The sequence below is a fragment of the Nansenia antarctica genome (assembly GCF_963989245.1).
Source record: "Nansenia antarctica genome assembly, chromosome: 1".
NCBI lineage: Eukaryota > Metazoa > Chordata > Actinopteri > Argentiniformes > Microstomatidae > Nansenia > Nansenia antarctica.
Window position 1 is genome coordinate 31,156,986 of NC_137674.1, and position 72,089 is coordinate 31,229,074.

Consider the following 72,089-nt stretch of genomic DNA (forward strand, 5'->3'; position numbering starts at 1 on the left):
TTTAGAAAAGGCAGCGTACAAACAGCTTCATGAATTCTTAGTCTTAAATAATAGGTATGACCCACTTCAGTCAGGTTTCCAATCATACCACAGCACAGAAACCGCTTTACTTAAGGTAACTAATGACCTTAGGATAAATGCAGACTCGAAAAAACTCTTGATTCTTGTACTCTTAGACTTAAGTGCAGCCTTTGATACGGTAGACCATTCCATACTTATTGAGAGACTTCAAAACTGGGTTGGCCTCTCAGGTCCGGTCTTAAACTGGTTCAGGACTTACCTGGCTGACCGAGACTACTTTGTAGCCCTTGGTGACCATAAGTAAAACAATTATAGCGCAACCTGTGGAGTTCCCCAGGGGTCAATTTTAGGACTGTTGCTTTTTAGTCTATACATGCTACCCCTCAGTTCTGTTATCAAGAGGCATAGCGTTAACTACCACAGCTATGCTGACGACACTCAGCTTTATATCTCAGTAACTCCCAACGACTACAAGATGATCGACCACCTGATAGATTGTATTGCTGATATTAATATTTGGATGACACAACATTTTCTCCAACTCAATCAAGAAAAAACAGAGGTATTGATCATTGGCGAGAAAACTGGGAGAGAGAAATTATCTGCACACTTGAAAACACTAGCTCTTAACACTAAGTGTCAGGCTAGGAATCTTGGTGTCATAATTGACCCAGATCTAAATTTTGAAACTCATATTAATAATACTATTAAAACATCCTTCTACCATTTAAGAAACATCACTAAGGTACAATCATTTCTCTCCCAGGCAGACACCGAAAGATTAATGCATGCGTTTGTTACTAGTAGGCTAGATTACTGTAATGCTCTCCTGACAGGTCTCCCCAAAAAAATGATTAATAGACTACAAATGGTTCAGAATGCTGCTGCTCGTGTCCTTACTAGGACCAAACGAAGAGCGCACATCACACCTGTCTTGAGATCACTACACTGGCTCCCTGTCAGTTATAGAATAGACTTTAAGATCCTTTTACTAGTCTATAAATCACTCCACTGCGATGCGCCCAATTACATGGTGGACATGCTCATAAGATACACACCAGCTAGACCCCTAAGGTCTAGTGGCACGGAACTTCTAATAGTGCCAGAGGATAGGACTATAAGAGATTTGGAGGATCAGCTTTTGGCATATATGCTCCTAGATTGTGGAACACCCTACCTGAGGGCTTGAGGTTGTCTAAAACTCTGGAAATTTTTAAGCGAGACCTCAAAACCTACTTATTCAATGTCGCCTTTTGCTACTAAGGGGAGACATTGGACATTATAGAACTAGGATCACTAGGCCATTACACCATACTCGTGTTTTGAGATTTGTGTTGACAGGAAAAAGGACCTGGGTGCTGATGAGGCACTGTCAGCTCCCAGTAGCACCTAGAGCAGTACTGGAATCGGTACCAGGATGTACCTGGACCACCATCAGGTTGTATTGCTGTCATCTTTATTGTGTTGTTGCATCATAACTGCGCTTAAGATTCTCTTTTGGCAGGACCTGTGCCCTTGCTGGATGCAGAACGATGCAGATATAACACTACATTTATGGACAGTGTGTACGCCGATAATATGCATGGAACTTTTCCTGGATACATGGTGTACAGGTTTTTCGCCCTTGCTTGCTTGCTTTGCGCCGGTGGTCCTTGGGCCTCCCCTTGGGGGCCCCCGGCTGCCCCGTGTGCTTGGTCTGTTCCGCCGCCGGGGCACCTGCTTGGCCGTCCTTGTGCGGGGCCTTTGTGGTCTGTGCTTGCTTGGCTGGGCCGGATGTGCTGGTGGTGGGGCGGGCTGGGTGTGTGGGGCGGCGGGGGCTCCCCGGGGGGGGGGGTGTGGGGGCCCACCGCTGGGTGCTGGTAGGCAAACTGGCTAGTAGTCGCTCTATGTGTAGAGGGCTGCAAGGGAATTTTCCTGGCTACATAGTGTACAGGTTTTTACTTTTGCCTGCTTGCGGCTCTGTCAGTATTGATTGATTGACTGAGAATGTTCATTATGTGAAGCGCATTGAGTTGCATCTTGTAAGAAATGCGCTATACAAATAAAATTTGATTTGATTTGATTTAGTATTCCATTGAATTGACTTGCCACGAGCCAAAATAGGAGGCTTGCAGTGCACTTGAGAGTGGGCCTGTCTTAAATAGGACCCCTTATGGCAGTGTCACATGCAGCTCCCTTCATTAGGGTAAAGCCCAGTTTATGCTTCTGCGTAAAATCTACGCCGTAGGCTACGCGGGCCTACGCAAGCTACGGGCTGTCACCCCAAGCACCATTAGGCCTCTGTGAAACCACAGCCTCACACTCCTTCATCTCCCTGTCTGCTGCATCTACATTCAGAGTTAGAACTGTACTCCAATGGCAGAGTAGCTACCTGTATCTTGGAAAGCATAGTAGACAGTCTTTACTTAGAAAATGTATATTCAATCAACAGAAAATATTTATTTACAAAACATAACAGCTTTATACAAATTGTCAAAGTACAATAATGTCAGCAACATTTAGTCAAAGTATTTATAAGTGGATAAATCACAAAAAACAGTATGAATAACAAGTCCATGCATTCAATACCAGAAGAACCATCCTCTTGGCCTATTCTCTCTGAATAACACGTTATCTATCAATAATGTCTTACTCAGAGAGATGCAATTTGTTAATAGAAATATGAATGCCCAACTTACATATAAAAGAAAAAAACAGAAGAAAAAAACAGGTGCCTTTGACCTTTGACCATGCATAGTGAAATACAGTACCACAGTGTGCCTAAAGGACAGTTTGGCTCTGGTTTGTGCTTCAGCCTTCCTTTTGGACCTTCTCATGGGTGAGCAGCCATTGTTTCAGGTGATTCCCCCGGCCGCCCATGTACGCCCCACTCCGCCCACTGCTGGAGATGACCCTGTGGCATGGGATGAGGAGGGGAACCGGGTTCCTCCTCATGACCTGTCCCACCGCTCTCGCGGCCATGGGATTTCCCGCCATCTCCGCCAGGCGTTTGTACGACACAGTCTCTCCCAGCTTCACGTCCCTCGCAAGGGTCTGCAAAACCCGGCTGGTGAACCCATCTCCATGCAGGGCCGGGTGGTGAAAGGCAGGGAGAGGGAGTCTAGTTATGGCCCCCGGCTCACTGAAGTAGGCCTGGAGCCAGTCAATGCAGCGCTGTAACTCTGGGCATGCCTCTGCTTGGCCATCGGTGACCGTGACCACACACCCGGGAGAGGCCTGGTGCTCCTGGTCACTCCTTTCAGCAGGTACGACACCACAGATCAGGAGGGTGTGTACACCATTCTCACATCCTTTGACCTGGATGTTCCCCAGGGGGCTGAGCAGGGAGATTGTCCTCTGTGTGCACTGACTCTCACCTTGACGCTGGGTCCTCATCACACTATCTCTCATTAAACTATTCATCATTACCCCTGCTTACAATTTATCAAAACTGCCCCCAAATAATAGCAAACGCTTCTTCCTGGTCAACATGTTCTGGTCTTCCCAATACAGTTCTCTGATAGGTTGACGGTGGTTGACAGTTACTCCACCCCCCAGTGTATTGCTCCACCTTCTCGCATGCCTCTCGTTACGTTTTCTTGTATTCTTGAAAGTTTTTTAAGTGTGTATATCGAACAGTGCCTAACTACATTATTTAACTGTGCTACGCTACTGGCGTTCGTGTTCATCTCTGCTGTGTAAACCTGCGACTCTACACCACACACTGGTCAGCGGAATCCCAGCCAGAGCAGGATCTGTCTTCACAGGAACGAGCTGTCACAACCTAAACCATGCCAGCCCAAGTCATCAGCGGAAAAGAAGTTTCGGCGTAAGTGTCTGAGGTTTTATATTTGTGTGTAGATGTGTAGTTGTCTAACCAAAGTGCATCTTTGATCTTTGAATCAAATATGTTGCAAAGTTAGCCGGTTAGCACCATCAGTTTCCCCATGCACACTGGTGTAAACGTGATGCTGGTGCATGCATGCTGCTGATTTTGCATGGACCAGTATGTGATTTGATGTTATGTGATGTGAATGTTAATGACGAGGCAGCTACTGTGGCTACCTGGTACCCGATCGGGGGTGCATGCATGGTGGAGCAACCACGTGTTTCAAGCTTGACGGATCATAGCGTTTTATTACAGAAATCAGGTGACTAGTATTAACACGCATAACACCACAACTAGTGGTGTCTCAGGTACTTTACCCCCAGGCTGAAGGTTTACCTGACTAACAGTGCTACAGTCGTTTGGGTGTACGCTTTAGCAAACTACAAAAATAATAGCACATTTGTCACCCCTTTTCTTTTGATCAAGTCATGTCATATTTTTTTTCGAAAACATTCAGATTCATACTGATTTGAAAATAGTCTTTCCTTTTGCGCTGTAGACAGATTGACACATGACCAGTTGCTACATTACTTTGCAGACCTTGATATGGTTTGATGCAATGTGATCTTTGCCCCATTGTGTTTGTACAGAACGTGAACAGTGACCTCCAATGGACGTTCACAAAACATCTATATTACCCCAATCGATAATCTGTTATGATATCCAACACTCCGTTTGTAGTGATATAGGCCTACATTTGTATTGTTGTTTGTTGTAGTCTATACAGCCATGAGGAAGTAAATACAGTCTTCTTTGCATTACTACTTTGACGTGGTATACAGCTTTACACTGTTTATTTATGTTTGTATTAATTTTTAAATCTTGACAACCATAGCAATCATTAGTATGTGTAGCCTATATTTTTGGTGACAACCTGTCTTAAATGTATCGGAGGATCTAGGGTACAATTACCAACTCATGCTAGTCACCAGACATGACTGTATGTGCTGTCCTAACTGGGACCCTGACACTACCCATTAGTTCATTAGTTCATCCTGGTGAAAGATCCATCTGCCACATATTCCTCACGTGCGTCTTCTAGTTGAGTTGATTTCATTATTTCAGAAGGTGAATGAAAGCTGTCATGCTTTCTAGGCTAGTAGTAGACATCATGGTAAACATAAGGTGTGTCTGTCTGTCTGTCTTTGACTGTCTCAGTCAGGGTTATAATGAGTCTTTGTGCAAGTGACCTTTGTGCATGTTCGGGTCATTGAAGATTAGGGTTCAGTGAGCAATTAAGCCACTATGTTGCAGAATAAATAACTCCATAGAAATGGTGTCCTTGGTCAGGGTACAACACTGGTTTGATGTCCCTCTCCCACTTGACTTTGGCTGTGGACCAGTAGTGGAACAGATAACGCCTTACCACTGATACAATACAGGCTAGTGGTGCTGTCATTGTTGTGTGCAAGATTTAAGCCGAGATAATCCATTCATAACTCATGAACTAAAACTGGGGTCGTCACCTAAAGACTCACTGCCTCAGCAAAATGTTTGGGTTTAGTTGGTATTTCTGTGTCTTTTGTATGGCTATAATAAAGAGTATTCCAGACTGCGAGTTGTTGTAAATGTATCGTTTGGTTAGTTAACCAACCAGTTCAGTACTATACAGTAGCTGAACTATGCTATTGCTTGCTGTCACCACATAAATCACTGTATTAAAAACAGAATTTTTCTTCTTTGTGGAAAAAGACAAGTGATGTGCTCTCTTTAAAAGTGAGCTGTGTGTCACGTTTTGGTTAATCACAGACATGCTGCACTATCTTGCAGGCAGTGGTGTTCACGTGATGCACAAGAAAAGTGTCCCACTCTTAATAGCATTTGAAATGCATTGTTTTCAGTCACAGCTCTGGGGAAACCCCTCTCAAAAAATGTAATGGTGTAAATTAAGATTCATCATTACTGAACATTCACTTAGACTGGAATTCAGGGTTTGCTCACAGTATTATTGTTCATCAGTATCCCAGTCATAATAGCCTATGCCTTTCCCTGTAGTGGTGTTGCTATGTTTGACGAGGATTAGAAAGGAACCAGTACTGTAGTGTACAAACAAGTGTTCCAAGTTTCAAGTGTTTCAGTAAAATTCATAGGCTTCGGTTCCTGACATTGCATTGCAGCACAATACATAGGGCATAATTCAAGATAAAAAGTCACAGTAGTACAGGACATAAGTGACACAAATAATAGGCATAATACAAGATAAGGTGGCAATAGTACAGGTAAGACAATACAGGATACACTAGTGGTGCCACTAGTGATTAATAGAGAGTTCAGTAGTAAAGTGGGTCAGAGCTTAAGGTTACTGTAGTCCATGTACATGGGGTCAGATTTCTACACACCAACAGGCTTGCCTAGATTGAATTAGGTTTTAATTTTGGACATTGGACTCAATGACTTGTGTATTTCCTCACCCCCGTCTGTTTTTCTGTTTGGCTTCAGACAAGTACTGCAGGGTCAGTAGCCCCAGACTGATAGGCTAATACGTGATATGATATGTGTGTGTAAAATACACTTTGCCCTCATCTTATTGCTGTGTTTGCTGTTCAACCATTGTGTCCTGTGCCTGTATCTGCCCTCTACCTGACCCTGCCTCTATGGCTGCATCAACAACTCTTACCCAGGAGTGTGCAGTGCACCCACGCCATGAATAAACCAACCTATTTAAAAAAAATACTTATTTAAAAGTGTTTCACGTAGTTGCAAGAAAAAGGCTAAAGATAAGGCAGGGTTTCTGAAACTCCAGAATGACCAGGTCAGACAAGGGTGAAGGATTTCAATGGGCATCTCTCAGTGTAGCGATGTAGCTTGTTCTCTGGTGGTTCTTTATCACATATTGTCAGATATTGTCACATTTTGTACATTGCCATCCTCTCCTATGCCAATCACTACTATTTCTGTCTTTAGATCCAAGGTTGCTTATAGACAAAATACTTTGGGCATACTTAGTGGCATTTGGGTTTACTCAGTGGAGGACCTTTACCCTGGAGCTTTAGTCCTTTAGTCCTGGCGTTAGCCAGTGGCCATGTTTTTCCGGACCCTCCAAGGTGTGCTGTGGTCTACCAGAGGTTTCAGGTCCCAGACTTCTGTGGTCTCAGGGAACACCACTTCCCTGTAAGAACACACAGGTTTTTAACCCATTAGCACTGATTCCAGTTTTCCCGGGCCTGTGAGTATGACTGTGGCTCCTCTTGTAATCTCCTAGGCAGGTGAGGGAGAGGCTGAAGAAGGATGTGGAACAGCTGAAGACTGTGGACCCCAACTTTCGACCAGGTCTGGTGGTGCTGCAGGTTAGTGCTGTACAAGAAGGGGGTGTTTTTCAGGGTCTGGTACCAAAACTGTTGCACTTTTTTATTATTATTTATTTATTTTGAAACAATGTATTTATTGATTTTATGTTTACATTAACATAGGGAAATCGGAAAGTTGGTCAAAACCTTACATACGTTTTGTAAACTTTTTTACAAAAAATTCCCTTCCCCAGCCCAGAACATCTCTTCCCAAAAACGCCCGGACAATCCTGTTCACTTCTGCTTTGATGTCTGATTCTGCCTTTGTGCTTTCCCTCGGCTTTCTTTCTTCAGATGGTCCGCAGGAATGTGTCCTTGAGATGTGAATGCAGCTTTTCATTTGAGATGAACTGGTCTGTTCTTTTGTTGCCATAGCCCCCAGACTGACAGAATGTGTGTGCCTGCAGGTGGGGGACAGAGATGATTCAAACCTCTACATCAGCATGAAGCTGAAAGCGGCAACGGAGGTAAATGCCAATAACAAGATTGATGTGAAGTTGAAGTGAATATCCCCCCCCCCCCCCTCCATGCACACACCATCCCCTGTTACACTGTTTATTATGATACAGTGTTTGTTCCCTCCTCCTAAACTCTCTTTCTCTCTGGGATAGATTGGGATAAACGCCAAACACGTCAGGCTGCCCAAGACTGCCACAGAGGACGAGGTGAGGATGAACTGTGGATGAACTGAAGGGGATTAGGGCTGGCTGGCTTTGTGTGTGTGTGTGTGTGCTCTCTCTCTGATACACACCCCCCTCTTCTCTGCGTGTGTGTGTGTGTGTGTGTGTGTGTGCGCTCTCTCTGATACACACACCTCTCTTCTCTGCAGGTGTGTGTGTGTGTGTGTGTGTGTGTCCGTGTGTGTCCGTGTGTGCACACACCTGTGTGCTCTCTCTGATACAACCGCCCCCCTCTCTCTTCTCTGCAGGTTCTGCACAGTATCACAGAGATCAACGAGGACTCCTCTGTCCATGGTCTCATCGTCCAGCTGCCTCTGGACTCCATCCACAAGATGGACACAGAGAAGGTCACCAACGCCGTGGCCCCAGAGAAGGACGTGGACGGGTGAGCTCTATGAGTCTATGAGACTTGCGTAAGACTGGACAAAGGCTACGGCCCAAACCGTTTTCAATTAAAATCTACACTTTTGCATCTGGAACTAGAGTGTGCGGCTTCTACTTCTTTCAATAGTATTCTGCTCCAGCACCTCGCATAAGTTTTCTGCAGTGTGCGTTCTCTTCTTTTCCATCTTAAAAGCTTTTACCAGGCTACTCTCATTGATGAAAGCACTCTTGGGTGGCAGGTAGCCTAGAGGTTAGAGAGGTCGGCCAGCAATCGGTAGGTCGGTCTCTGGTTCGATCTCCCACCCCAGGAGGGAGCCGGAATTGAGCTGGTGACTGGAGGGTTGCTGGCATCACATCTTAGGTGCCTACCCCTGCCGTTGTGCCCTTGAGCAAGGCACTTAACCCCTAAATACTCCAGGGGGAATCAGTAAAGTATATATTCTTCTTCTTCTTATCCTTATCTAGAAACCCTATCAATCCCAGGAACAACCATTCTTCTCAGGAGTAGAACGAGTGTCAAAAAACGTTTCGTCTGTTGTATGTTATTCTTTAGTGGCAAAACGAAAGCAAATCATCGCGCTTTCACATCAACACAATGGAAGAACCTTACCACTCTGGTTTAGCAGTTTAGTCACGTTCAGGTTTGTGAGGGATAAACAACGATTATCTTGGGTTTATAGGACAATGGAGCTGATAGAGGACCTAATTTGCGAGTACGTAGATGGAGGAAGGCGTCCCTTCGGTTTTGGGTTTTGATTAGATAGGTTTATTCATCACCCAAACCTCTAAATGACTGTATTGATTAGCATCGTCATCTGGGCTCTCCAGAGACCAGTAGAGCAGCCTCTGTTTTGCACTTAGGCCCGGTGAAAAGACAGCCTGCTGAATAACATCCAGCAGCACTAATGATGGTTGCTGTCGCCGGCTCTAAAGAGTAATCTCTGAGACTCCCCTGAGGGTCCTACAGTAATCATGCATAGCTTGTGTTTGAGCTGTGATGACGGAATGGCATTGTACTGAATACGTTGTGGAAGGAGACTTAAGGTGTGTGTGTGTGTGTGTGTGTGTGTGTGTGTGTGTGTGTGTGTGTGTGTGTGTGTGTGTGTGTGTGTCTGTGTGTCTGTGTCTGTGTCTGTGTCTGTGTGTGTGTCTGTGTCTGTGTCTGTGTCTGTGTCTGTGTCTGTGTCTGTGTCTGTGTCTGTGTCTGTGTCTGTGTCTGTGTCTGTGTCTGTGTCTGTGTCTGTGTCTGTGTCTGTGTCTGTGTCTGTGTCTGTGTCTGTGTCTGTGTCTCTGTCTCTGTCTCTGTCTGTGTTTCTGTGTGTGTGTGTCTGTGTTTCTGTGTGTGTGTGTGTGTGTGTGTGTGTTCCCAGTCTGACCAGTATAAACGCAGGGAAGCTCTCCCGCGGGGACCTGGGCGACTGTTTCATCCCCTGCACTCCCAATGGCTGCATGGAGCTCATCAGACAGACTGGTGGGTGGCAGAGGTTGCCATAGCGATGTCGCAATGTTGACAGAGTTAACATGGGGAGACCACAGTAATGATCATTTCTGGCACCGCCATTTGTGGTGTAACGTGGTTGTCATTATTTGAGAAAAGACATAGTGGGAGCCTAGTGGATGGTGTGTTGGACTGGTGAGCAGAAGGTCATGAGTTCGACTACCACCACTAGTCTGCCCTTGAGTAAGGCACTTAGCCCGAAGTTACTCCAGGGAGACTGTCCCTGTAATCTGGAATTGTAAGTCATTTTAGATGACTAAAGCATCTCCTAAATGGTTAAAAATGTAAAATGTACTGCACAAGTTGGTGTAATGCGGTCATGAAATATAGTCGTGTTTGTTGTGTAATTAATGAGTGATGTTTGGATGAGCTGAAGGGTTGACACGGCGGTGTTGGTGTTCAGGTGTGTCCGTGGCAGGGAAGAAAGCTGTTGTGATTGGTCGCAGTAAGATTGTGGGCGCTCCCATGCATGACCTGCTGCTGTGGAACCACGCCACCGTCACCACCTGTCACTCAAAGACCGCTGACCTCGCTGCTGAGGTAAGCCCCGCCTCTAACGTATTGTTACATCACTCATATTCATAACATGTACATAACATGAGGTAATCTGTTCACCGTAACTGTTCATGGTTATATAGTTGACTCATACACTAACAGGACAGACAGGATAATGGAGCTCTATACACTATACTGTACATAGCTATCTTAACTATAACTATCTTAACTGTACATAGCTAACTACTTATCCTCTCCTGTATATACCGCTAACTACTGTACTTGCCATACTGTACCTATCACTATCATGTTTTATTACTATTTGCACTTCTGGTTAGATGCTAAAAATGCATTTCATTGTCTGGTACTTGTACTGAAATGACAATAAAGTTGAATCTAATCTACTAATTGTCACAGTTACATACATCACATTTTCCTTAGATTTTCCTTACTTGTGACTCATCATAACCAACAAAACTAGTCATACACACATACAGCAATATATATTAAATTGACAAAAACTCAAAATCCCACTAAACACATGCTGATATGATGTTACCTTTCCTCTCCAGGTGGGCTCAGCGGACATTCTGGTGGTTGGGATAGGCAAAGCCGAGATGGTGAAGGGGGAGTGGTTGAAGAAGGGCGCTGTGGTCATCGACTGTGGCATCAATCACATTCCAGGTGGGTCAGTTAGTAGCCTCCTTTACCTTACATTTCTGGCATTTAGCAGACGCCTTTCCCCCAAAGTGACTTACAACTAAAATATTTGAGTGAATCATCTATCCACCAGTCATAGCAGGAAAAAGTAATGTATGCTCAGGCCATTGGCAGTCTGAATGCTAGAAGAAGGACGTTTTTGTTGTTGTTGTATTAACAGTAGAGAAACTGTACAGGGGGATAGAGGGGATGTAGAGGTCTCAGGAGGGACAGTTAAGACGTAGCCTGGAGAGATGGAGATGGTCTTTTAGTCTATGGCGGGAGATAGGGAGTGACTCTGATGGATTTTATTTTGGTTAGGGTTGGTCTACTACTAACGTGTTTATAGTAGAGAGGTGGTCAACACAACAGCAGTTTACCATAAAACAGTCTCCTCTCTTCGGGGGAAGTTCATGAGCACTGGTAGTTCTGATGTTTGACTGCTCGGCTCTTCTCTCTGTGGCCCGTCAGACGAGACCAGGCCCAGTGGGAAGCGTGTGGTGGGGGACGTCGACTACGCCTCTGCTAAGGAGCAGGCTGGCTTCATCACCCCTGTGCCTGGAGGAGTGGGACCCATGACCGTGGCCATGCTGATGCAGGTACTGTAATGACCCATGAATCAGAACCACAAAGTGTATTGTTACAGCCCATTATATAAGTATGGGAGAGTCAAATTCTTAGACTTCGGTTCGTCGACATTGCAGCAAGAAGAGGAAAAAAATGGCAATAGTTAAAAGATGAACAATAAGGTTGGTATAAATAAATGACGCTATGTTTCTTTTTCTTTCTGCCCTTTGTTATACTCTTTAATGATGTAGATATGCTGTTCTGTCCATGTCTATGCTGAAACCCGATAAATACTCAAGTGATAAAAAAATAATAAATAATAATAAAGGTACGAGTGTAGCGCTGAGGTAGCAGTAGAACACAGCAGGTAAGGTGTAAGATACACAGTGTCTGTAGGGATGAGATGACGTCACATGACTGTGGCCAGGCTCATGCAGGTGTAGTAGGCGGAGTTAGCTTGATTTAGAAATGACAACACCTGCAATATTGATCTTTTTTACAAAGGTTTGAAGATTAAAAAGTGTTAGGAAAGTGCAGAGTGGTGTTTTTGTTTGGGAAAGAAAAGTGTTCTATTCAATAATGCCAATAATAATAATAATAATAATAATCATCATCATAATAATAATAATAATAATAGTAATACCTTTATTTGTACTGTATAGCGCTTGTAAACAAGGTTACCAAGTACTACTAAACAAGAGAAGAGGTCATAGAAATACATCAGCATAAATACAATTCCAAACAGAAAGAAAGCAACATTCAAATAATAAACATCACTGATCAGTGATCAGGCAAGGCATTGAAATAAAAGTAAGCAATTTACCATGAGAGGAAGGGGGCTGTGGAGACATTCACCACTGGTACAGGGTTGTGGAAAACCTAGTACCAGTGGTAAATGTCTCCACAACCCCCGCCCTTGAATGGTAAATTGCTTTTCTACAAAAGCTACCACATAATATAAAAATGACAGTGCTTTCATCTAACAATAAATTCATTTATTTACAATCATTAATAGTTTCAGAATACATATATCCTTCCGCCACAGAATATAGTCCCATCATTTGCATTGTAGGTCAGCACAGGTGTTCTTAATCAGATTGATTGGGAGGCGCATTGCTACTGGAAATGCGATCTGAACTGAAGGGAGTTGGGGTATTTACCACTGTTGCTAGCCAATCAGAATCCAGTATCCAAACATGCTGTTGTAGAATTAAACACATTACACAATAATACCTGAAGAAATAAAGCTGCTGAACTCTGTTTGACTCTCTGAACAGTTTTTTTCAGATCACACTTAAATAAATAAATAAATGCTGAAAGTTTAAAGAGATTAGGTTTTAAGTTTATTTAAGTTTGCCAGCTTTATCTCTTCCGGCATGCCATTCCAAAGTCTAGGGACCTTTAGTTTTCTGCCTAGACGTTCTGCCTAGACGTTCACGTGTAGCCGTAGTGGTGTCCCAATTCATTACTCATTTAGGGTTAGGGTTGGGGTTAGGGTTTTCCATGGCTCCATTTGGAGCAAATCTTGACCCTCGTTCGATTCGGAGCCATGAGACTCCCTTCCGGCATGCATTGCGAAACATCTACAGAAATGTTCTTTTCGCTCTCGTAATACGGAAGCGAGCCTGAAATGTCATTTACTTTTTCTGGAATTACTTGTAATTAAAGACTTGAAAAATTATGATAACCATCGTATTATCTTAGTTTAATGTCATTTCAATGCATTATAGACCTTTTCTTTACAACAAGCATAACAAAAAAAGATCGCTATTATGCCGATATTGTGCCTATGCAAGGAGCGCCCCATGGAAGCGTCAAGCACAGCCTTCCCATAAGGAGCGCGATTCACATCGAGATGTACATTCCTGTTTAGAAATAAAAGATTACCTGTGGCGTTTGACAGCGGATGATGATAGACATATTTAATGTGAAGTTATCTATCTAACGTTAGGCTGATGTGTGCATGATAGACGCGCATGACCTATGTCCATGTTTTATTTACAGCTATGGCACGTATTAAACCAAAACAACCCGCAATCCTATCCGAGCAGTTGTTATTATGTAATATTGTTGATGGGTTATATAATTTAATGTTATTTCAATGCATTATAGACCTTTTATTTATAACAAGCATAACAAAAGAAATCGCTGTTATGCCGAGGTGCTTAACATAGAAAGTTCCACAGTCCAGCGCGCTTGGGACAGCGGGCAGCACACCGGAGCGCGTTTGTCACAGGCTGACGCTGCCCCGGCGTCAGTCCCATGGAAGTGTCAAGCACAGCCTTCCCAATAGAAATAAATCGTTGCGCGATTCACATTTCAGAGATGTACAATCATGTTTATTTAGAAATAAATTATTACCTGTGGTGTTTGACAGCATGATAGGCGTGAATTCCCCCCCTTGGTGGTATATGACGCTATAGTTGTTATTATACCAAAACAACCGGCAATCTAATCCGAGCAGTTATTATGTAGCCTTATATTATTGATGGATGTGCCATTTCTGATGGAGGGCAGTGAGTGGGAGACTCATCAAGGACATGTAGTTAATTAATAACAGCGGCTGTTTCTCCAGCGTTCCTGTCACATCGGATGTCGTAACGCCATAAAAATATATCTGTGCTGTTATATATATATATATATAAATTACATGTTATAAGGCTGATCTGCGCATGATAGTGCTGCATTTTGACATATTTCATGTTTCCGCCCGTTGATGGTATATGACGCTATAGTCAGTCCCAATGGTCCAAAAGTCAAGCGCTTCGTAACACAGACGGGGTGAATTTTATGAATGAAAGTGAAAGTTCTGTCACAAAACGCCGTTAGTATCCTCACACATTTTTAAGTGGGTATACGGAAATCCTTGGCCTTTCCTAGTGGGTATACTGCGTAGTCCTGCGTATCACCTAGACTACACCACTGGAGCACAGGTTTCATACAGGTTAGAGCTTATTCTGTCATGGTCTGATAATGAAGCATTGTTCTTTTTTATTTGATGACTTGTTTGATCGATTGATAGCGTTCAAGTTCATTCTAGTTGTGAATGAATTGCGAGCGTCAATGCTTTTCTACGATACTACGTGTAATGTCACTTGGACATAGAATAATAAGACACTTGAGTCTGGGTTCAACAAAGGTATAACCAGTTTACTTCGGTTCTCTCGACACCTGTCAATCACCTACTGGTATATCATGAACTCTCTCTAAGGCGCATGCGCTGTCCTGACTATGAATTAACCCATTCATTACACTACGGATGATGTATTAGTCGTGAAGGGTTGTCCCATTTCCCCCCGGGGAACCACTACGGCTTATGGCTCTGTTCGGAGTGACTCCAAAACGAGTGACTCCAAAACGAGCCGAAGTGGTAGAAAAGAGAATCGGGATTGGGCCCCTCACTCACTCCCTCACTCCCTCCCTCACTCACTCCCTCACTCCCTCACTCACTCACTCACTCACTCACTCACTCACTCACTCACTCCCTCCCTGCCTCACTCCCTCACTCACTCACACACACACACACACACACACACACACTCTCTCTCTCTCTCTCTCTCTCTCTCTCTCTCTCTCTCTCTCTCTCTCTCTCTCTCTCTCTCTCTCTCTTATATAAAAGCTCATTAATTCATTTCTCCAGATCAGCAAAGGAAATTTTTCTGAATTAATAAAAGCATGACTGAACAACCGCTTTGACCTGTTCATCAAAATGTAGATTATGTAGATTACCTCTAGGTTTCTAGTAACAGGTTTGACATTAGTAGTCAGACAACTAAGGTGACTAAGAATGATGATTAGTGGAGTTGGTTTTATTTGAACCCTCTATCTCAGATTTGTTTCCGTTTAGTTGGAGAACATTTTGAGACATCAAACAGTTTCACAGACACCGCTTACCGGTAATCCTAATCCTAGACTATAAAGCATCTTCAATGGAGATCATCCATTGCAAGCGTCATTTAATCCTGGACTAGTTTTAAGCCTCGTCTGTGAAACCAGCCCTGCCAGACAATCTTTAAGAATGGCTAAGATGTTTGAATCACTGGATGTTATAGACAGATTTAGCTGGTTGTCATCAGCATCAGCATAGCAATGAAAATACCTATATATTATAATATATAAATATCAAATAAAATGTTATTTGTCACATACTGTACATCACATACAACTAATTGATGTAGTGAAATGCTTTGGGATCTTGCTCCTTAATCAACAACAGTCAACAATAATCACACACATCAACAGTACAATATAATATTATAATAATAAAACAGTGTTATTATTAGTAATTACAGTAATAAAGTATGGAGTCCAGACTGGGCGTTGTAAGTCGAGGCTGCACGTTGGCCATAGCGAGAACTCTCCAGGAGACTGCTCAAGATTACAGATAAACAGCCTTTAGAACATGATGATCTTAAAAAGTATTCTTGTGTTATGATAGCTCTCAGATTAGAAAAAATACTTTGTCCCCTTAAAAAAAGAAACCGTTATCACAGTTATTCAGCGTCTGTTATGTTGCCGCGTTCTCATTGTGTGGTCTTGGTGAACTGAATGTGAAGCGTTTCGTAGGAGATAAGGTGTTCTTTCAGACGTTCCTTTGTTTGCATTTTCTGTAATTCTCTGTGCAGATATAATTACGTTTTAATCACAAATGAATGAATAGAATGGAAAGCAATTTTCTATTTCGTTTTCACTTTTCTTTGGCCGACAGACAGTACCATGTAATTCAGGCGCGCACAGAATGCATTCAGGGAAGAAGAAAAAATAAAATAAAATAAAAAAGCTTTTGTCTAGAGAGGATAGAATTACAGTGAGTGAAAAGCCTTTTGAGTTTGTGTGAAAATTACAACCTGAATGTGTAATCAGAGCTTTTCATTGGCTGTTTGGGGGCGGGATGCTGTGTGTCCTCGGCTGTAGAACACGGTGCTCAGTGCCAAGCGGTTCCTGGAGAGCCACCAGCCAGGGAAGTGGGACATCACCTACACCAAGCTCAACCTGCAGAAGGCTGTGCCAAGGTTGGTATCATCCTCATCATCCTCGTCATTTTCTACCTTGTTGGTCCTGCACCCAACTGAGCACTTTATTATGAACACTATTTTAATACTGGGTAGGGCCTCCTTTTCCTCTGAAAACGGCCTCAATTCTTTGTGGCCCCCGATTCCACGGCTGTGGCGCAGGGGGTAGAGCCACCGTCTAATGATAGCAAGGTTGATAGCAAGGTTGGCAGATCGGCGGTTCGAGCCCCGGCTGGCTACATGTCGAAGTGTCCTTGGGCAAGACACTGATTCCCAAATTGCTCCCAGTGAGCGGGCCGGCACCTTGCATGGTAGCTTGCCGCCATTGGTGTGTGAATGTGTGTGTGAATGGGTGAATGAGAGGCCGTTGTAAAGCGCTTTGGATAAAGGCGCTATATAAGTGCAGTCCATTTACCATTTGCCATTTACCACAAGATGTTCAGGGGAACCTCGGGGGCAGCTTCCCAGATATAGATTGAGCCCAGGTCCATGAATCTTTCATTGGGGACCCTCCATAGATGATGCTTTTTTTAGTCCGGGATTAGGCTTCATTTAGCTCTGGGAAATGAGTCCGTACTGTTTAACAGTGCTTATCATTTTCCCACGATACTGTTGCAGAATAATTAAAACCCTCTCTCTATAGGGTAGAAAACATTGAAGGTGGTCCCCAGAGACTTGTTTGACATTAATATACGCCATTTAGCTGACGCTTTTATCCAAAGCGACTTACACTGCAGTGAGTGAGCATACCGTTTTTATGTATAAATTAGGGGTGGGCGTCAATGATCGACGATCGATAATTGATCGATAAGGATCTTGGTCGATCACAAAATATTTTGCTCGATAATCGTTAATATATATATATATATATATATTTTTTTTTTTTATAATAATAATAATGGAAATTAGTTTGTCCATGTGTCACCAGATTGCGTTCGTCTCTCACCCCAGAACATGTTAACATGATCATCTTTCTGAACAAGAACCAGTAGGCCTGCCGCCTACAGTCTCTCGCTGGAGTTTAAATTTAAGTTAAGCTGGACGCTCTTAAGGACACTAACGTTTTCAGTCATCCTCCTATTTGTGAGTAACTGTTTTTTTTACTGCTCCTATGGTGAGCTCCTTATTTTCTATATTTTTATTTATAACGTAAAATGTGTTAAAAACAATTTAAGCTACTCACTGCCTTGTTTAAGAGGATTGTTATCTGACTGTAGTGTCTAGTTTGAATGTGAATGAATGAATGTGTGCAATAGCAACACAAATAAAGTGTTTTCCCCAAGGAAAAAAAAAAAACGTTTTATTTTTTTTAATGAAAAAAAAGCTTATCGATTAATCGATAATTGATCGTTAATTCTTGCGATTATCGAAAAAGAATTTTTGATCGTTTGCCCAGCCCTAGTATAAGTGTTTCTCAACCCTCTCCTCGGGGCGCCCCAGCCGCTCCACATATTTGATCTGTTCCACCACCAGCACACCTGATTCAACTAATCAAGTCCAAAGCAATTATGATTTGTACTTGATTAGTTGAATCTGGTGTGCTGGTGGTGGAACAGATCAAATATGTGGAGGGGCTGGGGCGCCCCGAGGAGAGGGTTGAGAAACACTAACCCACAACCTAAGCATTGTTAGCGACCACGCTCTACTAACTGAGGAGCCACAGAGGAGGACCACACATTTCTGGCAGCTCTCTCTTCTGTTCACCCCTGAGTAAAGTGATCTGTGTGGCTGTGGCCTGGTGTGTCCTGCAGTGACATCGTGATCTCGCGCTCCTGCGTGCCCAAGCCCATCGACAGGATGGCCAAGGAGGTCGGCCTGCTGGCGGACGAGGTGGAGCTCTACGGCAAGACCAAGGCCAAGGTGCAGCTGGCCGTCATCAAACGTCTGCAGGCCCAGCCTGACGGGAGATACGTGGTGGTCACTGGGTAACGCTCTTTCTCTCTTTTACGACTTGTTTTTCTTTTCTTTTCTTTTCTTTTTTTTCATATGTTTTTAGGGCTTTTCTGCTTTATTGGGATAGAGACATAGATACTTTAGAGACTGACAGAAAGGAGGGGCTGACGGGAGGTACGTGGTGGTCACTGGGTGGGTATGCTCTTTTTCTCTTACGACTCCTATCTATCTCTTGTTTTTAAGACTTATTTTTCTTTTCTTTTTCTTAGATCCTTGTTTTTAGGGCATTTCTGCTTTATTGGGATAGAGACAGTAGAGATTGACAGGAAGGATGGGCGAAAGAGAGGAGGGATAACATACAGGATAGGTCTAATCGAACCAGGGACCCTGCCATGATTATGTGGCATGCGCCTTAGTGAGCTACGCCACCCAGGCGTCCCATCCATCTATGTGTCTATGTCTTTACCACTTGTTTTTCTCTGTCCGTCTCGTAGCCTATTACACGTTGGTTGTAACATGGTTGAGTCATGTTCTCCATGCTCCTTTTCATAACGCCGTACCCTGAACTGTATGATAACAGTAGTTTGCTTCCCGTGTGCACCTGTAGAATTACGCCCACGCCCCTGGGCGAGGGGAAGAGCACCACCACCATAGGGCTGGTCCAGGCCATGGGGGCTCACATGAAGCTCAACGTCTTCGCCTGCGTCCGCCAGCCCTCCCAGGGACCCACCTTCGGGATCAAAGGTGAGCGCTGACACAGCTGTGACGGGATTGGTGGGAAAACCGACCAATGACAGGAGGTTTTATCGACCGGTGTGTCAGAGGGATTCTTGTGGTGGGAAAGCCAGTGACAAAGGGCCAATCCCAATTCCCTTTTCTACCCCTATGGCTCGTTTTCGAGTGTCACTCGATTCGAAGGCAAGGCCTTCGAATACGTCACAAGCCCTACCCCTTGAAATCTAAGCCCTATGAATTGGGACAGCCCTTCACGGCGCCTACGTCATCAACAGTGGTTTAGACACGGTACGGGTGACGCGTTGTGTTGCCGGCGAATTCTCTCTCCTGTGACCGGAGGAGATAGCAAAGATGGCGACCGTTAGCATCACAAACACTATGATAACATCCTCCGTAGTATCTAGTCTATCTCAGTCACAGACATGTTCAACAACAAGGAAGGGATACAACTAATAAACATGTTAACTCACTATTCACCTTGTTATACAACTACTACTACTACTACTACAAGTGTCTATGACTACTGTTAATGTTAAATCCGTGTGGAGCTAATGCTATCGCGTCTCCACAGGCTAAAGTACAACACTGATATCCTTAACTTATGTCCTAAACACACTACTGTCATAACGTACCTTCTCCTTGACATGGACATAAACACCTGCTACCTTCTTTGAAAGAAATCGCGATTTATTCAGTGAAAACTAGTACATGATAGCACAACATAGCATAGCATTCGCGAACACTATGCTAACAACACTATGATAACATCCTCCGTAGTATCTAGGATAAACGGGTTATTTTGATAAACTGGACACATTTTGTGAATATATATGGTTACTTTCTCGCCTGAAAACATATAAAAACTTCATAAAATGACATATTAACACTTGTAGAGCCAAATTACAGATTGTAGCCAATGGCGGCCAAAATTGAGGATTTTATATTTGTAGATGATTCGCAATGCATCCTGGTATCAAGGGGTAGCGTACCGTTAGCCCTTCGAAGCTAGTGTGGTCCTGGAATCGCTCGAAACGAAGTAATAGTTAGCCCTCCCCCTTACCCCTAGCCCTCGATGAAATATGAATTGGGACAGCCCTCGCCCTAAACGTGAACGCGCAAATCGAGCCATAGGGGTGAAAACGAAGGGCTAGGGGTGAATTGGGATTGGGCCAAAAGTTAAATTTTATATGTTTTTGGGGAATTTCTGCTTTATTGGGATAGAGACAGTAGAGATTGACAGGAAGGATGGGTGAGAGAGAGGGGGGGGATGACATGCAGGATATGTCGATGGCCGGAATTGAACCAGGGACCTTGCAACGATATGGCATGCACCTTAGGGTGCTACACTACTTACGCCCCCCGACAGGAGGTTCTATAGATGTACTACCTACCTAGGGATGTCTTTATACTAAACACTGGACTTGTCTCATCACAGGGGGAGCTGCAGGAGGTGGCTACTCCCAAGTTATTCCCATGGAGGAGGTAGAGTACAACACCCATCTCTCGTCCTAACCATCTCAAACATTTACTCCAAACTCGGAGGGGGGGGGGGGGGGTATATTTTTTAAAGCTCTATTTTAACCATATGGATTTTTATTGTGATTCCAGTTTAACCTCCACCTCACTGGAGACATCCACGCCATCACCGCAGCCAACAACCTAGTGGCGGCTGCCATCGACGCCAGAATGTTCCACGAGGCCACCCAGACCGACAAGGTGAACACTCTTGTGGTGTTTTTCATTTAATCATTTAATACTGAGAATTTAGGTCTTTCTGCATGCTGGGGAATCTGGCTCTGAAGTAAGGCTTCCCTTCCTGAAGAGTTGGGCCAAGAACTGTGGCGCAGAAAGATTATGATCAATGGTCAAGCAAGAATAGTGACTTCATCAGGCAGGAAACTGATATATATAATGCTTGCCCCTCTGACAGGAAGGGGCTTTTTGGCTATTTGCTTTTTGCTTTTTGTCTGCTACTTTCTCTCTGCGCTCATGTGACTTTGCTTAATAAAAGGCCTCTTTGGAGACGATTGATTTAAGCTCTTTGTGCTTCATAAGTTTTACTCAATCTATTAAGAATCAATTAAATCTACGACACTCTCTTGGAGGTTCTGAGAATGCTTCGCTGCGTTCACGTCGTGGTTTTATCACAGTTTGTTGAATGTGTGTCTTATTTCTTATTTAATTTCTCACTCGTCCTTCGTAGGCTTTGTATAATCGGTTAGTCCCCCTTAGTGGAGGCAAGAGGACATTCTCCCCCATCCAGATAAACAGACTACGGGTAAGAATGCACAGTAATACCTCAGTATTGAACATCCCACTTATAATTTGATATCCATATAAGTGACAGCAGCTGGTGAAAGCAGGAACAAGTCGGCAACCAATCATGAAAAATTTAAATAAATGTCAACGTTGTTGGAAATCAATGACACACTTGCTAGACAGCTGTATGCATTTGGTGAGTAATCCCCACTACTCTACACTAACTAAGCCTTTCACCAGCAACACGAACAACAACACGACTTGTTCCCTCTTTCACCAGCTGCTGTCACATATACTAGTACTACTACGAGTGTTTATTTATTCTTCCGCCCTCCAAGTTTCTCTGTGTTTGATCTCTGTAGAGGCTGGGTATCGACAAGACGGACCCCAACGCTCTGACCGAGGAGGAGGTCACCCTCTTTGCCCGTCTGGACATGGACCCAGAGAGCGTCACCTGGAACAGAGGTACTGGAGTCAACAACAACAACAACAAGCTGAAAGCTCTTATGAATGAATGAATGAATCGTTTAATGACCACACGACCAATGTCGGTGGAATTTGTTGTCGGTACAGATGGAAAAACTCAATACAGCAGTGTCAAATACATCAACATATACACATTACAATCACAATGGACAATGTACACACAACCACAAGACAAAAACAATATAAATATTTCCAGTGCAGTACATCTGGCAGGGTTAGTGCAGTGAGTCAGGTGTTGAGGGTCTTTATGGCAGAGGGGAAAAAACGTGGATGAAACGGGATGTTTTGGTGGCCAGGGATCGGTAGCGCCAATCAATGTAAGGTACCTGTATTGTATGACAGGCGGAGGTGTAGAAGGTTTCTAAGGAGGGTTTTGTGTGTCGTCATTCCAGTGGTGGACACCAACGATCGTTTCCTGAGGAAGGTCACCGTGGGCCAATCGCCGACAGAGAAGGGCCACTCTAGGGGGGTATGTACAGTACTGTACAGGACAGTTGAGAAAATCCACTGTGCGGCTATTTTGTTTTAACAACTGTTTTGACAGAAGAGTTTCTCAGCTCAAGTTTCTTGGTTGGCTGGTCTGTGCTATGTTGTCATAATGAGGTGGGACGCACTGATACTGACACATAACTGTGCTCCGCCCCCCCTCCCTCCCTCCCTCCACCCCGCCGCCCAGGCCCAGTTTGACATCACGGTGGCCAGTGAGATCATGGCCGTGCTGGCCCTCACCAGCAGCCTGGCGGACATGCGCAACCGTCTGGCCAAGATGGTGGTGGCCAGCAACCGCAGCGGCCAGCCAATCACAACAGAGGACCTGGTTAGTGGCCCTGCCCCTCTAGGGGGATGCACTACCACTATGGACCACTAGGGGAATGCACTACCATTAGAGACCACTAGGGAATGCACTACCACTAGGTGTACTACCGTACATTGACATGCTCGGTAGAGAAGCTTTCAGTTACACACCAGTTCAGATTAGTTCTGATTATGAATTTGCAAACAGTTAAAAAATGTGCTTCTCTGTTATTTAAATGTCAACGCTGACATTACCATTTTTTAAATGTCATAACTGACATAAAGTCTTAACTGTCACCTCGTTGGTTAATCGTTCTGACTGTGCTCTTCCCCCCCCGCCCCCCACCCCCACCCCCACCCCCCCACCCTGCAGGGTGTGAGTGGAGCACTTGCAGTTCTGATGCGGGACGCCATCAAGCCCACCCTGATGCAGACTCTGGAGGTGTGTGTGTGTGTGTGTGTGTGTGTGTGTGTGCGTGCGTCCGTCCGTCCGTCTGTACGACTGTCTGTCTGTCTGTCTGTCCGTCTGTCTGTCTGCCCGTCTGTCCGTCCGTCTATGTGTCTGTCTGTCTGTCTGTGTCTGTCTGTCTATGTGTCTGTCTGTCTGTGTCTGTCTGTCTGTGTGTGGCCAAAGGGAAGCCTCGGGGTAGAGCTGTACTGGTTGGAGGAGAGGTAGCGAGGAAAGCAAGGCTGTGTGGGAGGACCTTGTTTAATTGGTTATGGTAGCGTGAACAGATGTAGGCTGGCCTGCACGACTTTCAATCAGACCGTCTCCTCCACGCTCGTCGAGCTCCGGTGGGGCGTTCATACATGCGGTCTGGAAGAGAGAGATAGTGTATGCGTGCGCTTGTGGGTTTTTTAAGTTCAGGCACTAAGCCCCCTTTTCCTCATCTAAGGCAGAGCTGTGTGTACAAAGTGTCTTGTTGTTGGTCTGCGTCCAATGAACAGCAGTCATTTGAAGCCCACCACTCCCTTAGCTAAGTTGAAGTTGACTTCCGACAAGTAACTGTTAGTCAGTACGTGATTTTAATTTCCGAAACTTTAAAAACGACTGTCTGTGCTTTGTGTGTGTGTGTGTGCGCGTGTGTTGACAGATTTAACTTTGACTGAGTAGTGACATTGCCACAGGGTGTGTGTGTATCGCTGAGCGGTGTGTTTAATCCCTACAGGGAACCCCGGTGTTTGTTCATGCCGGCCCCTTCGCCAACATCGCCCACGGCAACTCATCCATCTTGGCCGATAAGATCGCCCTGAAGCTGGTGGGCCCTGAGGGCTTCGTGGGTGAGTGGATCTGACCAGGGGCTTCACTCTGCCACAGCTCTGTTTTCATTAACCTCTAAATCTTTTGTGCAGAAGCATTTTTTTTAACTCTTAATCTCCTTAATTGAGTGTTCAAATGAGACGTGCCGTGCCTGCAGGTAGTGTTGATGGTGGAGGTGGAATGTAGATTAGCAGAGCTGAGTATAACTGCTTTTTTCTTTTTCTTTTTCTAAATATGTTATTAGAGCATTTCTGCTTTATTGGGATAGAGACAGTACAGATTGACAGGAAGGATGGGTGAGAGACAGTACAGATTGACAGGAAGGATGGGTGAGAGACAGTACAGATTGACAGGAAGGATGGGTGAGAGAGAGAGGGGGGATGACATGCAGGATATGTCGATGGCTGGAATCGAACCAGGGACTGCGATGATATATGGCATCCACCTTAGTGAGCTACGCCACTTGCGCGCCAAGTATAACTGCCTTTAGTCATGGTGCTCCTCGGACATGGAATGACCTGCAGGAAACACTAAGACCTGCTGCTCCAGTATCACAGGACCGTTTTAGGAACTTGGTTAAGGATTCCTCAGTAGAGGAGAGCTCTTGTTTATAATTGATTGTTGCCTGTGTAAATGGTGTCCGTTTCAAATCTTGTGAATGTAAATAATAGTGATATGTGCGTATATATGTTGTAATCGATCAACACCCTTGAAAAAGACACCTTTAGTCTCAAAGGTACTCTCCTGAAAAAAAATCAAGGATAAATAAAAAAACATTTCACTTTTTCCCCAGCTGACAAATTCTTAGATTGATTAGCGTCATCAACCGATCAGTAGGGTACAAGCATCAAAAGTAATTTTGCCCAGCGGCCGATTCGTGCTGGTCTGTAATGCTGTCCGTCTGTTTTTCCTGTAAGTTTATTGTTACATCCCATTATACAAATATAAGAGAGTAAAATACAAAAGGAAAGAAAAAGGCAATAGTTCTAAAAAAAGAAAAAAAAAGAAAGACAAGTAAGACAAAGAAGCAATTCAGTTGAGCAATATAATAATAGAAATAACACGAATGCGCTGAGGTAGTATTAGAATAAAGTGCCTGATGTGTTTAAGGGAAAGTATCTCACGATGTCTCTGGTTTTCTCACTCCTTGGACAGTAACTGAGGCTGGGTTTGGCGCTGACATCGGCATGGAGAAGTTCTTCAACATCAAGTGCCGGTCCTCTGGTCTCAGGCCCCACGTGGTGGTGCTGGTGGCTACGGTCCGGGCCTTGAAGATGCACGGAGGAGGGCCAAAGGTGAACGACTGCAGAGTTTAACACTAGAACAGCCATGAGTGAGATAAATGTTTATATCTTTGCACTCCATAACATTTCAGGACCCTCCTTTCATGACTTTTCCTAGATATGTGCGTTCTACCACCCAGTATCCTTACATTTTCAAAATCACATCAGGATAAGCTAATATAAAGCTATTTTGCAGTTTTTCTGTGTAGGAGGCAGGCTAATTTACAACGGCCAACTAGTGGTCGTTGTGTGTAAATAGCAGCTTAGCATTGAAAAAGAGGGGCCCGAGGCGGCTCTTTGAGTAGGTAAAAAGGCACGGCTGTTCTAGTGTTAATGGACAGATTACTTTTTTCTTGTTATGACTGATGGATAGATGATTCACTTGAAAGCATTTTTGGAATAAGGCGCTATATATAAGTGCAGTCCATTAAGTGATTCACTTACTAGGACAAATGTATTTGTGCTAAGTCACTTTGGATAAAGGCGTCTGCTAAATGACTAAAATGTAATGTCTTAAATCCTTGTCACTTCAACTTAATGATAATGGTCCGTTTAGTACATTTTCAGTGCAAATGTCATACATTTATGTTCAAAGCGCTTATGTACCGATGTACTATATGTACCGTACATGTACGTTCCTCAAGTCTCAGAGGAACACCAGAAGTTTTACTTCATATAAGTGTAGTCGTGGATACATGCTGTGAATCATAATCATTAGATTACATTTGACAACATTCAACCTGACATTTTATATTGAAAACATTGGCATGACATATTCTTCTATAGAATAGCATGTCTCCAATGAATGCAGGTGCGCCGCTGAGAACGTAATTGCATTTCCTGCTGGGTGGAGGTCACACAGGAAGAGCTCATTCGTATTCCGCTCCATTGCTGCTTTACTCACACAAACAGTTGTTTGTTCTCTGGTTTAGATTCCCTAGGGATGGGCGTTGAGTTGCTGGGCTTCTTTGCTTCCAGTTTGGTTACTTCCTGTAAGCATCTTTTGATGGGTTTCTCCTTTCTTCAGGTCACCGCTGGGATGCCCCTGCCTAAAGAGTACGTGGAGGAGGTAAGGCTTGAGTTTACCCACCAAGGACACACACGCACACTCACGCACACTCACAATCACGCACACTACTCACACTCACACACAGGCACACTCACAAACACACACTCTCTCACACACACACACACACACACACACACACTCACAAACACACACTTTCACACACTTTCACACACACACACACACACACACACACACACACACACACACACTCTCTTACACTCTCACGCACACACACGCACACACACTCACACACACACACACACACACACACACACTCACACACACACACACACACTCACACACACACACACACACACACACACACATCCCCACTCCCACTTACATCCTCATCACACCTGAACGAGGAGCCACCCAGCCGAAATGTGTCACTTCCTCTTTATGCTAATGCTTCTTTAATGGCGTCGGGCCCTGGGTCATTCATTAGCGGGCCATCGAGGGCATGGGCTTGGTATTTCAGGATGAGATGATGATTTGGCTTCTCACCCGGTTAAATCCTCATCGGATGCAATTAACGGAGCTGAACTTCATCGGCCCATCTATTATGCAGTGCAATTAGGTCCCTTCACAAGCTCGCTGCATGTGTATGGATCAGTGACTAGTGCCACTGTGTGGGAACAAACATTTACGTATAGAGACAAATGTCTACCGTTATCCCCCTCCAGACTGAAAGAGACTTCCCTTAGTTAACAGGGAAAACAACATGCTATGTACGCTCACTGAGGACTTTATTAGGAACACAGTACACCTTCTCGTTCATGGAGGTGGTGTAATGGTGTGGGGAATGTTTTCTTGACACACTTTGGGCCTGTTAACACCAATTAATCATCTTCTAATGGCTACTTCCAGCATGAAAATGCACCATGTCACCAAGCAAAATCCGTCTCAAACTGGTATCCATGAACATGACAATGAGTTCAGTGTTCTTCAGTGGCCTTCCCAATCACCTGATCTGAATCCAACAGAACACCGTTGTGGTGTAGTAGAACAGGAGATTCACAGCTTAAAAGTGCAGCTGAAAAATCTGCAGGAATTGCGTGATGCAATCATGTCATCATGGACCAGAATCTCACAGGAATGTTTCCAACATGTTGTGGAATCAATGCCATGAAGAATTGTAGCTGTTTTGACAGCAAAGGGAGGCCCTACCCAGTATTAGTGTATGTTTCAGTGTGTTGTATTAAGACGGGACGTGTGTGTGTGTGTGTGTGTGCGTGTGTGTGCGTGCGTGCGTGTGTGCGTGTGTGTGTGTGTGTGTGTGTGCGTGTGTGTGTGTGTGTGTGTGTGTGTGTGTCTCTGTGTAGAACCTTGAGCTGCTGGAGAAAGGCTGTAGCAACATGAGGAAGCAGGTGGAGAACTGCCAGACGTTTGGGGTTCCTGTGGTGGTCGCTGTCAACGCCTTCAAGTAAGTCTCACGTCAGGTGACATGCTTCACTCGTTTCCTGTCTCACCTACGGCTCGAGGGGGCTGATCAGAGTCAGGATGGAGGATGTTAAATCCTACTGTATATTAGGGATGGACGGTTTCCAATTATTGAAACCGAAAAACCGTCAGAGAGTAAAACCGCGGTTTTCCGGTTAACCGAAAAAGACAGTAAAAAAAAAAAAAAAAAAAAAAAAAGAGCGCCAATTTCAAATAATTGAGCCCTACTGCTACAATACACTCATGTCGAACACCATTAAAACACCGTAAGCACAGTCGCAACACATTTAGGCTACTTAGTTTCACAAATATAAGTGGAAAGGCAGACTTTTGTAAGCTACACCATACATGAAAACACATGAACACTTAACACACCAGCTCCGCTGATCCAGGGTGCACGCCTGCACGGAAGATCATCTCTTGGAACAGCATCTTCATTGAATGAACTGCTTTCTCAATATCTTGGTTCTTAGACAAAGTTTCAGCTGCTGCTCAATGTATTTAAATATTTGAATACTGCTCAATAATCACTGAAATATTAGACTTAGAATTATGCAGTGAACATACTTAAAGCTTTTCATAAAAACCACATGCCGCGAGACTGACTCGTCCTGAACTGTCGTAAGTCAATCAACAAAGAATGCCCCATCAAAATAAAAGTGCCCATGGTAGAGCTGTCAAAATAGAGCTTTCAAAATAAATGTACTAATACAGATAGAGATAAATACAGAACTACCTTTGCGTCACTAAGTGACCGCGTATCTTCTGAGACATGCGTTCTGTCATCACTTTCAGTAGCGCCTTCACACACAGTGGCGCTGTGCACAAACACTCTTGATCCGTATAGCTCTTGTTTTATTATATTGTGGTTTAGTAAATACTGCACTTGGAGTTACATTCAATGCATGATTTGTGCTATAGAACATAAATAAAGTTTGATTGATTGATTGATATCAAATCAAATCACATTTTATTTCTATAGCGCATTTCTCACAAAAGTGACCCAATGCGCTTTACAGAGAGCAGCGAAAATGATCTTATTAAATGTAAGCGAGTAATTGTAAAAAACCTTTCCTATCTACCAATAACTGAAGGCAACTATCTTTCCCATAGAGTGATTCGTTACCCTTAAATATAATCCCAATTAGATATTAATCCTCAGTTATTCTTCACAACTGACCAAACCTCTCACTCATTGCGCGGCAGATTCAGACTGTATCATTGTTATTTTCACACACGACAAACATGTGACATGTTCCAGTTTTATTCTTATTCTATTTTATTCTTCTAAAAAAAAAAAAAAAACGGTTTCAGACGGTTTTGATAAAAAAACGTTTCTATTTTTATAAACCCCGGTTTTCGGTTTAACCGAAAAACCGTCCATCCCTACTGTATATAAGGTTTCAGATGTCTATTACTAGGTTTATCTTTATTTTGTATTTTTATCAAATTTTATTTTAGTCTATGGACCTATCGCTAAGGCACACCGCCTTTGAAAACTCGGACAAACAAACAACGCTTCACTGACAGTGACTGACTGACCGACCGTGACTGAATGACATTCAATGACATTTCTGATTTCTGATTTACCACAGCAAGTAATAGACATGTTTTTTTAAAGATTACAAGAATATTTAGTCTAGAAGCTTTTCACCATCAGATATTAGCGAGTTGTTTGTCCGAGTTCTCTGCCTGTAGTGACTTTTGCTGTGATAGGATTGGACAATTTCTATTTCGGGGCGTAGCTTAGCGATAGGTCCATTATTCAATTGTCACTTTATTTTGTTGTTGTTGTTTTTGTGGTCTGCTGCTGTAAGGGCTGAATTACCCCTCTGGGATCAATAAAGTACCTATCTGTTGATCTATCTATCCCTAATTTTATATATATATATATATATATATCTTTAGATATTGGATAAATAAAACCTTTCATATTCATTATTTCAGAGCAGTGGTGGCAGGTGAATGTTTAGTTCAGTGAATGACTGTCAGGTGTGTTTTTGACTGTCAGGTGTGTATTGTGTGTTTGATGTCCGACCCGTGTGACCTGTGTCCTGCAGGATGGACACTGAGTCTGAGCTGGACCTGATCTGCCGCCTGGCCAAGGACGCGGGGGCTTTCGACGCGGTGCGCTGCTCTCACTGGGCTGACGGGGGCGCTGGTGCGGTGGCTCTAGGGCAGGCTGTCCAGAGGGCCTCTGAGGCCCCCAACAACTTCAAGTTCCTCTATGATGTGGAGGTAAACACAACTCTTTCCTGATAGTTTTTTACCCTTTTACCCACAAATGCATTGTTAGTTTTTTTTGTGTATGGTGTGGATGATAGCTCCACCCAAAACACCAACTTTAAGTCCTGCCTGCAAATCACCCACTCTCTCCTCCTGCCGCACCATGGAGGGACAGAGTATTCACACACTGTGTGACTGTGTGACTGTGTGACTGTGTGACTGTGTGTGTGTGTGTGTGTGTGTGTGTGTGTGTGTGTGTGTGTGTGTGTGTGACGGAGGAGGTGGATCACTCTCCCACTGACCCCCTGAGGAGATGATAGTCTGTGTGTAATGGCTCCATTCTCCACCTGTCAAAGCCTGAGGAGCAGAGCTTGTGGTATACAAGCCCCCCTGGTGACTCCCCCCCCCCCCCCCCCCCCCCACACACACACACACACCTCACCTCCCTGGTGACCCCTGTTGTGACTGAGTCACTCAGTGGAACTACCATGAATAGAACAGCTCTTTCTAAAATAGCTCTTTCTGCAATTTTCTTTGCAACCGTCTACCAGCTGTATTCTGTGCATATAAACAGTAAACTTTCATTTGAACTGATGTTGTGTTTGGTAGGTGAGTTTCAGTGCCCTGGTATATTTTGTGTATTTTTCATGTTTTTTGTCTGTCTGCCCCCCCCCCCCCCATAGCTGCCCATCGCTGATAAAATCCGCATCATCGCTCAGAAGATCTATGGGGCTGACGACATCGAGCTGCTGCCTGACGCACAGCACAAGGTGGAGCTCTACACCAGACAGGTAGGAGACCAGGAGGCCTTGAACGGTGATGTCTTCTTAGTTTAAACAAGTGAAACGGGGCAGCTGTGGCTCAGGAGGGAGAGCCGGCGTCTAATGATCGCAAGGTCGGCGGTTCGGTTCCCAGCTGGCCACTTGTCGAGGTGTCCTTGGACAAGACGCTGAAAACATTTCAAATTGCTCCTAATGAGCGGACCGGGGCCTTGCATGGTAGCTTTTGCCGCCATTGGTGTGTGAATGTGTGTGTGTGAATGGGTGAATGAGAGGCTTTGGAATAAGGCGCTGTACAAGTGCAGTCCAAGTGTTGGGGCTGTTTGTTAGCTCACCTATCCGCGTGCCACGTAATCGCAGGGTCCCTGGTTCGATTCCGAACATTGACCTATCCTGCATGTCATCCCTCCTCTCTCTCACCCATCCTTACTGTCTCTATCCCAATAAAAGCAGAAATGCCCGAAAAAAACATATTTATGCACTGTGGGCGAGACAGTTCATGCAAGACCTCCTTCACATCAAGGAGACGGTTCACTGACTCATTGTACCTGAACCTCTTATTCCCACCAATAAAGAAAGACAGGGTTCCCAGGGGTCCTTGAAAGTTTGTGAATTTGAGAAAAAGAAATCAAGGTCTTAAAAGTTTTTGAAAATAGACATGGGTCATTGAAAGTGCTTGAATTCCCCTCTCTCTCTCTCCCCATTTTTTTTTTAGAAATTCAAAAATGTTTTACTTAGCTCGTCAACTAGTAAATAAGTTGCTTAACTTTACACATATTTCACAATATATTGTTTTGCTGTGCTGTGGTAGAGAAGGCAAGAGACCATCTAGTGTTCACACATTCAAGCCTCTCTTTTTAATTGTTGTCTGTGAGCGGAGAGTTCCTATTATATAAATTCTCATCTAGATCCGTCTCAAACTATGCTGTGTTGGGTCCTTGAATTTGAGGGAATTGAGTCTTGAAAGTCCTTGAAAGGTGCTTGAATTTGATGTTTCAGAAGGTGTGGGAACCCTGGAAAGACCTATTTCCCCACATCCACTTCAAAGAACACTATTTGATGTCGGTTTCTCTCTCTCTCTCTCTCTCTCTCTCTCTCTCTCTCTCTCTCTCTCTCTCTCTCTCTCTCTCTCTCTCTCTCTCTTCAGGGCTTTGCGAACCTGCCCATCTGCATGGCAAAGACCCATCTGTCCCTGTCTCACGAGCCCGACAAGAAGGGCGTGCCCACGGGATTCGTCCTGCCCATCAGAGACATCCGCGCCAGCGTTGGCGCCGGCTTCCTCTACCCTCTGGTCGGCACGGTAAGCACAGGCCTCGGGAATGACTCAGGGAACCTGCTTTGGCTGGCGTGATGCGATACAGCCACCGCACCAAGCTTTATATAGCATAGACGCACAGCCTCGGGGAAGGCTGAGTGATCTAATTACGTTTCCATTTTTCCTCTCTTCCATATTAGATGCCCACGATCCCAGGACTGCCCACCAGACCCTGCTTCTACGACATCGACCTGAACCCTGAGACGGAGCAGGTGGACGGACTATTCTAGACGGGCTACCCACGCCTACTTTCCTTGTAAGTGTGTAAGCAGCTGTACATGTGACAAGACTGCAACGTCCTGGAGCTGGAGCACATGTTGCTGATGTTGACAATGATTCTAATTTATTATTTCTCCTCCTCCTGTCTGTCTGTCTGTCTGTCTGTGTCTCACTCTTTCTCTCTCCGTCTCTCTCTCTTTCCATATCTCTCACTCTCTTTCCATCCCCCCTTTCTCTGTCTCACTCTTTCTCTCCTTTTCCATCTCTCTCACTCTCTTTCCATCCCCCCCTCTCTCTTTCCATCCCCCCCTCTCTCTCTTTCTGTCTCTCTCACTCTCTTTCCACCACCCTCCCCTCTCTCTCTGTCTCACTCTCTCTCTCTCGCTCTCTCTCTCTCTTTCCATCTCACTCTTTCCACCCCCCCCCCCCCCCCCTCTCTCTCCGTGCACACAGCTAGTCTGCCGCCCGCCCACTGAGCCATGATGGAGAAATAACTGGAAGTCACTTCCTCTTCCTGTCAATTAACGTCCAGTATTTTTCACTCAGCCGCTGACATCTGTCAATACTTCATTCGCTTTGCCTGTCTGGTCACTGAAGGGTAAATTAAGAAACTTCATTAATTAGGAAACGGTTCACTCCCCTGAGACTAACCCTTTATTAACATCTTAGCGGGGGTGGGGGGAATGGTTTTGTTTACATTCCTTTGATATTGGCTTGCAGATATAAACAAACCTGCCCTGGATGACTGTGATCACTGTAGAGGTAATGGTACAGTGATGCATTTCTGATTTATACATTTGAGGTCGATTTATGCTGTCATGGACTGGTGCCTTTGTGTTGAAAATGACGCAGAAGAAAATGTCAACCATGCCTTACAAAAGTGTTGTGAAAAATGTTTTTGTTTAATGTTCTTAATTGTCCCTCTTTCCAAAAAAAAATAAATAAATCCTTGTCTAATTAAAATGATCAATGTATTATCCTATGTTGAAGCACTGAACACTAATTGAGCCTGTGATGCAGAGAATGAATGGTTCTGACATTTTGTATCAGAATAAAGTGAATTAAAGTATGTTCAACTGTAAAGCGTCTGTCTGTTAATTGAAGCGTCAAAACAAATTCCATGAACCAGCTGTAGGTGTAACAAATTCATCTCTACAGGGCAAATTTGCAGCACAGGAATAAATAAAATAAATAAAAATGAATTGGAAAATATGCTATTTTCTACTGTGAGGATTTCTCTACTGTTTAGTTTAATTATGTATTTCACAACCATAATGATCTCTCCTGTCTTGTCTTGTATTGTACAAGTGTGTGGGTGTTTTTAGCCTCTAGTCTAGGAATTAGTTGTGTGGCTGGTGACAAGAGAATGTCTTCATTATAAAGATTAATACAGTAGTCTGACACAGACCACCAGCTGGGGCTCAGCCCAATACACACACAGAGAGAGGGGGAGCAAGGCTGCTTTCATATGCTGCTAATTCCAGGAGAGATCCGGAGAAACCTCCACCGTGCCTCACCACTATTCAAAACTGATATGAGATTTTTCTCCAGTCAAATATTTTGATTGATCGAGGTTGAGATGTTACCAATAGCCCATTCTCTTAGGGTGAATGGGTTCATCATAAAGGCTCAGGCTGCAACACGAGAGGGATTCGTCATAATCACATACAGTTCGAGTGGCAAGACACTAGGATAGGTAAGTTGCACTGACGACAGAAATCCATGATAGGCTACCCACTTTCCTTTCCTATTGACTAATGCATGGTGGGAGTGGTAGGGAACATCATCTTTAGTAACCGTGCGTCATGGAGACCGCGTGGGACACTCCGGTTGCAGAGGAGAGAGATCTCCAGTAGGTGCGCGGCGCCGGGATGTCCACAGGTCTCATGGAATTGAGGAATACGATCTCGAGTTTTATATACAGTAAGTAGAATATTAATTTCACTCAGATATGCTCGATCACTTGTGCAAGCAATCAAACATGAACAGATGTAATGAATTTAATTGAAAGTCCTTTAATTAATTAGCTAATATGCATAACTTGATTGTAGCCTAATCTTTTTCAAGAATACTAAACACATATTGCGCGAGGTTGTGTGTTAGTTACGACATAAAAAGATACTATCTTTGATTTGCTAAAATGCTCATTCCTCTTCATGTAATTGTAATGACAAATTCAATATTCATCGCTGGATGAGTCATTGAGGTAAAAATAGACAACTAATGTTGGGTCAAAATAGTCAGTAGCCTAATTGGCAAATTAGCTTATAATTGTGACCCATTGATGGAGGCTACTGACAGTATCTAATATAGAGGTGCATGACAGAAGGAATTGGGATTTATGAATACTGCTGAATATGCTGATTATATAGTCTTTAGTCTATATTTAGTCTATACCATAGTCTAGCTTTAATTGCAGGCATTTCAGAGCAATTAGCACAGTTTCCCTTAAGAATATGACAAAACTCTCAAAACAGCTTTCAACTGTATATGAAGGTGTAGATTTGTGCACCGCACAGCTTGCTTACAATTTTGTGTAAGGAATTAAAACAAATTATATACGATTTCCAATTGATCTGTATAATATGATTTAATTTCCCTTGGCAGTTATCCAATAATTCCTTAATATGTGTGTTTATTCATATTGCTTTATTTTCTCCTCAGGGTCATTAAAGATTGTGTCCCCGGGCGTCGGCGTTGAGTAATGTTCTGACACGTACAGTAATGCCTCACCTGGAAGAAACACAGCTGAAGAGCGTAGATGATTATAAATCAACCATGTCAGTCAAAGGGGATAAAGTGGGCTTGAGGAGGAAGCTCACCGGTCCTCCGCGGCTCCTCCTTGGCAAATCGAAGGCCAGGAGTGACACGGAGAGCAAGGAAAAAATCTGGGATTGGAGACAGAAGCGGTCGAGGGACAGCAATGGCACACAAGAGGACTTGTCAGCCATGCCAGGCTGTCAGGCAATCAGGGAAGAAGTACCTCAGAAATATGCCACAGGTGGCATTCAGCTACCGCTAGGTCTGAAACAAGACGAGCTAACGCTGGAGAGTTCAATTGGGACAACGATGTCACCCTCCATAGAACAAAGCGATGGAGAAGCTAACCCTTCGGACCAGAAGCATAACAGACAAGCACCAGGAGACTCGAGGAAGGGTTGGAAGAGGCTTTTCTTCCCGTCTCTCACATGTGTCGGAAGGTTGAGGAGAAGAACTTGTGAGAAGGTCAACCTGGATGAAGGTGAAAGCAACAACATCACATTTTTCAACAGACAAACCAGAGACTCTGTTGACCTTACTGCCCAAGCATCTGCAGTTTACAGTGGCATGACCAGCGAGGAGCATGAACACGACTCCTCCAACCACGACCCTCCTACCATGGAGCTGAAAGAGACGTTCAGAGTTCGATCCTGGAGATTCTTCAAAAGGCTCATGATAGCTCCTAAAAAAAAACGGAAAACAAAGCACAAACAGTCCGGACCGGGCACTTCTCTACAGGATGACACTCCTTGTGTTCTTTTTTCTTTTAAGAAAAGGTCAGAGCAACTCTGGAGGCGCAGAACCACAAAGCCCTCTCCTTTCTTCCAGGAGCGTATCGGAGACACCCAGGAATACATCGAGGAGGAGACTATAGTGCTGGCTAATAGACACGTGGATGGTGTTCCCGAGGCTGCGATCCATAGTGTCCACCCACACGTTGGCAGGGAGGTCAAAGGTCATAGCCCGGAGACACTAACAGTGAGTGCGGATGTGAGCGCTATGAACTCAGAGATCAGAGAGGTCCAAACCAGTGAAGAAACGGAGGCTTACGAAACCCTCGCGTCTACAACAGAGAAAGTGGACGTGAGAGAGGAAACTCAAAGATCCCTTGAAGACGCTCTTATGGAAGCGGATGAGATGCCGTTACATCCATATCCCTTAGAGACCCTCGGTGGTCCTCAGAGGGATGGGCTGAATCTTTCAAAGGAAGAAGTGGGGGTGCAGAAACAGCAACATCTACGCGTTGAATGTGAGTCTGTTGCCTCAAGCACCCCTCTCTCATCGGGGGAGGATATCAGCTTGAATGTTGTTGACAAAAACGACGATTCAAACACCGATATTTCCGAAGCTACTTTTTCACACATTTCAAATATAGATGTCATGAAGGAGAACATCCCGACGAGCGTAACGGCAAATTCAGATGATGGCGACATGTCTAAGGACGTGCAATCGTCCCCTGTTGATCTAAGCGACTCTATGAAGAATGGTTCTTCTGACACATTCCGTCATGGCGTGCTCAGTGCAGAAGATAATGGCGGTCAGGAAGGTTCTGACCGTGACTGTGAGCTACAGCAGAAGGAGATGCTCTTGCTGGAGACGGCCCGTTCTGTGGTCCGGGCTGTAGTCAGAGCCTCCCTCAACCAGCTCAGAGAGGAGCTAGTCGACTCTGTTGCCACGCTGAACCAAGAGGCAGGAGAGCATTGAGGGATCAGGTGCAGAACCAACCAACCAATTGTTCTATTCAGAATTAGCACTGAACTGTCAAGTGACTCTATTTAAAGGGGGAAATCATCACACCACACCACTTTTTAATGAGCTGAGGTGTGTGTGTGTGAATGTGTGGGTGGTGGTGGTGGTGGTGGAGAAATGCAGCCACTCAAATTCATCGATGGAGCTATGAATGCAAGGACTCATCAAGGACTCATCAAGGATCCATGAGGTTGAAATTATAGTGTTACCATGTTTTGAAGCAGTGTTTATTCTTTACATTCTTGAAACACTGGAATGAAACAAGGTTATATGTTCGGTTCTAATGGGCTAAGGCAGTTGAATTAAGTTCATAAGGCAAATGTACTTCATATCAAAAATGTGTTTCTCAGCCAAAACAATATTATCTATATCATGTTGTATATACATACATCATTTGTATAATTTAATTGAATTTGTCATTGTGTTGTGTTGATACATTCTGTTACAGAGGTCATAGGAAACCATAAATACAGTACAATATAGTCCAGAATTTAAGTAGAACAACTATGAAGCAACACATTGTCTGTGATATGTGATCAACACCTCAAATTGTGGAAGACTTGTTTCCATAGCAATGAGAATTAGGGTCAATTTGTGATGTATTTTAGTCATACGACTGCCTGAGGCTTGCAAATCAACTAATATGACATATTGTCACATATGTTTTGTTAATGAGTGTTTTAGATATTGACCCATAGTTCAATACCTAATACTGAAATATTGGCATTTTGTTCTGAGATTGCTGTCACACTGCCCATGATGCAAGCTGAGGTACCACTAACAGGGTTCCCTCTAAGAACAGGATTATTTCAAAGATGCCAGATGGGACAGTTAAGAGCACACACACACACGCCACACACACATGCCACACACATACATCACATTCTTCTTGTCTAAAGTTATCAGTGGAGGGCGCTGCTCACTAGGCTTAGCACCAGGGCCCAGTTGTTGAAAACTTTTAATCTGGATCATAATGATCTTGATTCTTTCCTCTGATCCATGATCTGATCTATCTGGCTGATTTTGAGTCCTGCAAAGTCTTGCAAGGCTTATCAAAAAAAGGCTGGATCCAGTGGGATTTATCAAAATAAGCCTGGATTGTCCTTTAGCGACATTGATGGAATACCCCCCAGAATAGCCTGACAGTTTGATCTGAGCCTTGTTATACTGGAAACAGTTGGAATGATACATTGGTACTGTACAGTACATTATGCTGAGCCTGACTTACTGTCTATTATCTATTATCTGTTTTAAATTCTCATATTTCTTTAGGAACGTTTATAGCGTGTTTATAGCGTTCATGAACCCCAGAGAAGAGACGTATTTGATGTAGGCCTTATACAGAGATGTTGTCTTGTTGTGTTATGTATCTGTTTTGGTTTGCAGATGTCACGTGAAATGTTTTTTCTGACCCAACCTTCTTGTTGTGCTTTGCTGTATATATCGGTAACACATTAAATAGAGAGCTCGTCTTGTAGCCTAAAAGTTATGTTTACATATGTACAATAATCATACATACACCATAAAGCAATACATCACTCTCATTTGGCTCTGAATAGTTTCATTAGGAGAGATATCAAACATGACATGATTATCCCAACTGTTTAACTGATAATTACAGTGTTGGCAACATACAGAGGTGGACATATTCAATGGCCTCCTCTTCCTCCTCCGCCACCCTCATTTACATATACAGTGGGGGAAATAAGTATTGAACACATCAACATTTTGTCCAGTAAATGTATTTCCAATGAGCCTATTCAAGTGAAATTTGCACCAGACTTTGGTATTAACTCAAACAATCCAGATCAAACCAAATCTGTATGACATGTCGGAAGTTGTTTTTTTTTCTTTCTGTGTTCTTGGATTAAAGTGTTAGCAAAGACAATCTGGCTTGTCAGGCTGGTGTACAAGCAGACACACTGATATGGGAGTAAATGAAAGAACAGAATCACTTCTTATTCTTTGTGTGTAATCACTTGTATTTTACTTCCATGTTAATGCTGCTATTATTATTATTATTGTTTATCAATATTTACCTCACTAATGACTTACCTCACCATTGTGAATGATATGCTTTGTTCGCTGAAATGATCTCACCTATTTTAATTCATATAACAGGGCCTCTCTCTGTCTGTGGGGCCGTGCCCAGTGGAATGTGGAGAGAGATATTAATCTCTTATTGTTGTTTGTATCCTACTATAAAATGTCCAGTCGGAGTGGAGACTGGCAGAGAGAATCACAACATTCTGCAGGCTGTTGTCTCTGAGTTGATCGATTTGTCTCTCCTCAATGCTATGGGCTATAATATAGACGTTTTTTCCTTGATCACACTACTGCACCTGAGTGAAGACTGAAGTTTCTTCCACACAGGCTATGAAACCAACGTCGATAGTGGGTAAACTTTGACTTTGGAGGGGGCTGCATAATTCATAAGGACAGACGGGCGGAGAGGCTATGGTCTGGATGGTTATAGTTGAAATTCATGGACGTCATGGGGAGAGGTCAGTCAGGGTCGAGAAGGCAGTGTTTTGATGTCTGGTTCTCAGGTTGAAAGATGCCTGAGGTCAGAGTAACCACCTCACCACACAGACATGACGATAATAATAGTGCGTGCACACAATCTCTGATCAAATCTGATGTCTTTGTGGGCAACTTTGCTTTCTCAAGGCAACACCCATCACATGTGTGGTCCTCTGTGGCTCAGTTGGTAGAGCGTGGCGCTAACAACGCTTAGGTTGCAGGTTCGATTCCCACTGGGTCCATATCTACTGAAATGTAAGTCTGACATGAATGCACTCATTGCAATGTAAGTCACTTTGGATAAAAGTGTCAGCTGAATGGGATATGAACTGATGAAGCTACACACAGTCGTCTACACCTCATGCCTTTCCTGCTTTTTAGTTGACTTACTTTTAGGTTATGCATTTTAGTCGAATTACTTGAATCTCTCTGAGTTAATTGACACATTTCTTTAACCAGCCATAACAATAGAATCTTCCTTCCCCTCCCGGGGCTGAGGAACACGAGGCCGTCTGGCACACCAAAAAGGAGAATAAACACAAGTGTTCCACCTGGTGGCCAAATATAGGTAGTTAACTAAGATTATTTGCCAAAAGAGCATTATTTGTGGGCTAGGCCCCTTGCCTACTTTTGTTATCGCTATGTTACTTAGCAGGGTTGCCAACTCACTTCTGATCCCTAATGTATCTCGATTAAGCGCTGCCAATAGCAACCCCTCCCGTCGTGCACGTGATTAATCGAAGGCTGCGTTCGTAAATTCGCTGTGGAAATCTGTTCATGCCTCTTATCATGCCAATACAATTACTTGGGGCTCTTCATGACGTTGAACCCAGTGTGCGCTCCGTCGCACTCAGAGCGAATTTACGAACGCACGCAAAATCTCACTAGAGCGTGGTTACCCACAGGTGGCAACCCTGACGGTTACTTTTGTTTGTCAACTCATGTACTGTAAAGTAACGAGTTAGGCTACGTTTCAGCTTTTTTTTCTTTCTCAACACACTGTTGTAATATTGCTTGCATCTCTGCAATAATATTATATTTGGCGCCTATATTTCACCTCGACGACGTTGGACCTGTTAGCCACCCCGCCATGGCTTACTACATCCCAGGTAGTTCAATTAGCCTAGCTACTAAAGCTGAATCTAGCTAAACAGATTTGTCCCGATTTTGGGCATATTTGCATGGATTTCATGTCCTGCAGTTTCATATTCCTATAGTACTCAATAATTACAGTTTCGACACCTAATTTGACCCACATCTACCTTCATAATTATCTACCCAATGCATTAGCTATCTTTAGCAAAATGATTCAGGAGTTGCTGATTGTAGCTCTCCTCTTTGCCCTACCCCAGCCAGCAAACCTGCTGGACCAGATGTTTCCACATGGCAGCTGAAGTTGGACACGGGATTCTTGCACTTGCAGGAGGATGAAAGTGGTTATGTGGAAGAAGGAGAATATGGCCCAGACTGCTATAATCATACCGTGAGTTATTACTTTTATATCAGGGCAGGTGGGGAGAGGGTCTATGTTCCCTCAGCCCTATGTTCCCTCAGCCCTATGTTCCCTCAGCTCTATGTTCCCTCAGCCCTATGTTCCCTCAGCTCTATGTTCCCTCAGCCCTATGTTCCCTCAGCCCTATGTTCCCTCAGCCCTATGTTACCTCAGCCCTATGTTCCCTCAGCTCTATGTTCCCTCAGCTCTATGTTCCCTCAGCCCTATGTTCCCTCAGCTCTATGTTCCCTCAGCCCTATGTTCCCTCAGCCCTATGTTCCCTCAGCCCTATGTTACCTCAGCCCTATGTTCCCTCAGCTCTATGTTCCCTCAGCTCTATGTTACCTCAGCCCTATGTTCCCTCAGCTCTATGTTCCCTCAGCTCTATGTTCCCTCAGCCCTATGTTCCCTCAGCCCTATGTTCCCTATATTCCCTCAGCCCTATGTTCCCTCAGCCCTATGTTCCCTCAGCCCTATGTTCCCTATGTTCCTTATGTTCCTACAGCCCTATATCTCCACAGCCCTATATCTCCACAGCCCTATATCCCCACAGCCCTATATCCCCACAGCCCTATGTTCCCTCAGCCCTATGTTCCCTCAGTTTAACACTTGTGTGCTGTTCGTGTTTTTGTTACTCAGCCAATGTTCGCAGGTCTGGTGGACCCACCGCATTATTAGGATTTTAAATCAATACAGCCATAACAATTTACAGAGATTCCTGAGAGATCCCTAACCCTAATTCCTGCAGAGATCTACTGAGATTCCTGCCTTTACAGTACGATTACTTAGAAATATGGGAACATCGGGCTGTGGGAACATAGGGCTGTGGGAACATAGGGCTGACCCCGACAGGTGCACCCCCCTGATGCTTGACGTCCGTGACTCATGGTGCCTCGCTGGGAAGGTTTTATTTGAGGTTTTATTCTCTAACTATCATTTTGTATCGTTTCGATCCATGTCTTAATGAATGCAATGTATTTAAAACAAACATGTTACATTGTTTCTTTATAAAAATGTATTACGTCTGTTTAAACAAGAATTAGCCTACATTTAGTGATAGTTACAATGTTTTCTATGCGACCTACTCTCCGAGTAGGCCTAGCAATGCCAAGAGCGTGTTTTGTTTGTTAAGAAGGCTCATCTTCTAGAAATGTATGCTATGAAGACCCTAAGTGTTCCCTAACTCATCGGGCTGTGGGAACATAGGGCTGTGGGAACATAGGGCTGACCCCGACAGGTGCACCCCCCTGATGCTTGACGTCCGTGACTCATGGTGCCTCGCTGGGAAGGTTTTATTTGAGGTTTTATTCTCTAACTATCATTTTGTATCGTTTCGATCCATGTCTTAATGAATGCAATGTATTTAAAACAAACATGTTACATTGTTTCTTTATAAAAATGTATTACGTCTGTTTAAACAAGAATTAGCCTACATTTAGTGATAGTTACAATGTTTTCTATGCGACCTACTCTCCGAGTAGGCCTAGCAATGCCAAGAGCGTGTTTTGTTTGTTAAGAAGGCTCATCTTCTAGAAATGTATGCTATGAAGACCCTAAGTGTTCCCTAACTCAGATCACTGCTGGGACGGCTAACTTAATTACTGTATCAAAGACGCTAGTCTGTGTGCCTTTAGCCCTCTGGGAAAAACTAAGCTAGGAGGGAGTGAGTCACAACTCACCAGCGTCCAGACACCCCTGCTGCCTCCTTCAGCAGTCTGTGGCATTTGTCTGCTGGCTGGCGCATAATATTAGCTCACACAGCATTGCTTTGGGAGGTGACTGCAGAGTGCATGCCCTGCATGAGGAATCGTGGGAAATCCAGCAGGCCCCCCACACCCCACGACACCACCACCACCACCACCACCACACCACCTCCTCCTCAACCCCTCTCTTCCCCTTTCATTGGGAATTGGGAACCCAACCCCCCCCTTTCCGTAACATTGAACTTGTACCCTAGACATGCACAGGCAAACCAGCTGTTCCCAGCAATGGCAGTTTGATTGTTCTAAGGACCAAAATACATGCACCTCATTTGGGCTCGGATATGTTGGGGATTACATAGTGATTTTTGATTTTATTTTTTTTAAGTAGAATTGTCCGGACTGCATGCATCAAGGGGCCGTTTGCTAACAGGCGTATGTTAATTGAGAATAATCCCTTGTTTCCCCTTAAATTCACAGTGGAGGGTGTGATTGGGGGGAGGGAGGGGAGGGGAGGGGTGGGGGGGCAGGCAGTATTTAGCCAGTGTGTTAGCCAGGGGGAGGAGGGGAAAGAGGGGAAAGGCAGGGGAAGGTTAATTTTAGCCAAGAGTAAGTGTCTGAGCGAGCGAGAGGGAGGAAGAGAGAGAGAGAGAGAGAGAGTGTGTATGCGTGTGCGTGTGCGTGTGAGAGTGGGAGGGACCGAGAGAGAGAGAGAGAGAGAGGGAGAGGGAGAGGGAGAGAGAGGGAGAGAGAGAGAGCATGCAGGCGGTGCTGTGAATCCGTTAACAGGGGCGCTCTGTGCGTTTGTTAGACGTCTTGGCTGCTAGCCCAACTTGGCTGGTTGTAATCAAGGCATGATCGCCTGCTCCAGGCAACCCTCTCCCTCTCCACCGCCTCGGCTGCCTTGCGTCTGGACCCAGCCCAGGTTTCACCGCTGACATGGAGAGACCTGTGAGTGCCTTCTCTCTCTCTCTCTCTCTCTCTCTCTCTCTCTCTCTCTCTCTCTCTCTCTCCCCCTCTCTCTCTCTCCTTCTCCCACCCTCTCGCTCCCTCTCCGTAGTTGTCATACCCGACAGTAGCGTTCTTCTTTTCACTCTCTGCCTGCCTCGTTTTCTCCTTTCCCCGTACCCCTTCAGGCTCTCCCTCTCTGCTATATATCCTCTCTCTAGTCTAGTCCTCTCCCTAGGCTTCCTTTCGGCTATATCTTCTCTCTCTAGTCCTCTCTCCCTAGGCTTCCTCTCCGCTTGCTTTGTCTGTCCTCTCTCTAGCTGGAGAAATCTGGCGGTGTGTCTAAATGCAGGGCTTTAGTCAGCCCAGCCGTTTTAGTCAACACTGCGCTGCTCCCAACCGCCCCCCCCCAGCCCCCGCCCCCGGTCCTCCTGTAGGCTGGCCGGTAGTGCCAGGACCAGATCTGCAGGCCTCCCTGTCTGGGCATGGCCACTATCAGCTGGCACAGTCACACAGCCTGTCTGCGTGTATGTGTGTTTACGCATGTGGGGCTGTTTCAGCCGCTACGAGCACAGGACCTTCCTGCTTCACAGACGGTCAGAGAGCGAGCGAGCGAGACAGGCAGGCAGGCAGGCAGACAGGCAGGCAGAGGCAGGCAGGCAGGCAGGCAGGCAGGCAGGCAGAGAGACAGACAGACAGAGAGGCAGGCAGGCAGGGAGGCAGACAGGCAGGCAGGCAGACAGGCAGGCAGACAGGCAGGCAGGCAGGCAGGCAGGCAGGCAGGCAGGCAGGCAGACAGACAGACAGACAGGTACCCCGCCCCCATCTCCCCCCCACCCACCCACACACACACACACACACACACACACACACATTCCGATAGGCACGTCTACTGTCCCCCCCACCTCAGAGCCTTTCCCCACACGTGGTGGTGGTGGTGGTGGTGGTGGTGGTGGTGGTGGTCTCTCTCGCTGTGTGAGAGGGGGGCTGGCTGTTCTCACGAGCCGCCATTGGCCTTCGTCAGAGCAGAGCTGCTGCTGACTGCCGGTGTGTCTTTCCCTGTGCCGCTCCTATTCCTGGTGTCATCATGGCCTGTTGTGTTTGGATACCCTGACAACCAGAAACGCTTAAAGCAGCTCGTCACATCCCGCTCTGGTCTCTCTGTGTGAGTCCCAACTTTTCCTCTCACTGTTTCCACGGGGGGGTAAAAAAAAAAAAAAAAAAGATGAAATCTTTTCGTCTTTTTTCGTTTGTGTTGTGATGTTGGGCTGGATGTCTTGAGTGTTTTTAGGATTGGGGTCTACTGCACTGAAAACAAACTGCTTTGAGAGACTGTGCAAAGATGTCGATGGGCATTTAAAAAACAACAACAACAACAACCCAAAAACGATCAGTCTATCCATGTTGTGAATAGAATATCTAAGGAATCATGTGTCGTGTTCCCTCGGGATTGTTTTTTGAGGTTTCTGATTGTATTTCTGTGTTAGTCATCCTTTTAAACATCGATTCAATTCATCTCGACGTTCCTCTGATTTTGGGGAAATTCCCAACCTGTCTCTCTCACGTTTCTCCTTTGACAAACTGGTGTGCGTTGTGTTATGCCCCCATGTGGCTGGCAGCCATTCTTTGCGGGCAGTGGCGGTGGTGATGGAACTGCGTGGAAGGCTCACGTACAGCGTGTGTGTCTGTCTGTGTGTGTGTGTGTGTGTATCTGTGTGTGTGTGTTTGTGTGTTTGTGTGTGTGTGTGTGTGTGTGTCTACGCTGTGACTCATTGTTCTGCGCTGAGCGGAATGTCACATGGAGCAGCCAGGATTTTCTTTATTGGTCGCTGTGGAGACGGGCGCGCGGGCGAGGGTGACTGGCGGGCAGCTTTGCAGCGCTAGGCTACCTCCTGCTTCTCTGGCAGCCAGACTGGTCTGCCCCTGTGTCGCCATCTAGACCGTTACGCATGGACGTACGTATGGCGTTCAGCTGACACTTTGATCCAAAGCGACTTACACCGCAGTGAGTGCATATAGGTAAATCTTTTCCGGTATATATGGTCCCAGGCAGCGGGACTCTAACCCACAACCTAAGCGTTGTTAGTGCCCTGCTCTACCGACTGGGCCAGAGAGGACCATACATAACCTGTTTAATTCATTTGGTGCTGAGGGTGAATTAAGTCACCCAGGTTGTCATTCTAGAGCCACGGGTGACTTAATTCACTGAAAAAGCAGAAATGATGATGCTTATTTTCGTTTTTTTTTTTTGCCAATTTGATTGATTTCTAGCCAATCAAAGTATTGTAGGTAAGCTAGGTAGGTAAATACCACATAAAACACTTTAGAAGCACTCTAGGTGGTGAGTGTTACGGAACTCTTTGGCAGTTGGCAGTGTGTCACTCAGCACTCAAACAATCAAGGACTACGGTAAATCTTGAGCTCAGACAATATAATAACCTGGTCATCTCTACAACGCGGGATGGACAGTTGTGTTTGTGATTTCAGGTGTCAGGGTTTTTTTGTGACACTGTGATTGATCATGAAGTGACGTGAAGTGAAGGATTTGGAGGAGCTAATACTACAGTAGCTTGTCATGGCCACCTGTTGGTTGTTTCGTTGGGTCGTGCTTTGTTTGGTCATCAGTTTGTTGCAGGCTTCATTTGATTCTGTCAAGCTCCTCATAATTGACCAGTTATTGGGATGACAGATTTCAGTGTGCACTGAAAAGGGGAAATGCATTTTCCTTGTTTTGGCAGGTTGAATTGTAAAGCAACTGACATCTGCGTGTGTGTCTTAGCTCTATTATTATATTGTCTGAGCTCAAGATTTACCGTAGTCCTTGATTGTTTGAGTGCTGAGTGACACACTGTCAACTTTGAGAATGGCGTCTGCGAGCGCTCTGTTCGGCATACAGAGCGGATGCGATCTGACACTTTTCTCTGAGTGCTGCGGAGAGCTTTTGTCTGCTCAAACACGACTCCCCAGCGTGCGTGGTGTGGGTGGACAGTTGGCTTGAAAAGAAAACTACTGTTGTTCAGCGCTACATCACCAGCTCAGGGGCGTGTGTGTCTTTGAAAAAAACTTGTTTCTAGAGTCTGTATCTGTATGAGCTGTAGTTTCACTCAGCATACACAGACCTACATTTACATTTTTGGCATTTAGCAGACCCCTTATTCCCAAGCGACTTACATTAGACTTAAGTAAGTGAATCGTCTATCCACTAGTCCTAGCAGGAAAAAGTAATCTATGCTCAGGCCAGGGGCCATTGGCAGTCGTTGTGCTAGAAGATTTTTTTTTTAAATGACACAGGAGAAACAGTATGGGGGGGGGCAGTAGATGTCTCAGGAGAAACAGTGCAAGGCGGTAGTAGATGTCTCAGGAGAAACAGTGCAAGGCGGTAGTAGATGTCTCAGGAGAAACAGTAAAGGGGGGAAGTAAGTATCTCAGGAGAAACAGAGGAAGGGGGTAGTAGATGGGGGGGACAGTTAAGGTGCAGACCTCCTCACAAACACCCCGCTGGAGACCAAGTCACAGAGGCAGAAGAGTATGAAATATATGCGTCCCAACTTGGAACAGCAACTCTGTGAATTTTAAATCAAGGCTAATAATTAACCACAACAGGGATTTGAAAAGCATCTGTTCCTTGCCTTGGTTTGGATCCTGTAAGCTTCTGGATGTTGGTCACTTCTCTATCCCCGGTCTCAAGAGGAACATTGACTCCCAGTATAGTGTACCCCCCCCCCCCCCCCCACCATACCTCTACTGGCTGCACATTCAGGACTTCAGTTTAGCTTTTGCCCTACTGCTTGTCTGCACATACCATATTTATACACCATATTTATAAATGGTTATATATAGTTTTAGCGCCTCCATTTTTTTTAGGACCCCCTCGAAAATGAGATTATCATATCTCAAGGGGTTATTCCTAATAAAGCAATTTCCTCATCATATACTACTACTAGTCTCTAATTATACATCTTGCATATTATGCTACATACCTCAAAACCTATTGCCCTTGTTCTGTACTTATCATACATGGACATAACTGTAATCATATCATAACTGTACATATCATACACTTTTATATTCATTTATTTATACTCACTGTAATACCTTATACTGTAATACCTTGCACTGTCTACAGTATCATGTATTTTGCACTATGCCACTATTGCAGTCTGGTTACCTTACATTTAACATTTTTGCATTTAGCAGATGCCTTATTCCAAAGCGACTTACAACAAATACATTTGACTAAGTAAGTGAATCATCTATCCACCAGTCCTAGCAGGACAAAGTAATCTAAGCTCAAGCCAGGGGCCTTTGGCAGTCGTCGTGCTAGAAGAAGGAAGTAATTTTTTTTAAAACTTTTTTTTTAAGATACCAAACTACATTTTGTTGTGTCTCAGTACTTGGACTATATACAGGATGTTCTTCTCTGTTCTCCTGTGTTCACTGACAGATGGAGGCCTGCTTTACTGTGTCAGACTCTGCCTGTCATCTATATCCAGGCTTGCGTGCAGAACCTCCTCGGTCCTCAGGCCTGTCAGACATGTCCCTGTTAGTCAACCCTGCAGCCATTTTAAGAAACAGCCAATAGCATGACCTCTTCAGGGTCAGCAGGGGCAGATGACAAGTTTACCCCAAATTAGAAGAATTGAGATATGAAAGGTGAATTTGAAGTGTTGTTTTTTTCAAAAAATGGCTCTACCACCATTTGGTTTGTATGTTGTACCCCGATTATACTAAGTAAGTAGCCTTGAGAACTGATGATTCTTGAGCCTAATGGCCCATAGGGCCTATCTCCTGTCTCCGTAGCGTGAGGCGGCTTGATGTACAAGTACACCCCCTGGACATGACGCTGGTATGTCGCAGCCCCAATCCAACCCTTAATGCTGAGTGCCTCGGGTAGGCATCGGGTACCATTTTCGATAGTCTTTGGTATGACTTGGCCGGGGATCGAACTCACGACCTCCCAATCTCATGGCGGACACTCTAACCGCAAGGCATTGCACTATGCTGAGGTTGTTCTTCTCTAAGATACGTTTGAGACAACCGCAGTAAAATGCTTCATGGTTCGCCAACTTAGTTAGTTAACTTGGTTAACCAAATGGCTACTAACCATTGTTCTGTCAGCACTGCAGCTTGCTAAATGGGTACTCTGTATTTCTGTACTGTATCTCAAAGAAATGTATGTACTCTTAGTCTTAACTGTCCCTCCTAAAGACCTCCTCATCCCCCTAATTCGCTTTGGATAAAAGTGTCTGCTAAATGTAAAAAATGTTAATGTATACTCTATAGGCACTGAGACACACACACACACCCCCTGTTAGAGGCCTGTGAGAGCTCATCGCTGGCCGTTAGCGAGAGGCCGCATCTCGTGTGAGGAGGCCTCCGTCTCTGCGCGGTCGCGCTCGCTGACGGCATCAGGATTTTTAGGATTCTTTGCGTTCGCATTCCTGCTCGGTAACAGACCCCGGTAATGAGCCGTCCAGCTGTGACGCGTGAGCGACGTCTGCTACGCGTGACCTCGGCAGGGAGGAACAGTGGGGTGGAACAGCAGGGAACTTTTAGGAGATAGCGACTATCACTAGAACAGCCGTGCCTTTTTTACCTACTAAAAGAGCCGCCTCAAATGACCCCTCATGGCTGTTCTAGTGATAGGACTGTACTACAACTCCACCTCCGGCTGGCTGGATCGGGGTGATCAGAGTCAGGCTGGGGAGGTGTTAAAACATACTGTCTCTCCTGAGACATCTACTACCCCCCTGCACTGTTTCACCTGAGACATCTACTACCCTCCTGCACTGTCTCTCCTGAGACATCTACTACCCCCCTGCACTGTCTCTCCTGAGACATCTACTACCCCCCTGCACTGTCTCTCCTGAGACATCTACTACCCCCCTGTAATGTTTCTCCTGTCATAAAAAACTTCCTTCTAGCATGATGACTGCCAGTGGCCCCAGGCCTGAGCATAGATTACTTTTACTAGATTTACTCCTATGCCTAGTGGATAGATGATTCACTTACTTAGTCAAATGTATTGATCATAAGTCGCTTTGGAATAAGGCCACTGCTAAATACCACAAATGTAAATGTAATGTAAAATGACTGTTGTTACTGTATGTTTCAGATGTCTATTTACTGTATGTCTATTTTTATTTTATTCTATTATTCAATTGTCACTTTATTTTGTTGTTGCTGTCTGGTATTCCATGTCCCCAAATTCTCCCACGTCACCCCCCTCCTTCGCACCCTTCACTGGCTTCCGGTAGCAGCTCACATCAGATTGAAGATCCTGGTGCTTGATTACCGGGCGGCAAAGGGAACAGTGGTTCTGTATGGTTCTGGTGATGCTTTGTGGTGCTGTACCGTACGGTGGTTTGTGGTGCTGTACGGTGGTTCTGGTTCTGGTGCTGTTTGCTGGTTCTGATGACCATGGCCTCCCTCCAGATCCTTGATGACATCATGCTGAAGAGGGAGCAGAAGGATGTGGAGCTGGACAAGAAGATCGAGGCGCTCCGCAGGAAGAACGAAGCCCTGAAGAAGAGGCACCAGGTGTTAGGGCTGCACGATTTGGGGAAAAAATCGAATTGCGATTATTTGGACAGATATCGCGATTGCGATTAATTTGCGATTTTTTTTTTTTAAATAGCAAAAAAAAAAAAAAAAAAGGGGAGTTTTTGTAAAGTGTGGCCATATCTCCGGCTAGGAAGGTCGTATCAACGTGCAGTTTGTTTGTACGTCTTCAGGGGACTTAGAGGCTCCCTCCTCTAGCACCCCCACAGCCCGAGCTACGAGTGAAAGAACTAAACTTACATTGGGTTGCTTTAAAGTTGGGTTGCTTTAAAATCAAGCTTCAGATTAAAACATGTGATGGAGCATTACTAACCTGACTCAGGTGGTTTGTTTCACACAACCATATAGGAAAGCTTAATTGAAAGCTGTTTGGAAAAGGGCAGGTACTTTCAAAAAATACTTGGCAGGTGATTGGATGAATCTATCTATCACCTATTTTCAGAGAGCATTACCACATGATACCATCAAACTATTAACTGCTCTAATTCTAATGCAAGGATGAGAACTTAAAAGATATGAATTGGGACAACATATTTATTTATGTTTTTTTTAAACAGCAACACCATTTTGTTTCTCTCAACAAGTGTCTTTTTTTTTTACGTTCATTGACGTTGACGTTCATTGACGTTGAATCCGACGCGCTGTATGACGTATCCCATACGGGTAGTGGTGTTTCTCAACCCTCTCCTCGGGGCGCCCCAGCCGCTCCACATATTTGATCTGTTCCACCACCAGCACACCTGATTCAACTAATCAAGTCCAAAGCAATTATGATTTGGACTTGATTAGTTGAATCAGGTGTGCTGGTGGTGGAACAGATCAAATATGTGGAGCGGCTGGGGCGCCCCGAGGAGAGGGTTGAGAAACACATAGTGAGTTGGACTTGTGATCGGAAGGTTGTGAGTTCAAATCCCGCCTGAAACCACACCACTACTAGTGTGCCCTTGAGTAAGGCACTTAGCCCTCAGTTACTCCAGGGGGAATGTCCCTGTAATTCGTAATTGTAAATCGCTTTGGATTAAAAAAGCGTCTGCTAAATGGCAAAAAAAAAAAAAAAAAAAAAAAAATGTAAAAAAAAAAAAAAAAAAAGATCGCAGGCAAATCGCAGGCTTTGCGATTAGCTAATCGCGTCATTTCAAATCGCGATTTCGATTTAAAATCGATTAATCGTGCAGCCCTACCAGGTGTGTGTGTGTGTGTGTGTGTGTGTGTGTGTGTGTGTGTGTGTGTCTTGCAGTTGCTCATTGTAGTGCCTAATCTAGCTAGCTGCTAAACCACATGAGTGTTGTCAAGGAGACAGAAAGCTGTAGTTTTACAGTTTAACCGCTTAAACCGAATGCCCTATTTCCCTAATTCCGCCTAAAAGCCAGACTCAAAGTAAACTGCTTATAACATCAGAAATATGATGATCAGATGCACAAGCAGGATGCCATTTGATAGGTAACACATTGAAGTTGTGTGTGGATATGCTCAGATCATAGTTCAGAATAACATAATACACATGGCAAGGAGACAAAGTGAACGATAATCAAATTAATAATCAAATTGGAGTTCTGCCCCAATTACGGGCCCTGTCTGGCTTATGAGGTTTAATCATCAATGATGCTATCATAATCAACTCAGACATCTGCTGTTGTAAACCCTAGAGAGGTCTGAAGAAAAACTATTTCTGTATTGAAGTGCAAACATGACATCTGTCATCTATCAGATGTTGCCGCGGTCTCCGAGGACTAGTTTCAGTTTCCTGCGGTCAAACCAAATGTTATGGGTCACGTACGTCGCATACAGACGGAAGTGATATAGTGAAACGCTTTATGAATCTAGCTGCTCACACAACAGTCACTAAGTCAATAAATCAGCAATATAATGTAATGATTAGGGAGTAATAAAGCAATAAGTAATAATAAATCAATCACTGTGGTCGTGTAGCATTAGGCTCGGTGTAGAAGTCTTGTCATCTGGCATCAGGGGTGGCAGGTAGCCGAGAGGTTAGAGAGGCCGGCTAGCAATCGGAAGGTCGCTGGTTCGATCCCCACCTCAGGAGGGAGCTGTATGTGAGCTGGTGGCTGGAGGGTTGCTGGCATCATATCTAAGGTGCTACCACTGCCGTTGTGCCCATGAGCAAGGCACTTAACCCCAAATTGCTCTAGGTGTGCTGACTATGGCTGACCCTAAAAATAATACATTTCGTTGTACTCATTGACAAATGACAATCAATGACAAAAAGGAATCTATCTATCTTTTTTATGCTTGATTTTTATAGTCACATACATTGTTTTTAAAAATACAACAAAGCACAGTGGAACAAACAATTGGTCATCCATACATTCACACGTACAAATGTTATAGTAATGGTAATACACATGAGGTCAAACAGTCACGATTCGGGGCGCTAGGTGAAGCGTTGACCACGTAACCGCAGGGTTCCCGGTTCGATTCCGGCCGCGGACATATCCTGCATGTCATCCCTTCTCTCTCTCACCCATCCTTCCTGTCAAATCTCTACTGTCCCTATCCCAAAAAATAAAATAAAAAATTATATGAGTGGGACTGCCCCATTCAGATTTTTTTTTATAAAAAAACTAAAAAACAGTCACGATTCAGTAAAACATCACCTAAGGTCTCAAACACAATACATTTTCCCCAATATTTCAAGATTTTCTCGGCCCATCTAATCTCCATTTTTTTCTGTCCGTGCAGGAAGTAGAGGAGGACAGGAAGAAGGCGGAGGAGGAGGGGATGGCCCTGCAAGGCTACAAGGTCAAGGCCGAGGACCTGACCATCACCATCAACAAGTCCACCAGCGTGAGTCCACCGCCCGCCTCGCACGACAGGAACGGCAGGGAGGGAACGCCACAGAGGACAGAGCCGACAGACCATCACTCACTCATACTGACGACCACATAAATACGTTATGAGCCGTGTAGATTGTGCTAATGAGGCGGGGTTGTAAACGTGGTGGTGGTGGTGGTGTTGTTGACGTTTCTGTGGTGCAGGAGCCCCGGATGGTGGTGACCAAGCCATGCACGGGCGGAGGCCCAGGAGGGCAGCCAGGGGAGGGGGAGGAGGACCCCCCCCTGCTGGGCTCGGGAAGAGGCAGGCGGAGGCAGCTGATGGTCACCATGACGGGCAGCACCAAGGTAAACAACACCTGGGTTCTAATTAGTTAATTAATTAATTTAGGATTTTTACACGCACGAAAGAGAAACTTGTGTAGGAGAGGTTAAGAAACGCAGCAGTGCTTGTCGAGAAGCCTCCCCTAAAAAGTAACAGAATAAAAAACAAATAAATAATCTATATATATAATAATAATAATAAAATCAAACAAAATCTTATGTTATTGTTGGCTACTCTAATATGTGCATTGTGAGACAGAAGTAAACATTTTTCATGAAAAGAGAAAATGTTGATTTAAATGAAAATAGAAGAATATGAAGGGCATCAACTAACAATGTATTATCGAAAATAATGTTGTGTATAAAAATACATTATAAATATTAAGACAGTTGCTCCAACCAAGTGATCTACTGTATCTATCAGAGGTCACAGTGGAGTTATAAAGTGACCATGCTGAGGTCAGCTGTAGTCAGATGTACTGTCACCATTTAGATATTAATGATTTTAGAAAAAAAGCCCTCTGCCTGGAATACTCTCCAGAAAGACTTAAAATGAAAAGAACTAATCAGTTATGATGCTTTCATAAAGGTCTTAGAAGGTGAAAGTATTGGAAATTGTCATTGCTTTTAATTCAGTATCCGTGCCCGGCGCCCAAACCTGCTTTTAATTTCTTGTTATTTTGTATTATGTATCTTTATCTTATCTTATTATCTGTGTATTGAATGTATGCCTGTGTCCTTGTGCTGCCCCTCTTGGCCAGGTCCCTCTTGGAAAATAGATTCCTTATCTCAATGAGGTCACCTGGTTAAATAAAGGTTTAAAAAAGGTTTAAAAATAATTTAAATAAAAAGGTTTAAAAATATGAATAACATTATTATTATTATAATTTTTAATTGTCCTTATGCTGCTGACCACCACAGGGTAAGAGGGTGGTGAGTGAGAGGATAGAGAGGAAGCTCGGTCCCCCCGGCCCCCCGGAGGTGAGGAGCCCTACGGAGGACGGTCAGCCAGGAGCAGGGAGAGGGAAGCACCCTCACACAGCCAAGAGGGACGCCGTGGCACAGGTTAGCATCGCATGCTAACACACACTACTACACAGTACACAAGGTGGTCCTCTGTGGCTCAGTTGGTAGAGCATGGTGCTAACAACACTTAGGTTGTGTGTTCGATTCCCGCGGGACTGTATATACATTACACTGAAAAATGTATGTATGCATGTGTGTATGTGTGTATGTGTGTGTGTGTATGCACTGCAATGTCAGTCGCTTCAGATGAAGGTCTCAGCTTATGGCCTGCCGGGCTGCGGTGATGTCAGAGGCAGGGGACCCCCCCTCCCTACAGGGGACCCCCCTCCCTACAGGGGACCCCCCTCCCTACAGTAACTAGAGATGAGACCCAGCAGGTCATTAGACCCACTTCCTCCAGGCACCCCCTGTACCCCACCTCGTGTGGTCTGGACGGCGGTCCTCTCCCCCGGCCTTGCTTGTTTTACATAGATGTCAGACACGTCGGCCGGCCCCGCCCCTGCTGTGAAGGAGCACAATGGCTGCCGGACAGGAGGAATGCCTGGGGGGTGGTGATTGACTGGAGGGGAGGGGCCTGGTGGGGGGGCGGTGATTGACTGGAGGGGAGGGGCCTGGCGGGGGGGCTGGTGATTGACTGGAGGGGAGGGGCCTGGCGGGGGGGCTGGTGATTGACTGGACTGGAGGGGAGGGGCCTGGCGGGGGGCGGTGATTGACTGGAGGGGAGGGGCCTGGTGGGGGGGTGGTGATTAGTGTTGCACGATATACCGGTACCAACGATATACCGCGGTGCCAAAATGTCACGGTGCCTACTATACCATAAGCTTTATACAACGGTACTACCGTGGAATACTATACTACCGTGTTGAACACGGTACCAGCGGGGCAATGTGTTACCTCTATTACCAAATTCACTGGTTCTGCTAATGAGGACAAGACTGGCTCGCGACACTGTCATGAGAGAAACACTTTCGGCTGCGTTCGTCAATTCGCTCCGAGAGCGCCGGAGCGCACACTGGGTGCAACGTCACAGAGCGACCGATTCGTTTGATTGGACGAGAGGCGTTCCGCGAGTGCGGGTCAGATTTCCAGAGCGAATTGACGAACGCAGCCTTTTTCGCGACTACCCATCGCGTTAGCTTTGTCGGCTAACAGGTTAGCAACCTCAAACGTTGTTCCTATGGTTCCTGCGAGCTCAGTGGGCATTAACTAGAAAATTAAAACCACTGAGTTTTCTTAAGTTGAGTTAAGTCTTGAGCTACAGTTTGGAAGTAGCCCTCTATTTTTTTGATATGCCAGTGTTTGCTTTTACTTTTCAAGTTCGTGAAAAAGACCCCACAGACGGACAGACATACAGACACAGAAAGACAGACAGACAGACAGACACACACACACACAGACACACACACACAGACACACACACACACACACACACACACACACACACACACACACACACACACCTACTTTGCTATACTCTTGCAAAAGGCCAGTTGGTCTGTTTGATGTTTCAAACTACTTATTAATAAACATGTTATTCACAAAAATATCGGTTTCAGTACTTTTACTTACCTGTAGAGTTACAGTGTAATGCATTAAATGCATGTTATTCATGCACCACTCATTAAGTTATTGTAACTTGTATAAATACATTGCATGTTCATAAAAATAAAAAGTGTTACAAAAGTGCCGAGGTATCGCGATACTACTCAGTATCGTGATACTTGGGCTGGTATAGTATCGCAGGGTAAAATATTGGTATCGTGACAACACTAGTGGTGATTGACTGGAGGGGAGGGCGTGGTGGAGGGGTTGGTGATTGACTGGAGGGGAGGGTGTGGTGAAGGGGGTGGTGATTGGGTGGAGGGGGGGGGCACAGTGTGGCTGGGAACGGCTCTGTCACAGTGGTCTGGAGGGCCGTTCTAGAAACATGATGATGAGATGCAGAAGCAGGATGCCATCGGATAGGTGTGACACTGTGACGGTTTGTGTGGATATACTCCGGTCTTAGTTCAGACTACACATGACCAGGAGATGAAGGAAACTATAATCACATTAAAGTGGGTTGGGTCTGTCCGGCTTGCTGCAGTGAGTTACTGCAGTAAACAGACTCCTATGTTTTGGATCCAAATCCCCCCCCATCCCCCGCACCACATCCTTTTTTTTGGGAGTAGGTGTAAATGTCCCCTACTGTAGTAAATGTCCCCATCTGTAGTAAATGTCTCCATCTCCAGTAAATGTCCCCATCTGTAGTAAATGTCCCCTACTTTAGTAAATGTCCCCTACTGTAGTAAATGTCCCCATCTGTAGTAAATGTCCCCATCTGTAGTAAAGGTCACCTTCTCCAATGTCTGGCATTATTGCTAGTAATGATACACATAAGTAGATGGAAAAGCTTTTAATTAACTGCTTGATTTGGGATCTTATGTTGAATTGTGCAGATACCTACAGGAAACACACACACACACACACACACACACACACACACACACACATACCGTATTTTCCGGACTATAAGACGCGCTTTTTTTCATAGTTTGGCTGGTCCTGCGACTTATAGTCAGGTGCGACTTATATATCAATATATATATATATATATATATATATATATATATATATATAATTTCATACTGACTGACATGAACCAAGGAGTAAACATTACCGTCTACAGCCGACAGAGGGCGCTCTGGGCTTGTGACAACTGTATATGCTGCTCCTATACCCCTGAAGAAATTATCTAAAACGTTAGCTTGTTGAACTTGCTTACTGGTAACTTGCTTGTTGGACTCGCTGGCTTGTTATGTTCATTTAGCCTATTCAGCCTCCCAGGTATGTTCTTTATGCTATTGTGTAGCTGAATAACTGTTAATGTGTTATGTTAACATACCGGACTTCTATTCAGCCTGTTGTTCTGTGTGCTATTGTGTAGTTGAATAAACTTGCCTTTCCAGATTAAATGTCTGTTCTTGGTCTTGGATTTTGTGAAATATATTTCTAAATAAATGCGACTTATAGTCCAGTGCGTCTTATATATGTTTTTTTCCTCTTAATGTCGCATTTTTTGACTGATGCGACTTATACTCCGGAGCGACTTATAGTCCGGAAAATACGGTACACACATACACACATACACACACACACACACACACACACACAGAGTGGCCGGCAGCTTTGTGAAATGTGACATGTCTCTGATTTACCCCCTGTAGGGCACTCACTGTCTCTGGAACAGCTGATGTGCTCTTGTGTTACACACACATGCACACACGTGTACACACACACACATACACACACGTGTACACACACACACACACACACACACACACATGCACACCCGCACACATACACACGTGTACACACACACATACACCACAGCCAGCTGATCCTCCGGCACTGTAAACACGGAGAGGGGAGGAGAGTGAGAAAGACTTAAAATTAAAAGAACTAATCAGTTATGATGCTTTCATAACGATTTTAAAGGTCTTAGAAGGTGAAAGTATTGGAAATTGTCATTGCTTTTAATTCAGTATCCGTGCCCGGTGCCCAAACCTGCTTTTAATTTCTTGCTATTTTGTATTATGTATCTTTATCTTATCTTATTTTCTGTGTATTGAGTGTATGCCTGTGTCCTTGTGCTGCCCCTCTTGGCCAGGTCCCTCTTGGAAAATAGATTCCTTATCTCAATGAGGTCACCTGGTTAAATAAAGGTTTAAAAAAGGTTTAAAAATAATAATAAAAAACATATTAATAACATTTTTATTTTATTTTATTTTTTTAATTGTCCTTATGCTGCTGACCACCACAGGGTAAGAGGGTGGTGAGTGAGAGGACAGAGAGGAAGCTCAGTCCCCCCGGTCCCCCGGAGGTGAGGAGCCCTACGGAGGACGGTCAGCCAGGAGGAGGGAGAGGGAAGCACCCTCACACAGCCAAGAGGGACGTGGCACAGGTTAGCATCGCATGCTAACACACACTACTACAAAGTACACAAGGTGGTCCTCTGTGGCTCAGTTGGTAGAGCATGGTGCTAACAACACAAGGTTGTGTCGTGTGTTCGATTCCCGCGGGACTGTATATACATTACACTGAAAAATGTATGTATGTATGTATGTATGAATGAATGAATGAATGAATGAATGAATGAATGAATGAATGAATGAATGAATGAATGAATGGTCTTTATTGTCATTAATATAGTACAGGTACCATACAACGAAATTTGTGAGGGGGGGCTCCCCTGGTGCTAGGAAAAAAATACTAAAAACAAGAAGGGAAAAGAGCTGGTTTACATAAATAAAGGCTATATACACTATCCACTATACTATACTATACAAATAGAACACTGAGCTGTACTCTATGCTATAAATATCCTAACATTTCCTATCTCTGAACCTTATGTGCACGAGGGTTGTCATATTGCACATAGTATTATTGCACATTAATTTAAAGTGTCGCAGTTTGCAGGTTTGAAATGTTCACAGTTGTGTTTCAGTATTGCACTTGATTACAATCTAGTAGCTGCCATCAAATTGTCTAGATTGTCCAGGGCCTAGAACCTAGGTCTTTGCTGTGTTCAGGGCCTGAATGGCCCTAGGGTAGAAGCTGAGCTTCAGTCTATTTGTCCTTGCGGACATGGTCCTGAACCGCCTGCCCGAGGGCAGCCGAACAAAGTGTTCGTTCCCAGGGTGGGATGGGTCTCTGGAGATCTTGGAGGCCTTCCTGAGGCAGCGTGTGTTGTACAGCTCTTCCAGAGAGGGGAGGGGGGCGCCTGATCCTGGGATCAGGAGGATGGACACGTGGTCAGACATGCCTAGATGAGCTAGCGGTCTAGCCTTGTAAGCAAGCTTGATGTTGGTGTATACCTTGTCCAGTGTGTTATCTCCTCTCGTTGCACATTTAACATGCTGATAGAACTTGGGTAGTACTACCTTCAGGTCAGCATGATGTGTGTATGTGTGTGTGTGTGTGTGTATGCACTGCAATGTCAGTCGCTGACCAGGAGATGAAGGAAACTATAATCACATTAAAGTGGGTTGGGTCTGTCCGGCTTGCTGCAGTGAGTTACTGCAGTAAACAGACTCCTATGTTTTGGATCCAAATCCCCCCCCATCCCCCGCACCACTTCCTTTTTGGAGTAGGTGTAAATGTCTCCTACTGTAGTAAATGTCCCCATCTGTAGTAAATGTCTCCATCTGTAGTAAATGTCCCCTACTCTAGTAAATGTCCCCATCTGTAGTAAATGTCCCCTCTAGTAAATGTCACCTTCTCCAATGTCTGGCATTATTGCTAGTAATGATAACACATAAGTAGATGGAAAAGCTTTTAATTAACTGCTTGATTTGGGATCTTATGTTGAATTGTGCGCCTTGCAAGCTTGCCGCCATTGGTGTGTGAATGTGTGTGTGAATGGGTGAATGAGAGGCCGTTGTAAAGCGCTTTGGATAAAGGCGCTATATAAGTCAGTCCATTTACCATTTAGAAGTCTGTGTGTGTGTGTGCGCGTGTAGGCTGCATCTGCCTGGCCCATCAGAGGCATGTAAAACATGTACAGCATGGACATGATGTTCTGTAACGTTCCCTGGTAGAGAATGTTCTCTCTGTCATGTGCACTGAGTCAGTGTTTGAGCTCCAGCCAATGGCTTGACCACGTCCTCGTAAGTCAGCTCACCCTCATCTCTGAGAAATGTGTTTCCCAAGTTGGACCCTGTTTACCTCATCCTGTTCAGCCTGTTGAGCTCATCCTGTTCAGCCTGTTGACCTCATCCTGTTCAGCCTGTTTACCTCATCCTGTTCAGCCTGTTGACCTCATCCTGTTCAGCCTGTTGACCTCATCTTGTTCAGCCTGTTGACCTCATCCTGTTCAGCCTGTTGACCTCATCTTGTTCAGCCTGTTGACCTCATCCTGTTCAGCCTGTTGACCTCATCCTGTTCAGCCTGTTGACCTCATCTTGTTCAGCCTGTTGACCTCATCCTGTTCAGCCTGTTGACCTCATCCTGTTCAGCCTGTTGACCTCATCTTGTTCAGCCTGTTGACCTCATCCTGTTCAGCCTGTTGACCTCATCCTGTTCAGCCTGTTGACCTCATCTTGTTCAGCCTGGTTTCTGGCCAGGTTCTGGCCACACTTACTACTTACTTAGTGATTTGAGTAAGATATCCTGTAACTACGTTACTGTCAGCACCTCACTCTGTCTAGCCTCTACAGTGGGTGTGTGAGTGTGAGTGTGAGTGTGAGTGTGAGTGTGTGTGTGTGTGTGTGTGTGTGTGTGTGTGTGTGTGTGTGTGTGTGTGTGTGTGAGAGAGAGAGAGAGAGAGAGAGAGAGAGAGAGAGAGAGAGAGAGAGAGAGAGTGAGTGTGTGAGAGAGTGTGAGTGTGAGTGTGTGTGTGAGAGTGTGTGTGTGTGTGTGTGTGTGTGTGTGTGCCCGCCCTGCCTGCAGACCGGCTGTTTCCAGTCCCTCTTTACCCTCAAGCCTCAGATAGTCTGCTCTCCTCTCCTCCTCATCTCTCCTCTCTCCTCCTCTACTCTCCTCCTCTCCTCCACCACATTGTTTCCCCATTCCCACCATCATGATGAAAAGAATGATTTAATCTAATTAACATTTGGCTGCTTTTCTGTTGTTCTGAATGAATTCATTATGCTGCCTATGGGAGAGGGCTGGCAGGGTGCCAAGGAGGGGAGGGAGAGGGAGAGGGGGAGAGAGAGAGAGGGAGAGAGATGGGGAGTGAGGGGGAGGTGGGGGGTGAGAGTGGTTCTTTTTGTATGTCTGCACTAGGGAAACAAAAGCGGGGGCGCAGTGCCCTTAGCCTGGAGGGGTCCTAAATCACTCCCAGTAAGGCAGCCTGACTGGTCCCAACACTCCCACTCCCACTCTCCCACCGTCCTGGAGACCGAGAGAGTCAGTCTGCCAACGGGCAACAAACGTGAAAACTGTGGGCTTCGCTCAGCGGTGCGGAACGCTGTGGATCAAAATGTTGTTATTGAACAAGACTCGATTCTCAATCTGGTGGAGAGAACCGTGTCCTCCCACAATTCTATCGTTTTTACACCTCTGTTCGACTCCGCAATGTTCTGACCCGTTCCAGTCTAGTGATTAAATCCATCGGGCCGCGGCCTCTGGGATCAGTGTAAGCCCTGGTCTGGAAGAGTTGTGTTACAGTTTGCACGGAGATAACAGAGTTTTTGTTTGACGATAACGACGTTTCACAACAGAATTATTCTAATGGAAATGTCTCAATGTTAGATTTGACTGTTTCTACGGTGTTGTCGGTGAGAAAAAAACATAATGATGTCTGTCCACTTGGGGGCAGTGTAGTTCTCTTGTTGTTGTCACAAAATCTCAGTTGCCAGTTTTTTTTATTTTTTATGACAGCAATAACATTGGCAGCAGTTGGGCCTGTAGTAGTAGTAGTAGTAGTGGGATTCTTCTTTACTACTGATTAATCTAAAGGTTATAGATAAGGTCAATGGAAAATGTTTAGACAAAGTTATTTGCATTTATGTGTAGGAAGTCTCTTGTGGTTACCTGAATCAAAATGTTCTTTGTCTGCCTCTCTCTTTCTCTCTCTCTCTCTCTCTCTCTCTCTTTCTCTCTGCCCCTCTCTCTCTCTCTGCCCCTCTCTCTCTTTGCCTTTCTCTCCCTCTCTCTCTCTGCCTTCCTCTGCCCCTCTCTCTCTCTCTCTCTCTCTCTCTCTCTGCCTCCCTCTCTCTGCCTCTCTCTCTCTCCCCCCCTCTCTCTCTCTTTCCCTCTGCCCCCTCCCTCTCACTCTCAGTTTCTGTCTGTCTGTCAGGATGAGGTGCGGCAGGTCCATGGGCTGACTGAGGAACGTTACTGGCTGTCAGAGTGTGACTCTCACTACCAGGTAAGAGGCCAGACCCAGGCCCAGGGCCAGACCAGACCCAGGACCAGACCAGACCAGACCCTGGGCCAGACCCAGGACCAGACCAGGCCCCTCAACGACGTGACCACACACACACACACTGCGCCGCACCCTGACTTGACTAATAGACTTCCTTTTCCTCAAGTGTCTGACCCCCCAACCTGCCCCCCTGTCCCCCCATTCCTCTCCTCCTCTGTTTAACAAGTGTCTGACCCCCCCCCCCCTGCCCCCCCCCCCTGCCCCCCCCCCCTGCCCCCCACTCCTCTCCTCCTCTGGTTATCGTCCCCATGTGCCTCCCCCAGGGCGACACATCAATAGTGCGTGATAAACAGGCAGAGGCTCGGGAGGCAGAGCCAGGAACACTGCCTTCCGAGGGGGTGGGGGGGGACCAGCCACGTGATGCCAAGTGACACTGCTCACGTCCCAGGCACACGCTCTGTTATCTTGGCTAGTTTAGCAGCCCCGGTCACAGAGACCTGTAATGGGTTATGCAACTCCTTCAGTTTGTGGCTTGTTTTTTTCTGTGCAAAGCCAGTGTGGCGTTGAGGACCAACAGGGAGCTCTCGTACGTTGTTGTTAAAGGCGCCGTACGCAGGATTGCGCCCTCTTTCCACTGCAGTGGGGATTGCGATTGTGGTGACGATTCATAACACAGTGTCGACGTCTCCTCTGACCTTCCCCACCCGTGTTCGATGCGAGGGTTTCACTACTTTAACTGAATTAATGGATCTGTCAATCTTTTTCACGTTTGTACTACTATGTCTTAGTTACATGATCTTGAAACTAACAAAGGGACCTGTGTGGGTGAAATGCAGTCAGTTATTTAATTTGGGAAATGTTCAAGGAGACACAGGGGGAAGGAGCCCGCCCGCGGAGGAAACACTCGCCAATTCAAATCAAATCCCCTCGTTCCCCAAACACACCTCAAACAAGGCTGGAATGTCAGACAGGAACGTTTACTAGGAGAAAAAAATTTGCCAAAGAAATGTATACAAATACATATCTGTCGATATTTCAGGAAAATCCATTAAGAAACCCCGTGATGAAGAGAGGTTTGGGTTGGCCACGTTTCCCTCAGGGTGTTTTCAGTTGTAGACGGAGGTTACACAGGTCATCCCAGGTGAGAGAATAGTAACCGTAGTAACCATATAGCATGGGATGAGAGTGTGCCAAGGCAGTCTTGGGTGTCTTGTCACCTCAGCAGCACGTGTCACCCAGCGAGGACGCCGCCTTGCTGCCTCAGCCCAGGCCCTGTGTGTGAGGCTCCTCCCCCTGGCCCCTGCCACCCTCCCCGGGAACCCCTGCCGAGCCAGGAAATTGAAAGCGCTAATTAGCGATGTGGCTAACAGAGCTAGCGGGGGACTGCCTGTTGGAACATGTGAGACGTGCTGTCCCCTGTGGCCCCCGCATCCCCGGGCAGCTGAGGAGACGAGAGGACAGAGGAAGGAGGAGGAGGGAGGAGAGGAAAACAGAGGGATGAGCACGGACACCATGTTCTCCGATAGCGCTCTGCAGGAGAGGGTGCATGTTTACCTGGCTCTGATTGGTCCACACCTTGGAGGAAAACATCGCGCCTCAGATCTTTCTTTGTGTCCTCTTGCTCACTATTCCTCTCTCTCTCTATCATTCTCTATCTCTCTCTCTTTCTGTCCCTCCCTCTCTCCCCCCTCTTCTCTCTATCATCTCTCTATCTCACTCTATCATTCTCTCTTTCTCTCTCTCTCGCTCTCTCTCTCTCTCTTTCTCCCCCCCCTCTCTCTGTCCCCTGATTCATTGCTTTTATGTCCCAGCCAGCCTTTCGACTAAAACGCTTTGGCAGACAGAGTGAATGAATAGGGGGGGTAGTGATGTCCTACTGGATAGTGAGTTGGCCTGACGATCAGAATGTTCATTTCCCATCCGGGAACACCACCAGCAGTGTGCTCTTGAGTAAGGCACTTAGCCTTAAGTTACCCCAGGGAAACTGTCCCTGTGATCTCTTAATTGGCAAGTCGCTTTGGATAAAAGCGTCTGCTCGATGGATAAAATGTAAAACAAATTAAACCCAGAATCCTTTTTACTTCTCTGTTCAGGATAGCCATGGTGTTCTCTGTCTGGCTGGACTGCACACTCTTTCAGCAGTGTTGCCGTTACCACTACCCCACCCTGGATGCAGGGTGTGTCCACATTAATGGGAAGGATCAATAATAATGTGTGAAACTAATTGACAGCCACTGTGCAGCCTAGGATGAGCGACTGCATAGACTGTAGCTCTGCCTGGGCCCCAGGTGTTGACTAGTCACAATGAGTGAACATCCATCCATCCACCCGTCCAGTCTGTGTGCTCCTGTATCTCCTGTATGTATCTCCTAACACGTTCTCTGTCAATAAGTGACAAGCACTGTTTCCCTTCTCCTACTCGCTCCCTTTCCAGTGCATTGAATCACACGCTGATGTCAAAATACCACTTCTGTCATTCTGGTCACAACAAGTCTTATTTATTTATTTATTTGTTTATTTATTGGAAGGATCCCCATTAGCTATACCCATAGGCAGGGCCGCTTGGGAGATATGCGAGGCCCTGTGCGAAGTCAGATTTGCGAGGCCCCTTTTTTTTTTATTTTTTTTTTTATGTAGGCTACTGTTATAACCGCGCGACACGCACGCACCGATATATTGCAAGAAATGCGCTCACATGCTGTGCTGATAGACAATAGCATATCTACTTATTTAGATAGTTTACAACCATGTTTGTTTCATTTCAAACCTTTTATACTCGTAAAGGATTAGGATTTACGATAAAGCAGTCATCATACCCAACATTAAATACGCACAAGCCATTATTGACATGCATAGAGATGTTACTCACCACCATGTAGGCCTATCCTTTATGTTGAAAAGCTTACAGCAAAAGCAAAAAGACATGTCCCGTTTTTGAGAGTACACAAGCCACTTTCTTTCTATTTTTTCCCCATTTGGTAGTTTTTCGGAGAAATAAAGTTTCACTAAAGTTCCTGTTCTCATTATTTTTAGGATAACTAAATCCAGGTTTCATCTTTGGGGGACCTCTTCTAATGATCACTTCTGTAACTGTAGAGTCCATATGTACCGGCCAATTTACCAGGATCATCATACATGACATATCTAACACCGTAGGCTCGTCTTGCGTTCCATCACTCTCAGCCCTGCTGCTGCTCTGAGTAGCTCCATCTTCCGCCTCCGTATCCTCTACTTCGCCACTCCTGACCATCATCACCTGGGGCTGGGCAGCCCCACTGCTGCCGGTGTAGCAGTTGTCCTCCTCCACCTCAGAGACATCATCTTTGCCTCTCAGGGGGGGCTGTGCCGTGCTACTACTAGCATTGCTAGTGCTAGCAGTAACGTTAGCTTCTTCGGTGCTAACGGGAGCCTCACTTGTTTTTAGAAATGTTTCGAACGAACCTCTAAGCGAGGCCCTGAAGCCTTCCTTTCTTTTATTTGTATTTCTTTTTTCAGCACCCGATTAACATTTTCTTCCTCGGTCTCGTTCCCTCTGCATTTTGTCCGTTGCACTAAGCAGTCACTATGCACAACAAGTGTCAACGCGCGCCCAAAAATTCTTTTCACGTTTCACGTAAGGTGTCATAGGGGGAAATTACTTTTTTCTGTTGCTAAGAATCTCCCTGTCCTACAGGTATGCTAGATTTTAGATGTATGATTAGATGTATGATTGACTATATGATTATCATGTGTGAACATTTAGAAATGTATTAAAGGCAAAAATAATAATATGGTCCCTTGCCTGGCGCTTTGGAGGGCCTCGCCAGCCAGGGTACCAAAAAAATAAAAAATAAAATAATATTTTTTATTTTTTTACCCTGCCTCACGCGAGGCCCTCCAAAGCGCGAGGCCCTGTGCCACCGCCCTAGCTAGCCCCCCCTTAAAGCGGCCCTGCCCATAGGCATGAGCTACTTTTAGTGGGGTCCACATTTAAACATACATTACAAATAACATTTAACATATAAAACATACTTTAAATTACAAATATCAAACGTTAAAATATATCATACATCATAATTTTTTTACATTTGGCATAATATAAAACACTTATATATCTAGTTACCTAAAAATAGAACAAATTACAACCATGTTTTGACCTTCCAAGTTTTGACCTTCCTTCCTGTTGACCTTTTGACCTTCTCCTCCTCCGAGGAGCCCGAGGGGTGGCCGGGCCAGACGGGCCAGACGGACCAGACGGACCTCACCATCCCCATGTCCAAAGAGGAGCAGTACCTGCGCTGGAAGAGGGACCGGGAGCAGATCGACCGGGAGCGCGTGGCGCGGCACAAAAACGACAAGGGCCAGTGGAGGCGGGCGTGGGACATGGACAAGACGGAGAATATGTAAGCTGATACGCCACGCCATGCCACCACCCCCACCCCCCCACGCACACACACCCCCACCCTAGGCTGATACGCCGCCCTCCCCACCCCAGGCTGTTTTACATGTCGCCTCAGTTTCTGCCGTACAGTCATGTCAGTTCATGTTGCGTGTTTGGCTGTTCTGTTTTGCTTCCTGCATGTTGAAGCGCTCATTTTTCATTTGATATTTGGAATGAAATCCCTGTTGCAATAAAAAAATGTACGTGTTCTTCTGTGTGTGCTTGTTCTCTGGTCTTTTTGTGTGCTTGGCACTCTCGCATGCTATGCAGCCCCATGCTTTTTTGATTTGTGTTTCTTTTAAGCTAACATCAGTAACGTCATCACTTATTCATTTAGGTGATATTCATTAACAGACTCTGTTGACCATTTATTTTGTGCTGATGCATGACCTTTCTAGGTTATGTTAACATGGTTTTGTTGAATGTTGTCTGGCAAAGCGGAGACTGCAGGGGCTGTTACCATAGACACTTCTTTCGCTGTGGCAGTGGCACGAATTGTTTGTTTGAACAGTTTTCCCTATACCCAAGGACTGGTTCGGGGTAGTGGATCGTGAGTTGGACTGGTGATCAGAAGTTTATGAGTTCAAATTCCACTCAGGAACACCACAAGTGTGCTCTTGAGTAAGACACTTAGCCATAACTTACTCCAGGGAGACTGTCCCTGTATTCTCTAATTGTAAGTCACTTTGGATAAAAGCGTCTGCTAAATGTTTCACATGTAAATTAACAACCAGGCTTCTTCCTGTTTTGAGAAGTAAGAGGAAGCCTTGTAGAAGTTTCCATTATTGGAGATGTTCAGCCAACCCATATACAGTCGGCTGTTCTTCCCCTTCTGATTTCTCTCTGTCACAAGACACTGGTAAATCAAATCTGATGTCCCATGGCATTAATAAAACTGCCATTAGACCTAAAACTGCCATTGCCATTAGGGACAGAAATTATGCTGGAAAAGGAGGCAGGGAGGGATGTGTTTGTTTCTTAAAATAAAAAAAACACTGTTGGGCGATAACTTGAATTTCTAAATTGCTTTGATACGGTTTGGCCTTCAAGGGTATTTTCTTCAAAGGTATTTTAACTTTTTAAATACTAAAAATAATACTTTCTAACCATCCTTAACTATAGACATTGAGAATTCCCCTCAGTCCGTTATAAGCCTAGAAACGGACGCCGTTGTATATATTTGACTCACAATAAAGTGTGACGCAGACTGATTTGAGCTTCAAACAGTTGACCTCACTGACTCAACAATGGTATGATTACACAACTTGATGAGTATAAGTGATAGGTATGACAACAATGTTTTATTTGCCAATCAACTGTTTGAAATATTTTCTGCACACACAGTATTAGTGCTAGACCTCCAATGCCCTCCTACTGCCTCTACAAGCACACATTCTTTGAGAGACTTTTCCCTCACTGGGTTTTAAAGATTTATTACACTGTTTTATAGTCCAGCCCTTAACACAGCGCCATCACTGTAGTATACCAGAAAACAATAAAAAAACAGAAGTCGATTTCAAACAGAACTGAAATGCTTCGAGCGCTCCAGCGGCTAAATAAATAAATAAATGTACTGTTTAGAAGAAGGATCCAATTTTAAAGAGACAAGAGAGACGAGGCTATTTTTAACTGCGGTTGGGATGCCTTTCCTTTTTTGGGATGGTTTAAAAAAAGGCCCCATAGGCTGAATAGAGGAATGTCTTTTTGATCCAGGAGTTTAGATGTTATCAATGAACGAGGGTTGTAGGGGCTTGACACTGACCAAGACACGAGTTCTCTCTGTACAATGTCTTAACTCCTACTTATTTGTTGAATTTGTGATGATTTACATATACACACTCATTGGATATGGATCCTAATGAATTAAACTAAATCATCCTATAAAATGAGGGTTAGTGGAACGTTGCATGTGCGTGATCGATGGTCCCCTCTACTGTAAATGCCCCTTCACTAACCCTGGTAAGAATTTGCATGTTTACTTTCGAGCATCAGACCGTCTCCCCGTTATCTTGCGGTGCAGCTGTTTATGGAACACGTTGGTGTGTGTTCATCTTCCACTGTAAACCAAATCTCTGCTGTTAAGGTTTTCAGATAAAACTCCTGTGGAGAGGGACCACGGGCCTCCAACCAGAGGTGAGACGTTCAGCACACACATTAGGACATACTGTACTTCTACTGACTTCCAACCAAGAGTTTGAGGTGTAAAAACTGTGTGACATCCTGCCAACTCGAACAACGATGATCGTTCTGACAGATATACCGCTGTCAAGTGACGACTGATTCCGAGGAACAACCGACGGATAATTTAGCTTGTTTATTTTCTTAGGAGGAAGAGGTGCCAAGAGAGGTCACCCCAAATCACATGCCGAAACACAGCGTAAGTTAGAATCCTACTTCTGGATTATTCTTAACACTAGAAGAGCTGTGTGAGTAAAAAAAAAAAAAAACTCAATCAAATTTCAGGACCCTCCTTTCATGACTTTTCCTAGATATGAGCGTTCTACCGCCCAGTATCCTTACATTTTCAAAATCACTTCAGGATAAGATAGTATAAAGCAGTTTTGCAGTTTTTCTGTGTAGGAGGCAGGCTAAAAAAAGGAGCACCCTCTAGTGATCTCTGTGTGTAAATAGCAGATTTACATTCTAAAAAGGGGGTCTATTTGACCCCCAAGGCGGCTCTACTAGTAGGTAAAATAGGCACGGCTGTTGTAGTGTTAAGTACCCAAGCGTTGACAGAAATGCTTGGGTACTAATTGGTAAAATATTACGATTCTACAGCCAACCAGTGCCAGAAGTGCTAATGTTTTTATGTTTTTTTCTTTTTCTTTATTATTACGACGTCGTCAAGTTATAGACAATACAGTTTGCCGAACACATTTTGATTGTCAGCTGTCCCCTCTCTCCCCATTCCCCTCTCCACCCCCCTCCCCTCCACCACCAACCAACAGAAGTGCTATTTCTGATGCTTACTTGATGTTGTTCTCCCAAGGTCATCAAACACGAGGCAAAGACAAGGGGGGCAAGAACGTTCCGGTGGTCAGCAGTAAGGCCAAGGGCAAGGATCGCCTGACAGGGAGAGCCAAGAGGTGAGTGTGTATATTATATATATATATATATATATAGGCCATTTAGCTGATGCTTTTATCCAAAGCGACTTACAATGAGTGAGTACATTTCAGTATGGCCCCAGCGGGAATCGGAGTACGACCTCTATCCATGGTACTGTAGGCGCTGTTGTTGAGAGAAGGTGAGACCACTCAGAGTACGACCTCTATCCATGGTACTGTAGCCTACGATCTCTATCCATGGTACTGTAGGCGCTGTTGTTGAGAGAAGGGGAGTACTGTGGCTCAGTTGGTCGAGCATTGTGCTGACAACACTTAGGTTGTGGGTTTGATCAGAAAAATGTATGCACTCACTGCAATGTAAGTCGCTTTGGATAAAAGCATCACCTAAATTACTACTTTTATCCATTTGTAGGACAATCTACTCTGTATACTGCAATTACACCTAGATTTCAGGCCGAGAAGCGGCGAACAAGCAACGCCAGCGTCCTCTCTCGACCGGCACTTTTTGAAAAGTGAAAAGTCTTACGAGTATGATCAATGTAATGTTAGCTAGCTACCTCTAAACATGGATTTGGCTGGGCATAAATTAATTAATTTGAGGTGGAGCAGCCATTGTTTAGAGAGGGAACCCAGGCGTCTGGCCTGACATGGGTTCAACTTGACAACTAAGATCTGTCACGCAGCGGTCTCACTGGGCTGCTCTGAGACACTGTACAGATATGCTAAGGCTCTGACACCAGTACTAACAGAGGCTATGATAGGGCACCACTCAGAAAGCTGTTACTTAGAACCATTCATGTTTGTAACCTCTCTTGCACAACTTTGAATGGATGGGATGCAGTTTGCTGAACCTACATACATTTTTAAACTTCTGCTTGCAATGTGTAACTTCCAAGTCTTGGTAATGGTCCCCCTCGAAAATAAATATTTCATTGACGAACCCTGTTTTGACGAAACCTGCTTTCTAAAATCAAATCACAAGTTTGTTTCCAGATGGTCTGGTGTGCTCTACGGGAGTGGGCACGCCGACCTCTCACCTTTCCGTCTCTGTTGGCCGCCTCTTGTCCGCGTGCAGAAACCCCACAGCTGATGCCTGCTGCTTTTTTTTGTATCGATCAATTCTGTTTTAGTTGTTTTGGGGTTTTAATCTGTTTGGGAGGATGTTTGTTTAGAGCTTGAAACTTGAAGAATTTTAGAGGTGGCAGATTCCCAACAGACACACGCGCCGCTCCTTTAAGCCTCAGTGTGAATGGAAGGCTTTCAGTGGCTTGTAGGGGTGCTGGTGGGGAGGAGGCAGGTGCAGTGGGCCATATGGTCAGTCTGGGTCCTGGGTAGAGAGGGAGCTGCCTAGGAGAGAGTGCTGTGCGCACACAGGTCTGTCCAGACTTGGCCCTGTTATTAGTGTGTGTGTGTGTGTGTGTGTGTGTGTGTGTGTGTGTGTGTGTGTGTGTGTGTGTGTGTGTGTGAGAGAAAGAGAAAGGGAGAGGGAGAGAGAGAGATATGCTGTGGCCAGCATACAGATGACAGGGTATATTAGCTGTGACTAAACACCCAGCTGTGTGAGTGAAACAATTACAGTATCATCTGCCTCCCCTTCTCCCTCCCTCCCTCCCTCCCTCCCTCCCTCCCTCTCTCACCTCTGTGTTGTTTATGCAGTATATACGATCCCACACAATGTAAATGTCAAAACTGATTACATAAAGTGTCTTGTCTTTGTGCTTCTCAAAGTGTAATAAAACACCTGATCTGAGCTCTCTACAATCTTTGGATCATCGATTCAGTGCATCATCTTGCTGTAAAAAAAGATTTACTTTGACTGATCCCGACCACGATGAATGCTAATGCTAATCCCAAAACATATTTGGAATATTTCAGATGTGATGCTAATGAAGAAGGGGAGCTGTTACAGGTGAGAGGTCAACATTTAAATAAACACAGCTGTGCTCAGGCTCAACCGAGACATATTTTTATCTCTATCAAATTACCATTACAATTAGTTTTTCTTTCTTCAGGCCACTGAGACCAGTTTGGAGGAATTTCTAGAGGAACTCGATGCCTTGGATGACCCCGATGTGGCTCACCCAACCGCAGAAGCGCCAGTGGTCAAAGAAGACGATCTCAAAACCGACTGTTCGCCAACCCCGGACGTGCCTAAGATCCCTGAGGTGGTGAGCAGTGCTTGTTCTGAGGGTGTGAAGGTGAGTGGACCACTTGCCACTTCTTCCCCGGACCAGGCCGAGGGGGACCAGGCCGAGGGGGACCAGGCCGAGGGGGACCAGGCCGAGGGGGCTCAGGCCTCCGTCGGGACCCCAAAGGAGGACTCACACAGCCTGGTTAAGGCCGAGGCCTCGTCCCCCCGGAGCCCGGAGAAGAAAGTCCGCTTCTCTGAGGAACTTATCAAGAGGGCCTACGAGAGGCCCAGCTCGGCCACCCAGAACTCTGCCTGTTCAGAAACCAGGGGAGGCAGCTGTTTGAAAGGTACCCCCCACAGTCGAGAAAACCACGAGGTGTTGGAGGAGCCTAAGCAGATCCCTGGGGACCTCCAGAAGGACCCTGGTAAGGCCCAGGATCAGGGGGACTTACCCGCTGCAGAGGGCTCATCTCTG

General features: G+C 45.0%; 2 protein-coding genes across 2 annotated transcripts; one reads left to right on the forward strand and one right to left on the reverse strand.

Annotated features, from left to right (window-relative positions):
* Positions 1 to 2,591: 2,591 nt before the first annotated feature.
* LOC308158844 (methylated-DNA--protein-cysteine methyltransferase-like) lies at positions 2,592 to 3,484 on the reverse strand. The gene has a single exon (XM_080532553.1). It carries the CDS (start codon positions 3,424 to 3,426, stop codon positions 2,812 to 2,814), a length of 615 nt encoding a protein of 204 aa, XP_080388679.1. The 5' UTR covers positions 3,427 to 3,484; the 3' UTR covers positions 2,592 to 2,811.
* A 216-nt stretch (positions 3,485 to 3,700) lies between these two features.
* mthfd1b (methylenetetrahydrofolate dehydrogenase (NADP+ dependent) 1b) lies at positions 3,701 to 33,260 on the forward strand. Its single transcript, XM_080541305.1, has 28 exons — positions 3,701 to 3,829; positions 7,092 to 7,176; positions 7,584 to 7,643; positions 7,788 to 7,841; positions 8,105 to 8,241; positions 9,611 to 9,711; positions 10,142 to 10,278; positions 10,806 to 10,917; positions 11,404 to 11,531; positions 16,414 to 16,511; positions 18,263 to 18,436; positions 19,012 to 19,148; positions 20,575 to 20,621; positions 20,748 to 20,855; positions 21,343 to 21,417; positions 21,761 to 21,863; positions 22,277 to 22,353; positions 22,561 to 22,701; positions 23,053 to 23,121; positions 23,849 to 23,960; positions 25,096 to 25,235; positions 26,251 to 26,292; positions 27,615 to 27,715; positions 29,793 to 29,970; positions 30,642 to 30,749; positions 31,885 to 32,037; positions 32,193 to 32,308; positions 32,725 to 33,260. The coding sequence occupies exons 1-27, from the start codon at positions 3,792 to 3,794 to the stop codon at positions 32,280 to 32,282; spliced, it is 2,805 nt and encodes a 934-aa protein (XP_080397431.1). The 5' UTR covers positions 3,701 to 3,791; the 3' UTR covers positions 32,283 to 32,308; positions 32,725 to 33,260.
* The last annotated feature ends 38,829 nt before the right edge of the window (positions 33,261 to 72,089 follow it).

Coding starts and splice junctions, on each gene's coding strand:
- LOC308158844 (XM_080532553.1), bottom strand. CDS start 3,426: ATGATGAATAGTTTAATGAGAGATAGTGTGATGAGGACCCAGCGTCAA.
- mthfd1b (XM_080541305.1), top strand. CDS start 3,792: ATGCCAGCCCAAGTCATCAGCGGAAAAGAAGTTTCGGC. Junction 8,242..9,610: donor CCAGAGAAGGACGTGGACGG/GTGAGCTCTATG, acceptor GTGTGTTCCCAG/TCTGACCAGTATAAACGCAG. Junction 22,702..23,052: donor CAATCACAACAGAGGACCTG/GTTAGTGGCCCT, acceptor CCCACCCTGCAG/GGTGTGAGTGGAGCACTTGC.